Source organism: Salvelinus alpinus, chromosome 3, assembly GCF_045679555.1.
Source record: "Salvelinus alpinus chromosome 3, SLU_Salpinus.1, whole genome shotgun sequence".
NCBI lineage: Eukaryota > Metazoa > Chordata > Actinopteri > Salmoniformes > Salmonidae > Salvelinus > Salvelinus alpinus.
In genome coordinates, this window is record NC_092088.1 from 23110912 (window position 1) to 23182686 (window position 71775).

General features: G+C 43.1%; 2 protein-coding genes and 1 pseudogene across 2 annotated transcripts in view; 2 read left to right on the forward strand and 1 right to left on the reverse strand.

Annotated features, from left to right (window-relative positions):
• lrrc3ca (leucine rich repeat containing 3Ca) overlaps nt 1-2350 on the forward strand; it is a 13793-nt gene extending 11443 nt beyond the window's left edge. The window contains exon 2 of the mRNA XM_071392122.1: nt 1017-2350. Coding sequence (XP_071248223.1) covers nt 1100-1894 — 795 coding nt within the window. The 5' untranslated portion in view covers nt 1017-1099 and the 3' untranslated portion in view covers nt 1895-2350. The remainder of the gene's footprint in view (nt 1-1016) is intronic.
• Nucleotides 2351-11616: 9266 nt separating this feature from the next.
• Nucleotides 11617-16017, forward strand: csf3a (colony stimulating factor 3 (granulocyte) a). Its single transcript, XM_071392123.1, has 5 exons — nt 11617-11707; nt 12231-12415; nt 12832-12942; nt 13174-13314; nt 13436-16017. The coding sequence occupies exons 1-5, from the start codon at nt 11692-11694 to the stop codon at nt 13628-13630; spliced, it is 648 nt and encodes a 215-aa protein (XP_071248224.1). The 5' UTR covers nt 11617-11691; the 3' UTR covers nt 13631-16017.
• Nucleotides 16018-18915: 2898 nt separating this feature from the next.
• LOC139569789 (mediator of RNA polymerase II transcription subunit 24-like) lies at nt 18916-51329 on the reverse strand (annotated as a pseudogene).
• Between the last annotated feature and the right edge of the window lie 20446 nt (nt 51330-71775).

Below are 71775 nucleotides of genomic sequence, written 5' to 3' on the forward strand. Positions count from 1 at the left end.
AGTTTTAGAATCATTTTAAGGTTCTTCTATTGGTTTTTAAATTAATCCACGATTGTGCACCCCAATACATGTCAGACATGCTTTTAAGTTATGGACCCAGTAGGTCCCTCAGGTCATCTGGCACTGGCCTTCTAACTATCCCAAAGCCTAGGACCAAGAAGCATGGAGAGGTTATTATGCCCCCAGCCTCTGGAATAGCCTGCCAGAGAACCTGAGGGGAGCTGAAACTGTGGGCATATTTAAAAGAGATCTCTTCATTTTTAGCTTAGCTTTTCCTCAGGGTGCTTTTTAGTTGTTCAGTGTGTCATTCTTTTTGTTGTTGTCTTATTTTTGTTGTGTAGTAAATATTTCAGCTTTTATTTTCATTGTTTTTTTTTCTCCTGGTAAAGCACATTTTGTTGCACTCAATGTCTGAAATGTGCTTTATAAATGGAGCTTGATTCAATTTGATGCACTGAAGAAAAGAAAAAGTTAAACTTTATTTGACCTTTATTTAACTAGGCAAGTCGGTTAAGAACAAATTATTATTTTCAATGACGGCCTAGGAACAGTGGGTTAACTGCTTTGTTCAGGGGCAGAACAACATGTTTTTACCTTGTCAGCTCGGGGATTCGATCTTGCAACCTTTCGGTTACTAGTCCAACGCTCTAACCACTAGGCTACTTGCCGAAATAGGCCACCACTGCAGGGATGTCAATTATCAGTCACACTGACACCAAAGCACTTTTTACTTGTGTGTTTTTGCCAGTGTGAGGGCACTTTTTGATCCTTATGTTTTCCATAAAGCTGTAAGTATAAACATGGTTTAGTCAGCCAACTGTGCTGAACAAGACCGCAAGATCCCCTCTGCCTCCTCACCACAGTTATGCTAGTTATCCTGCATCTGTATTTGAAGTAACACATCTATTTATAATAAATGTTTTATATGGTTGGTGACCAATTGCAACAATTGTACCTCTCCTATCAGTGGGTTGTGTTGTCTCCCTCCACCAATCCTGCTTCCTGTTTCTCCATAGGCTTGACAGCTATTGGGGAGGTTGACACTGGCTCTGCCCCTTCGCCCTCGTTGGTCTTCCCTGGAGCATGCCCATATCCCACCATGCACCTGCTGGCGAGCGGCTGGCTACTGCGCCATTCGGTGGTCATGTGTCTGCTGCTGCACAGCGTGGTGCTGATGACCTGCTTCCACCACGCCGCCACCAGCTGCTCCCAGGGCTGCTACTGCTCTGAGAGCGACGGCCGTGGAAAGACGGTGCGCTGCAGCAACCTGCGTCTCACGGAGATCCCCCAGGACCTACCCAATGACACACGGCACATCTACCTGGACTTCAACCTGCTCACCGAGGTCCCCAGCAATGCTTTCCAGGGTCTGCCCCTGCTCAGCGAGCTGGACCTCTCCAACAACGAGCTGGCCAAGCTGGAGCGAGGGGCCTTCAAGAGCCTGGGGCCCTCGCTCACCTTCCTGGACTTGTCTTCCAACAAATTGGTCAACATTAACCCTGAGGCCTTCGAGGGGCTGCGGGCGCGCGCCAACCTGACCAATAACCCGTGGCACTGCGACTGCAGCCTGCAGATGTCCATGCCCCACATTGACCTGGAGCCCCTCTCGCTGACGGGCATCGTGTGCGAGACGTCGGATCCGCCCAATGTGGGGGCGGAGGGTGTGCCCTTCCTGCTGGCCCAGGACCTGGACCTGTGCGTGGTGATGAAGAAGACCACGGATGTGGCCATGCTGGTCACCATGTTCGGCTGGTTCACCATGGTCATCTCCTACCTGGTCTACTACGTCCGGCACAACACTGAGGACGCCCGCCGCCACCTGGAGTACCTCAAGTCTCTGCCCACCAAGCCGGGCCCGTCCGAGGCCTCTTCTACCGTCAGCACTATGGTATAGCCCAGGACCAGGAGAACCCAGAGGGGAGCTTAGGCTGGAGGGCTAAGTCTGCCAGAGGAGGTGGTTATTATAGGGCCGTAACCTGGCTGCACCCACACTTCAGGCCATTCAGTGCCAGCCAAGGAGAGTTCTGTCTGGCTTTTAGGTGGGTGCCACAGCGGCACTAGGATTTGTGTCCATATATGCAGGAAGCCCATCCAGACCTGGGCACCGTACGTAACCCAGATTAATAATTGAACCAGGAGTGGCCCATTATCAAAATGGGGCCTGTGAAGGGTCCTTTGGCCACATCAAACAGCAAACAGAACAACAGGATAGCAACACACACTATGAACAACTCTGTCACTCCATATCCTTCCATGTACAATTATTGTTTTCCATACAACATCCATATAGTATACGCAGTCTATAAACGGTGAAATGTAGTTCTTTACAATAAAACAATGTATTCCATGAGTTTCTTTTTTTAAATTATCGTTGGTGCAAATGGTCTTATTTTACCTCCAAGAAACTAAGCAAATGTATGTGCATATGTCAACTGGACCATCAGTTGAATCTGCCGATTATGTGTTCAGGCCACTGTACTAGAATGATACACATCAATCATTAATCAATGAAATGCTCCAACCGGTAAAAGGCTCAGAGATCTGATTGATCCACACACCACTATAAAACAGTACACATACAAGCTGCATTGCTGTTATGCACTGTGTAGTCGAAAGGGTTGTACAGGAAACCCGTCCTAGCTGTACTATAGAGACCTTTTGTTGTTCTCACCAAGACAATGAAACAGCCAGTACAGTATAGAAACATTCCTGCCTACACACCAGGGCACAATGATCCTTCACACAGAAATCATCCCAAGTGGGAGAAAATGTGTTCCTTTTAGTTCCTTTCTGTTTCCTTGCGTTTTAAAGTGCACATTAAGGTCCTGCTGTGGGGGTTTACAGTGCGTTAATCACTCATGCTGGCGCAACACAATGCTTCCAAAACTGTGGGCAGAGTCCACTGGGACTAATATTGGCAATAAGAGCTAATACACACGTTCAGCAGTTTAATATTTGAAAGCGAAGGGCTTTTTAAAATTTACTTGCCCTTGTCTGAGTTGTATTATTCAGCAGAATTAACCTTGTGGTGGGTTCCAAGAAACAGAAAGAGATTATAAATGAGATTGTTTGGGATAGTGCGATGTAGTTGTTCTTCGACAAGGGAAACACAGTGACTAACATATCGTTACCCAGGGGTGTAGGACAGTCAGTCCAGTCCGTCAGTCTACCTGATAGCTGAAATTCAAACTTCACAATGCTGGCAGCACTGACTGCCATTCAGAAACCAGCAAATGCTAATGATATTCTAATCTTGGGCTCTGTCCCAATACTCTCGAATATTTCCCTTTAGATACAACTGATAAGTACAAGAACGGGATAAATGTCAGATCCATTAAGAGCAATGGTGACCGTGTGCACTGACTAGGATGAATTATGGGCCCTAGTTATAGCCTATAATCTAGTTATGGTCAATGTCCTGGTTAAGGTCACGTGATCAGGAAAACAGCCCAGACATATCACACATAAAAAGAGACAAGGAATAGGAAGCTATGTCTAGATTATTGGGGTGCCACCTCTTCCCTCTAGTGTCTCTGAGGGAGCCTGGCGTCATGGTGGGAGCCAGACCGTCTGCCGAGGACGTTTCCCTGGGGCTTTCCAAACTGCATTGCAGGGGCTGCGACCTGCTGGTCCAGTTGCTGCTGTGGTTGATATGAACTGCCTAATTGGACAGACTCAGGCACAAGGAAATGCATGTCCATTTCCCCTCAGTGTCATTTTGTAGGAGAGGAAAGACGAGAAGAGTGGAATTGAACAAGACACAGCAAGCGGTAAACCAAGAGAGTAAACTCCTGTTTTAATATGCTCAGTGGAGGCTTCCTTATTCATTTTTGTTCCGAGGGCAGCTCTGCTTCCAGGGCGATATGAATGTGATTGGTTGGATGAAAGCTCAACAGTCAGCACAGTAGGCGTGAAATAAACAGACTTGCGGGTTGCCACACAAAACATTACTGGTTCGAATCCTAACCCTAAACTTAACTAGTCACATTTCTTACCTAAACATATCCCAACCCCTAAACCTAATCTTAACCAATTAGAATTGCTTGCCTAAACTTAGCCAAGCATTAAAACAAGATGGAATAAGGAAACCTCCAATCTTCGTTAAATAACCTTATTACTATGCAGGTTACAAAGGACACAAAATACCTAATTGAGGAAAGGGAAAACCTTATAAAATGTTGCATTTGTGTCTATTCGACATGAACTGGTGAGATTTAACACAGAACACGATGATGAATAATGAAATTGGCTGTTAGCGCAGCACACCCTGTAACTGGGTTTGTCAACAAGGGTATCCCTGCATCGAAAACACATGCATCCAGAGTAGAACAAGCCAATAAACTATGTATGAGGGCCATAAAAAGTCTGGGAAGGAATCCTTCAACTTGGGTGACCCTGTTCTGGGGTTGAGGAGGAAAAAATGGGACCACCCGGCCCTCTCCATGTTGACTGGGCAGGAGATGCCCTTGAGCTGCCCAGCAGAGTGTATGATGATCTTTGTGGCTTTACACTTCCTTAGTCCCTTAGGCAACACCTCCACTTTTAAGAGTCCTCTCTCTCCAGTAGCTTGTTCATCCATTTTGCTCTATATTTTACTTAGTTTAGAGGGCAAACTCAAAGACACTAAGACATACTTTAATAAGGAAGAACCTTTATCATTCGTTTGCTTTGATATGAGCACATAGATTCTCTGGTGCATCAGCATTCTATTCACAGCACTCCTCCTCCTGGCTGAGTTTGCTTTACAGGACAGTGTTATTGATCCTAACAGAGCTAATCTCAAGGAAGCAGACCCCCGTGACGAGCAGGAGGTTCAACAGCACTGAAATATAGATGGTAAGCCTCCCTTGCTGACATTTCCTAACACACAGCTAGCTGGCCAGTCCCGCCCTTCCCAGTAACATACTTGTGTGTGTGTGTCACAGGAGGCTGCTGAGGGGAGGACGCCTCATAATAATGGCTGGAATGGAGCGGTATTAAACACATGGAAACCATGTGTTTGATGTGTTCGATACCATTCAATAGTATTCTGTTCCAGCCATTACTTTGAGCCCGTCCTCCCCAATTAAGGTGCCACCGGCCGCCTGTGGTGTTTGTGTGGTAGAGTAAACAAACACAAATTAGTTATGTGTTTGTGTGTGAGACAAATGTGTGTGTGTGTGAACGTGTGCGTGGGTGTTTGTGTATCTGGATGTATTGTTTTGTGAGTATGTGGGGCAGCATACGTGTAATGTAACACCCCTGTTCTCTAGCACATGCAGTAGCTGTCGTTGTGGTTAATTTAAATTTCAGGCTCACCTTGCCCCGCCCGCTACCCCCAGACATGTTACACTGGTGTGAGTATTACAACTGCTGGGTAATGGGACACAAAGTGGGGGATAAGGTTACCTATCCAATCCCACAGAGCGCAGCCCCACATGGCATTGGGTTGCAGATTAAAATGTTTCCAGCCAGGGCCTGGGTGGACAGACTGTTTCCTCTTCCGGCCTAAAGTGAAGGCTATTGACGAGGAGTGAGTGAGGATGTCCCTGAGTACATCTCCATAGTCTAGAGTTGCTTCCTTTCCCTGTCTGCTTTCCTTCACCTGTATGATGATTCGGAAGCCCATAAAAGCAATATGGTGGATGCCTATAATAAACATGCTTTCACCTGTCTAATTCTTTCAGTGTGAATGAAAGGATACCAGATGAGGAAGCTGAGTAAGACTATTGTGATGCAACCGTTTCTCTTCCTTTTTCCTCACTCTCTCTCCCCTTCTATTGGTACACCACAGCTCCCCTGTCCCCGAATATGTGTAAGTGGATGGCAGAGTAAAAAGGCTTCCCCGCTTTTGATCAAATCTCCAACCCCAGATCTACATGGCCATCACATAAGGCTGCTGAGGGGAGGATGGGCTCATAATAATGGCTCAAACATGTTTGAGTTCGATACCATTCCATTAGTTCCGTTCCAGCCATTACTATGAGTTTAATTGAATTGAATTGATTGCCCCCCATCTATCTTCAGAGTTAATTCTGTTAGGTGACCTAAACTGGGATATGCTTAACACCCGGAAGTCCTACAATCTAAACTAGATGCCCTCAATCTCACACAAATTACAAAAGGAACCAACCAGGTACAACCCTAAATCTGTAAACATAGGCACTCTCATAGATATTATCCTGACCAACTTGCCCTCCAAATACAGCTCTGCTGTTTTCAATCAGGATCTCAGCGATCACTGCCTCATTGCCTGCATCCGCTATGGGTCCGCGGTCAAACGACCACCCCTCATCACTATCAAACGCTCCCTAAAACACTTCTGCGAGCAGGCCTTTCTAATCAACCTGGCCCGGGTATCCTGGAAGAATATTGACCTCATCCCGTCAGTAGAGGATGCCTGGTCGTTCTTTAAAAGTAATTTCCTCACCATCTTAAATAACCATGCCCCTTTAAAAAAATGTAGAACTAAGAACAGATATAGCCCTTGGTTCACTCCAGACTTGACTGCTTGACTGCCCTCAACCAGCACAAAAACATCCTGTGGCAGACTGCACTAGCATCGAATAGTCTTCGCGATATGCAACTTTTCAGGGAAGTCAGGAACCAATACATGCAGTCAGTTAGGAAAGCAAAGGCTAGCTTTTTCAAACAGAAATTTGCATCCTGTAGCTCTAACTCCAAAAGGTTTTGGGGCACTGTGAAGTCCATGGAGAATAAGAGCACCTCCTTCCAGCTGCCCACTGCACTGAGGCTAGGAAACACTGTCACCACGATAAATCCACGATAATCGAGAACTTTAATAAGCATTTCTCTTCGGCTGGCCATGCTTTCCTCCTGGCTACCCCAACCCCGGCCAACAGCTCCGTACCCCCTGCAGCTACTTGCCCAAGCCTCCCCAGCTTCTCCTTCACCCAAATCCAGATAGCAGATGTTATGAAAGAGCTGCAAAACCTGGACCTGTACAAATCAGCTAGGCTAGACAATCTGGACCCTCTCTTTCTAAAATGATCTGCCGCCATTGTTGCAACCCCTATTACCAGTCTGTTCAACCTCTCTTTCGTATCGTCCGAGATCCCTAAAGATTGGAAGGCTGCTGCGGTCATCCCCCTCTTCAAAGGGGGTGACACTCTAGACCCAAACTGTTACAGACCTATATCTATCCTGCCCTGCCTTTCTAAAGTCTTCGAAAGCCAAGTTAACGAACAGTTCACTGACCATTTCGAATCCCACCGTACCTTCTCCACTATGCAATCTGGTTTCAGAGCTGGTCACGGGTGCACCTCAGCCACGCTCAAGGTACTAAACGATATCATAACCGCCATCGATAAAAGACAGTACTGTGCAGCCGTCTTCATCGACCTGGCCAAGGCTTTCGACTCTGTCAATCACGTATTCTTATCGGCAGACTCAACAGCCTTGGTTTCTCAAATGACTGCCTCGCCTGGTTCACCAACTACTTCTCAGATAGAGTTCAGTGTGTCAAATCGGAGGGCCTGTTGTCCAGACCTCTGGCAGTCTCTATGGGAGTGCCACAGGGCTCAATTCTCGGGCCGACTCTTTTCTCTGTATATATTAACGATGTCGCTCTTGCTGCGGGTGATTCCCTGATCCACCTCTACGCAGATGACACCATTCTGTATACATCTGGCCCTTCTTTGGACACTGTTTTAACAAACCTCCAAACGAGCTTCAATGTCATACAACACTCCTTCCGTGGCCTCCAACTGCTATTAAAACTAAATGCATGCTTTTCAACCGATCGATGCCCGCCCGACTAGCATCACTACTCTGGACGGTTCTGACTTAGAATATGTGGGCAACTACAAATACCTAGGTGTCTGGCTAGACTGTAAACTCTCCTTCCAGACTCAAATTAAGCATCTCCAATCCAAAATTAAATCTAGAATCGGCTTCCTGTTTCTCAACAAAGCCTAGTTCACTCACGCCGCCAAACATACCCTCGTAAAACGGACTATCTTACCGATCCTTGACTTCGGCGATGTCATTTACAAAATAGCCTCCAACACTCTACTCAGCAAACTGGATGCAGTCTATCACAGTACCATCCGTTTCATCCCCAAAGCCAACACCTCCTTTGGCCGCCTTTCCTTCCAGTTCTCTGCTGCCAATGACTGGAACGAATTGCAAAAATTGCTGAAGTTGGAGACATATCTCCCTCACTAACTTTAAACATCAGCTATCTGAGCAGCTTACCGATTGCTGCAGCTGTACACAGACCATCTGTAAATAGCCCATCCAATCTACCTACCTCATCCCCATTTTGTTTTTATTTACTTTTTTGCTCTTTTGCACACCAGTCTTTCTACTTGCATATCATCATCTGCACATCTATCACTCCAGTGTTAATTTGCTAAATTGTAATTACTTCGCTACTATGGCCTATTTATTGCCTTACCTCCTCACGCCATTTGCACACACTGTATATAGACTTTTTTCTATTGTGTTATTGACTGTACGTTTGTTTATTCCATGTGTAACTCTGTGTTGTTGTTTGTGTCGCTTTGCTTTATCTTGGCCAGGTAGCAGTTGTAAGTGAGAACTTGTTCTCAACTGGCCTACCTGATTAAATAAAGGTGAAATAAAAAATAAAATAAATAAAAATGAGCCCGTCCTCCCCCATTAAGGCACCACCAACCTCCTGTGATGGTCATCTAAGACAATCTCCAATAATGTCAACCACACCAGTCGTATAGGTCTCAGGGTCGATTTTGCAATGAGAGGCCAATTTATTTTGGTAAGTTTGAACAAGACTCTGGCAAGTGTATGCACATTAGCTTACTCAGATGAAATTACTCAATGTACTGTACATACAGTACACAGTAGTCACTAGGTACACAAACAATCTAGAACATGTCTGTTTAACAATTTCAATGGAGAGAGGGAAGGAGGGTAGGGATGAACCATTTCCTTTAGAACAAACCTATTCTGGGTCTGCTGAGAAAAGGATGAGTTTCTTTCAAAATAGCTCGGCCCATGGTTAGTGCCTTGGCATGCAGTTTTGTCTCACATTTCTTGAAGTTGATGTCATTGTCTTGCTCAACACACACTTGCTCCGTTTCCACTGTAACCATTCCTTCTTGCTCAACTCCTCCATGACTCCTACTTAACCAACATCAGTGTCAGATGTAAAACATGCGCAATGACATCTACATCACTCCAACTGGTGTGTACGCTGTTGTAATTTCCAGCACAGAGTAGTGACTCGTCGATCTACTCAGGCTTTACAGTAAGACTTCAGTACAGCACACCCTAATTCTCGCAGGACATGTCACAGAGATAAATAAAAATGTATGTAGCTGTCAGAATTGAAAATTACCAAGTAAAATAAATACGAATCCCAACATTTGACTTTCTGACTACATACTGTTTGGACCACTTATTCACATGATTTGTGTCGCTATCAGGGAACATGGCATAACCCTGCTGGGAGACCAATGTTTCTATACACAGACCCTATGTCCTGGGGGCCATCTTGTACATCAAGCTGCTTCACCCTGCATACACTCAGACAGGGGAGAAATGCCAACCTCTCCCGGCTGCACACTCGCTGTAGAGTTGTATCCACCAGATTACCCATGTACAGACAGTAGGTCTATACCAAGTGTAACCAGTCCTTTTACTGTGCAAAAACTTTTTACGGTATGTGGGACTAACGCCCTAGGCTTTAGCTCAGTGACTTAACACTGTCTTGAGTTGCGTGGAAACTTTGGGTTCAATACCCGGTCAGTAACATTTACATTGAGCACGGCAGTGAATAATGGCCTCCTTTCATGTCTAGGTTTGGTTGAATGAAGATTAAGGCCGTGTGGATTTCAGGAGTCCGGTTTGGTGGAGCTCTCCATGCATGGCCAGATGTAACAATCCACATTGACTGATCACAGGCTTAGTTTTAGTGTCAAAGCATGAAGAGAAACCGGATCTGCTACAAGGAGGACTATACAACTATAAAAGACATGGTTGAGAAACACTGCAAGGAATCTAGTATAGAATTGGAATCCATAAGACAGCCTTTAGTCAATTTGTACAAATAATGTTGAAATGAATACACAAGTCAAAACAACAGTCGATAAAACACATGCATTATGATTTAGTCACATATAAGAGAAGAGCCGTGGCTGGATGTCAGTTTGAGATTTTCCCCTTAGAAGAAGCAAATTAAGACTAGGAAGCACACCTATAGGCTGAGAGGAATCTGTTTGCTCATGGTGATGAATGCCACTTGAGTAAATCAGAAACTGAGGCTTGGGTAACGAGAGGCCACAAGATGGCAGTCTTGTATGAAACCCCACAGAGCCCAATTCCCTTTTTCTTTTACGTCACTCACTCCACTTGCTCACATCTGGGCAAATCCTAACTTCCATTTAAGAAGAATTTTCACTGATGGCAATCGAGACTAAGAGAACACAAGTGAAACTAGGTTATGATTTGACCACAGTGACCACACTATCAAATCCAGAGTGGATTACCTAAATGTAGTATTTTCAGACCTGTGATAAAAACTACTGTGGAACTCTTGGGGGTCCCCCCTCCAGTATACACTGAGTATACCAAACATTAATAACCCCTTTTGCCATCAGAACAGCCTCAATTCATTAGGGCATGGACTCTACAAGGTGTCGAAAGTGTTCCACAGGGATGCTGGCCCATGTTGACTCCAATGCTTCCCACAGTTGTGTCAAGTTAGCTGGATGTCCTCTGGGTGGTAGACCATTCTTGATACACACAGAAAAGTGTTGAGTGTGAAAAACCCCAGCAGCGTTGCAGTTCTTGACACAGACCCGTGCGCCTGGCACCTACTACCATACGTTGTTCAGAGGCACTTAAATATGTTGTCTTGCCCATTCCCCCTCTGAATGGCACACATACACAATCCATGTCTCAAGGCTTAAAAATCCTTCTTTAACCTGTCTCCTCCCCTTCATCTACACGGATTGAAGTGCATTTAAAAAGTGACATCAATAAGGGATCAACGTTTTCACCTGGTCAGTCTATGTCATGGAAAGAGCAGGTGTTCTTAATGTTTTGTACACTCAGTGTATGTCAGGACAGTTCTGTTTCATTGGGCTTTCCAGTTACGTATGTTTTCCTCTAACATTGCCCGAGGACAGACTCAGTTTTTGGAATGTAGGAATTCCAGATAGTAATTTTTTCCTCCAGAATTTAATGACTTCAATATTCCTCAGAAAATCTGCTGGTCTACACAGCTTTTCCTAACCAAAATCATAAAATCTATGTAATATATGAACATTAAGTTATTATTAATGTCATTTGTCATAATTTGCCAACCCAGGCTCCATTGTCACTTAACACTGCTGCCAAATTATAACACCATGCCAACACATTTTAAAAATATGTGTTTTAGATGGTCAAGTTGTTTCAAGATCCTTTTCATGTTCATATTACTATACATGTACTATGTATGTATTCAATTAAAATGTGTCTATAATTCAGCCCATTCAATTGCATTATTTTTACACTTCCAACAACACTTTCACTACAAAGGATACTACAAAGAAACGTTGACTGATTCAACTCGATACTGTACAACTAGTATTGTGATAGAAAGGGAATTCCCATCAACTAGTATAAATATAGTGGGTAAAGGATATGATGGTATCTAACAACTTGCGTTCACTGGTCGGTCAATTGTATCAGCAAATTCCTTGAAGTGTCATCAACCCAAAGGCAATGAACATTCTGATAGGTGAGTAGTACAAGTCCCTCCTTCACTGCTGGTAGACTGACTGACTGCACAACAACTGAATATGAGAAAGAATGCAACAAGTAAAGTAAAATGTGGAATATATTCTGGTAGACAATTTATTAGATGGACAGCTATTAAACGACAAAAATGTAAAATTAGGGTGTTTCAACTTTTTAGTTCAGACAAAAGTTATTTCAGAGAAAGAAGGATACTTCAGACCAAGTCAAATAGCTGATGGAATCAAGGCTATCATTGAGTTATCACTGTAAAAGATAGTTTGAAGTTATAGCTATGGATTTATTTTTAAAGGTGCAGGTATTTTTGACAGGGGTTCCTGTTCCTCTGATGCTATTTTTAACTAGGTTATACTCACCGGGTTGTGTGTAATTTGCTAGGGCAAAGGGGACAGATATTGCATATTCATATCAACCAATGACCACAGTTTCATCACATCCCCCGACTTCTACATTGCGTTAAACTGGAGGTTCGGAAGCTATAACAGAGGCGACGTTGTTCTCTACAGTTTTCGCCATTCTCTGCAACATGGCCAGCTACGGTCAAAGCGCACCGATCTTGGAGTATTCTGGCGAAGCGGGTCAACTAGTCGACGATCCAGAATTCAACCTGTCCGTAGAAAACAGCCAGAGTTTGATCGAAAAGGTGTTGAATGCTATTCCTGAGACGCACACATCGTGCATTCATTCTGAGGTAAGTGGATCGGCCTCGGCTAAGCCCACTAACGTTACTTCTGCCCGTGGCAGGCTGTACCAGACAGTACCGTTCATGTATCTGTGGGGAGAGTGAGCTGTATAGGCCTAATACAATCAGATGTATTATCATTCTCCATATTACATGACATTTATATTTAATAGCATACACAAGCCTTGAATAAGCTATTACCATTCTGGACGATGTTTTTATGTCTATGGTGATCTGTGCGTGCACAAAAAAATGGCACTTGTAGCCTATATAGGCCTACTATTACGCACAACATGTATACATTTTTGATAGGTGGAATCAGTTATTTTAGTTGGAAATTACACTCAGTTTAGATAAGCATTTAATGGACGTACAATGTTCTAATTCTAAACATTGGTTTTCTAATCATGTCTTTTGGCTCTCAGACCCTGATTCTTAACTCGAGCAGTGAGAACAGGAAACTACAATACCTGGCGATCAACCTTGGCATCCCCTCTGCTCCCACACTCAAAGCCTTGACAGATAACTTTACTTTGGTGAGCATCAGACTCTGCACTACAGCCTCTATGCCTAATTCACGTGAATATGAAGACCAGGTTCAGGATGAAATATGTTACTACCTGGAGCCTATAGTACTATAGTGACGGCCAGACCTGCCCAGGAACAACTCCAGGCCCGGATTAGAAACTATAAGAAATATGGCATCTGAAAATGATATCAGCCCTAGAAACAAGGCATTGCTTTGACATTTGAGGTCTCTCCATCAGGAGACCTGTCTGAGACGTATGTCAGAGGGACTACAGATGCACCAGGACCTGCTAAGAGCTGTCGTACAACGCCTGGCCAACACAGAGAAAATCACTGCACTACTGACTGATATCAGAGATCTCCGCATCCAGATCAACAGGGTGAGGCTCCCTGTAAAACTACTTATACACCATGCACGCATACACAGTATTATAAAATCCATTGGATTCAAATACTGTTCATACATAAATGCTGATTGATTAGAGTTCTGTGTATCTCCAGATGCTGAAAGTGGTCCAAGTGGCGGAGAGCCCGGTGGCGGTGCAGCCCACAGCCACAAGCCTGGCCTCTCATCTCACTGGGGACTATGAGGTTCAGGTAGCCACACATCTGACTCTGGTGCAGCTCCAAAGCTTTGGCCAGGACATAGTCCGCAGTCTAAGGAACATAGCCCAAGCAAATGGGGAGAGGGATTGATCCAAAACTGACTTGAAATTGCCATGTTTTTATGGTGATCTATTTTTTTACATTTATTTATGATCTATTTATTATTTAGTCTATTTATGATTAGATGTGTATTTATAAAATGCTTAAAATATAATTTAAATGTTTTTTTACACGTTGCAATTACAGTGCATTTGGAAAGTATTCAGACCCCTTGACTTTTTCCAGATTTTGTTACAGTACAGCCTTATTCTAAAATGGATTAAATCGTTTCCCCCCCCTCAAATCTACACATATAATACTCCATAATGACAGAGCAAAAACAGGTTTTTAGAATTTTTAGCAAATGTATATTTTGGAGCGGCGGGTAGCCTAGTGGTTAGAGCATTGGGCCAGTAACCGAAAGGTTGCTAGATCGAATCCCAGAGCTATAAAAGGTAAAAATCTGTCATTTTGCCCCTAAACAAGGCACTGTTCCTAGGCCATCATTGTAAATTAGAAATTGTTCTTAAATTTATTTAACTAGGCAAGTCAGTAAAAAAATAATAATAATACGGAAATATCACATTTACATAAGTATTCAGACCCTTTACTCAGTATGTTGTTGAATCACTGTTGGCAGTGATTACAGCCTAGAGTCTTCTGGGGTATGACACTACAAGCTTGGCACACCTGTACTCCCAATCTTCTCTGCAGATCCTCTCAAGCTCTGTCAGGTTGGATGGGGAGCGTCGCTGCACAGCTATTTTCAGGTCTCCAGAGATGTTCGATCGTGTTCAAATCCGGGCTCTGGCTGGGCCACTCAAGGTCATTCAGAGACTTGTCCCGAAGCCACTCCTGTGTTGTCTTGGCTGTGTGCTTAGAGTTGTTGTCCTGTTGGAAGGTGAACCTTCTCCCCAGTCTGAGTTCCCGAGTGCTCTGGAGCAGGTTTTTAAATAATTAATTTAAAATAATTATTAAGTAATTTGCTCTGTTCATCTTTTCCGTGATCCTGACTAGTCTCCCAGTCCCTGCCGCTGAAAAACATCCCCACAGCATGATGCTGCCACCACCATGCTGCACCGTAGGGATAGTGCCAGGTTTCCTCCAGACGGGACGCTTGGCATTCAGGCCAAAGAGTTCAATCTTGGTTTCATTAGATCAGAGAATCTTGTTTCTCAGTCAGAGACCTTTATGTGCCTTTTGGCAAACTACACATGGGCTGTCATGTGCCTTTTACTGAGGAGTGGCTTCCGCCTGGCCACTCTACCATAAAGGCCTGATTGGTGGAGTGCTGCAGAGATGGTTGTCCTTCTGGAAGGTTCTCTTATCTCCACAGGGAAACTCTGGAGCTCTGTCAGAGTGACCATCGGGTTCTTGGTCACCTCCTTGACCAAGGCCCTTCGCCCCCGATTGCTCGGTTTGGCCAGGCGGCCAGCTCTAGGAAGTCTTGGTGGTTCCAAACTTATTCCATTTAAGAACGATGGAGGCCACTGTGTTCTTGGGGACCTTCAATGCTGCAGACATTCACCTCAGGATTCACCTGAGCTCAATTTCAAGTCTCATAGCAAAGGGTTTTAATACTTATGTACATTTTTGGGGGGGGTCACAAGTCCTCCGAATCATGACCTGCCAATCCGCGCTCCTTAACAGCTGCCCGCTTATCCCGGGAAACCAGCCGCACCAATGTGTCGGAGGAAACACCGCTCATTTGACCACCGAAGTCAGCCTGCAGGAGCCCGGCCCGCCACAAGGAGTCACTAGAGTGTGATAAGCCAAGTAAAGCCCCCCCGGCCAGAACTGCCAATTGTGCACCGTCCTATGGGACTCCCGGTCACGGCCAGTTGTGACATAGCCTGGGATCAAACCTGGGTCTGTAGTGACACCTAAAGCACCTTAGATCGCTGCGCCACTCGGGAGGCTTTGTTTTTTATTTTGTATAAATTAGCAAACATTTCTAAAAACCTGTTTTCGCTTTGTCATTATGGGGTATTGTTTGTAGATAAATGTAATCCATTTTAGAATAAAGCTGTAACATAACAAAATGTGGAGAAAGAGAAGGGGTCTGAATACCTTCCAAATGCACTGCAAGCCTACTCAATTATTCACCTGTATGTTTTGTGAGCAACCCTTGTAGTAAGCTTCATAAGCTGTTATCAACTTTTGTCCCAGAGTGTCATTGAGGAAGTTTTTTTTTTTTAGGGGTTATACATGAATCCACCATTTGTATTTCATAAGTTCTTTGAAAATGTACTGTTTTTACAGAGACAATTGCTTGCAAGTATCTGTATGTTATACTTCATTTTGGAGTTATTGGTACATTTTATTTCGTCAAATGCAATGCATTAGCGCTCACCAAATATAGACTGAACAAAAATAAACATGTAAAGTGTTCGTCCCATGTTTCATGAGCTGAAATAAAAGAACCCAAAAATGTTCAATATGCACAAAAAGCTTCTTTCTCAATTTTGTTTTGTTTACATCCCTGTTAGTGATAGTTTTTCCTTTACCAAGATAATCCATCCACCTGAGAGGTGTGGCATACCAAGAAGCTGATTAAACAGCATGATCATTACATAGGTGTACCTTGTGCTGGGAACAATACAAGGCCACTCGGAAATGTGCAGTTTTGTCACACAACACAATGCTACAGATGGCTCAAGTTGAGAGAACATGCAATTGGCATGCTGACTGCAGGAATGTCCACCAGAGTCTGTTTGCCAGAGAATTGAATGTACATTTTTCGACCATAAGCCACCTCCCCGTTAGGGTTTAGAGAATGTGGCAGTACATCCAACCGGCCTCACAACCGCAGACCACGTGCAGCGCGTCGTGTGGGCAAGAGGTTTGATGTTGTCAACGTTGTGAACAGAATACCCAATGGTGGCTGTGTGTTTATGGTATGGGCAGGCATAAGTTACGGACAATGAACACAATTGCATTTTAGCGATGGCACTTTGAATGAACAGAGATATCGTGATGAGATCCTGAGACCCATTGTGCCATTCATCTGCTGCCATCACATCTTTCAGCATTATAATACACGGCCCCATGTCGAAAGGATCTGTACACAATTCCTGGAAGCTGTCTCAGTTCTTCCATGGCCTGCATACTCACCAGACATGTCACACATTGAGCATTTTGGGATGCTCTGGATCGACATATGACAGCGTGTTCCAGTTCTTGCCAATATCCAGCAACTTCGCACAGCCATTGAAGAAGAGTGGGACAACATTCCACAGGCTACAATCAACAGCCTGTTCAAACTCTATGCAAAGGAGATGTGTCACACTGCATGAGGCAAACGGTGGTCACACCAGATACAGACTGGTTTTCTGATCTACACCTTAAAAAATATACATATTTCTTAAGGTATCTGTGACCAACGGATGCATATCTGTATTCCCAGTCATGTGAAATCCATAGATTAGGGCCTAATGAATTTATTTCAATTGACTGATTTCCTTATATGAACTGTAACTTGTTGCATGTTTCATTATATTTTTGTTAAGTATAATTACAAAAATGAGGTTTGCAATGACCAAATATGGTAGGACAAGGGTTGTCTAGTAAAAGCAGTTGTTCCTTAAAAGCCTTGTGTCTAGATGCTTGGTTGACCGTCTACAGAGGAAATGAAGGATTATTAGACAGTGAGTAAGCATCTTCTGTGAACCCGAAAGTAACATTTAGACTGTTACGTCTAATGACATCACTTACTCCCCCCCATCCAGAGATTTCATTTAGGAAGTTATGCAAGGCTAGATGACCGATAAGCACGAGCTCACTAAGAATCAAGAGTGGGGTGTTCCTTCAAAAGCCCGGGGAATATCATTCAGAGAGCCTCACACCACCATGTGACAGTGAAGAGGTTGAACATGTGGGATTATGGTTACTGTGGTCGTGTTCATTTGGCATCAAACGGAAGAAAATGGTCTGAAACAGGGATTAACTACCAATAACAAAAGCTTATTTTCATTTTCAGTTGCAAAACGTTTTGCTATGATGTGCCCTAAAGAATACGGCCCTTTATGTCTCAAAACAATGCCATGTGATCATCCGTCATGGGTAAGGCCCTGTGTTTTGGTTATTCATGTCATATGACCTAGGTTTTTTCCTTATCCAGAAATGAGAATAAGACACAACATCTGAGGATGGTGCTGGACCATCTGACTTAAAGCTTTATCAAACTGTCCCCTTTTTATAAGGTTAAAATCCAGGTCATGTGACGTGATTAAACAAAACACAGGGCCCTAGTGATGGGATAGTGACATTCAGTAGCCATATGTTTGATAACGACAAAAACAAAGCAAGCAAAGGGAGGAAGTCACTGTAAACAATGTTACAGGTAGGTAACCTATTACTCCCGCTTCAGTAAAAGACCCAGAGTTGCCTCTGCTGCAGAGGACAAGTTTATTAGAGTTAACTGCACTTCAGATTGCAGTCCAAATAAACGCTTCACAGAGTTCAAGTAACAGACATCTCTAAATCAACTGTTCAGAGGAGACTGCGTGAATCAGGCCTTCATGGTGAAATTGCTGCAAAGAAACCACTACTAAAGGACACCAATAAGAAGAAGAGACTTGCTTGGGCCAAGAAACACGAGCAATGGACATTAGACCGGTGGAAATCTGTTCTTTGGTCTGATGAGTCCATATTTGAGATTTTTGGTTCCAACCGCCATGTCTTTGTGAGACGCAGAGTAGGTGAACGGATGATCTCCGCATGAGTGGTTCCCACCGTGAAGCATGGAAGAGGAGGTATGATGGTGTGGGGGTGTTTTACTGGTGAAACTGTCTGGGATTTATTTAGAATTCAAGGCACACCTAACCAGCATGGCTACCACAGCATTCTGCAGCAATAAGACATCCCATCTGGTTTGTGTTTAGTGGGACTATCATTTTTTTTCTCAAAAGAACAATGACCCAACACACCTCCAGGCTGTGTAAGGGCTATTTGACCAAGAAGGAGTGATGGAGTGCTGCATCAGATGACCTGGCCTCCACAATCACCTGACCTCAACCCAATTGAGATGGTTTGGGATGAGTTGGACCGCAGAGTGAAGGTATAGCAGCCAAAAAGTGATACGCATATGTGGGAACTCCTTCAAGACTGTTGGAAAAGCATTCCAGGTGAAGCTGGTTGAGAGAATGCCAAGAGTGTGCAAAGCTGTCATCAAGGCAAAGGGTGGCTACTTTGAAGAATCTAAAATCTAAAATATATTTTGATTGGTTTAACACTTTTTTGCTTACTACATAATTCCATATGTTATTTCATAGTTTTGATGTCTTCACTATTATTCACAATGTAGAAAATAGTAAAAATAAAGAAAAACCCTTGAATGAGTAGGTGTCCAAACTTTTTACTGGTACTGTATATACTTTCTATTTAAGTGAAAATATTAGAATTCTGAAAAATAAATCAGCATACTGAAAAACACCTATAAAATATCTGAAATTAATTTAGAAGGTATTAATTTCATGAGGCGTTATTATAAAGATGACAATATGTACACTTTTTATGAATACTGATTCCAAGATTGTGAAAACATTTAATTTTACAGTTTTGTATTACTGACCATAGAGACTATTGAAATGAAAAACCATAGAGACAATCAAAATGAAAGAAAACCTACATTCAAATGAATGATGAAGCAATCAGGATTACATAACAGTTGTTAACCAACTTCGGAGTATCGTGAAACTGGCATTTCTATGCCAAAGTGATGAAACACCATCTACGCGGAGTCCCAAGCTTTGAAGGGTGAATCCTAACTTCCACTTGGTCAAATCTTCTCTTAGTCATGCATTAGTGTCAATGTGATACTAAGTAAAATGCTGATTTATGTGTGAAGCTGGTTCCGCCCCTGAGTGACTGGGGAAATAGAATTCATGGAGAAGGCAGAGGTGGGTGAGCTGAGCCCTGGGAACCATCAGGGGTCTATAAGGCTAAGCTGGCCTTTGCTGCTACGCTCCTCCCCAAGGGCAGAGTCAGGTCAGTGATGCCCAGGACCACCTTTGGTTTGGCCAGTGCAGGAAGCTTCACCAGCTCTGAGACCTGGGGGTGGGCAGACAGACAGACAGACAGACAGACAGGACACACACGTCTTACCAGCTGTGGCATTCTCCAGATTCTATCTAATTATATACAGTTGAAGTCGGAAGTTCACATACACTTAGGTTGGAGTCATTAAAACTCGTTTTTCAACCACTCCACAAATTTCTTGTTAACAAACTACAGTTTTGGCAAGTCGGTTAGGACATCTACTTGTGCATGACACAAGTAATTTTCCCAACAATTGTTTACAAATTATTTCACTTATAATTCACTGTATCACAATTCCAGTGAGTCAGAAGTTTACATACACTAAGTTGACTGTGCCTTTAAACAGCTTGGAAAATTCCAGAAAATGATGTCATGGCTTTAGAAGCTTCTGAAAGGCTAATTGACATAATTTGAGTCAATTGGAGGTGTGCCTGTGGATGTATTTCAAGGCCTACCATCAAACTCAGTGCCTCTTTGCTTGACATCATGGGAAATTCAAAAGAAATCAGCCAAGATATCAGAAAAAAAATTGTCCTTGGGAGCAATTTCCAAATGCCTGAAGGTACCACGTTCATCTGTACAAACAATAGCACGCAAGTATAAACACCATGGGACCACGCAGCCGTCATACCGCTCAGGAAGGAGACGCGTTCTGTCTCCTAGAGATTAACGTACTTAAGTGTGAAAAGTGCAAATCAATCCGAGAACAACAGCAAAGGACCTTGTGAAGATGCTGGAGGAAACAGGTACAAAAGATTCTATATCCACGGTAAAACGAGTCCTATATCGACATAACCTGAAAGGCCGTTCAGCAAGGAAGAAGGCACTGCTCCAAAACCGCCATAAAAAAGCCAGACTACAGTTTGCAACTGCACATGGGGACAAAGATCGTACTTTTTGTAGAAATGTCCTCTGGTCTGATGAAACAAAAATGGAACTGTTTGGCCATAATGATCATCGTTATGTTTGGAGGAAAAAGGGGGAGGCTTGCAAGCCGAAGAACACCATCCCAACCGTGAAGCATGGGGGTGGCAGCATCATGTTGTGGGGGTGCTTTGCTGCAGGAGGGACTGGTGCACTTCACAAAATAGATGGCATCATGAGGATGGAAAATTATGTGGATATATTGAAGCAACATCTCAAGACATCAGTCAGGAAGTGAAAGCTCTGTCGCAAATGGATCGACCAAATGGACCCAAGCGTACTTCCAAAGTTGTGGCAAAATGGCCTAAGGACAACACAGTCAAGGTATTGGAGTGGCCATCACAAAGCCCTGACCTCAATCCTATAGAAAATGTGTGGGCAGAACTGAAAAAGTGTGTGCGAGCAAGGAGGCCTACAAACCTGACTCAGTTACACCAGCTCTGTCAGTAGGAATTGTTACTAGGATTAAATGGCAGGAATTGTGAAAACTGAGTTTAAATGTATTTGGCTGAGGTGTATGTAAACGTCCGAAATAATACAATAATAATACAAAAACTTTAAAATAATACAACTCAATAAAAGTACAAACAAAGAAACAAGAGGAATGAGAGTTTTTTATTTATTTAAATCATACATTAAAAGCATCATTATAAAAGTGTGGATGTAAGAACGAGGTCAGCTAGAGACTTGGGGCCAGATGTACTAAGATTTTAAAAAAACATAGAAGGTAGAAATGGTAAAATTATCATTATCAAAAAAACAAACAAAAAAAAACTCATCATTGCAGGAATATGTCTCCCCAGAATGTGTTGAGTAAAAATACCATGTCAGAGGTCACATTTCTTACCAAAGTTGCTTAGAACTAACAATCAACTGTTATCACTACATAACTACTCTCCTTCCCCTAGACTACCACAGTTCATCACACCCACGGTCAACTCCCCTCTCTCCCACTCACCATGGTGAAAGGCATGAACTGCAAGATGCTCCCGCAGCTGCCCTGTTCCAAGAACTCCACACACTCCTTCATGAAGCTCTGCACAAACTGGGTGTGTGGCCCCGCCCTCTTGGAGCCCAGGACGGATGAGAGCAGCAGGAACAGGTTGGCTTTAGAGGGAGAACGAGAGAGAGCAAAGTGGATGTACTAGAGACGAGGGGACAGATTTAGTAAGAGTTAAAAAATAAAATAAATGTAATCACATTTTAGTCATTTAGCAGACGCTCTTATCCAGAGCGACTTAATCAAACATATAAGCTAGAATGAAATCGTTATGAGAAGCACTAAAACATTAAAGGCATGCCCTGGTAAGCCACAATACCTAATAGATGCTAAAAGGTTTGAGACCGGCGCATGGTTCTAACCTAGGATGAGGTTGAGAGGGTCCCTCATGTTGACCGTGTGGAGCTGGGAGGCCGACAGGGAGGTGGACATGGAGCGGTCACCTACAACACAACCACGGGAGACAGGGAAAGATTAAAGGTCATTATAGTGACAATCAACAGGAATGGAGAAAGAGGAAAAAGTGTCTTCATTAGCAAAGTCAAGAGAGTAGGGGGGTTATTGTGGTTCATAGGCAGCCAAGGTTAAAGACCCCATATGGAAGTTGTCAGTGAGTACGGTAACATGCACACAATATTACGATTATTGTGAAGTCAGATTAATATACTGAACAAAAATATAAATGCAACCATTTCAAAGTTTTTACTGAGTTATAGTTCCTATTAGGAAATCAGTCAATTGAAATAAATTAATTAGGCCCTAATCTATGGATTTCACATGACTGGGAATACAGATACTGTATGTATCTGTTGGTAACAATAAAAGGTAGGGGTGTGGATAACATTAAAAAAATAAAATAATCTGTATCCAGTGTGACCACCGTTTGCCTCATGCAGCACGACACCTCCTTCGCATAGAGTTGATCAGGCTGTTGATTGTTGTCCTACTCCTCTTCAAAGGGTGGGCGACGTTGCTGAATATTGGCGGGAAGTGGAACACACGGCCGTACAAGTCGATCCAGAGCATCCCAAACATGCTCAATGTGTGACATGTCTGGTGAGTATGCAGGCCATGGAAGAACTGGGACATTTTCAGCTTCGAGGAATTGTGTACAGATGGGGCCGTGCATTACGCTGAAACATGTGGTGATGGCGGTGGATGAATGGCACAACATCACTGTGCATTCAAATTGCCATTGATAAAACCCAATTGTGTTCGTTTTCCGTAGTTTATGCCTGCTCATACCATAATCCCGCCACCACCATGGGGCACTCCGTTCACAACATTATCAGAAAATCGCTCGCCCACACGACCCCATAAACGCTGTCTGCCATCTGCCTGGTACAATTGAAACTGGGATTAATTCGTGAAGAGCACACCTCTAGCGTGCCAGTGACCATCGAAGGTGAGCATTTGCCCACTGAAGTCGGTTATGACGCCAAACTGCAGTCATGTCAAGACCCTGGTGAGGATGACGAGCACGCAGCTTCCCAAAGACTATTTCTGACAGTGTGCAGAAATTCTTCGGTTGTGCAAACCCACAGTTTCATCAACTGTCCGGATGGCTGGTCTCAGACGATCCCCACAGGTGAAGAAGCCGGATGTGGAGGTCCTGGGTTGGCGTGGTTACATGTGGTCTGCAGTTGTGAGGCCAGTTGGACGTACTGCCAAATTCTCTAAAATGAAGTTGGAGGCTGCATATTGTCGAGAAATTAACATTAAATTCTCTGGCAACAGCTCTCTGGTGGACATTCCTGCAATCAGCATGCCAATTGCACGCTCCCTCAAATCTTGAGACATCTGTGGCATTGTCTAGTGTGGTCAAAACGGCACATGTTAGAGTGGCTTTTTATTGTCCCCAGCACAAGGTGCACCTGTGTAATGATCATGCTGTTGAATCAGCTTCTTGATATGCCACACCTGTCAGGTGGATGGATTATCTTGGCAAAGGAGAAATGCTCACTAACAGCAATGTAAACAAATTTCTGTACAACACTTGTGAGAAATAAGCTTTTTGTGCATAAGTAAAATTTCTGGGATCTTTTATTTCTGCTCACGAAACATGGGCCCAACACTTTACATGTTGTGTTTATTTTTGCAAGAAGAATGACTTCCCTAATAATCTTGTTTACATGGACACATCTGAAATCAGGCTACCTGACGGGACTTTGATAAATGCCGAAAATAGCCAATAAACAAACGTTCTACCACAGCAACCATGTTATTTCTGTGACACAGAGTTCGGACACAAAGTTTATATGTGAAAACTATTTCTAAAATGCATACTCAGTTTTCCTGAACTCACTTCACTCGCGCAAAAGAAGGAAGCTCACGATGCTCGTGCTAACACATGCGCTGATCAAATACACCGCTGTAACTCTGATTAAGGCGTCAACATGTCCTAGTAAATCGAAAGATTGCGCAGAAAACCAGGTGTTTTAATTGGCGTATGCTTACTTCGATTATGATCGTACACCGATTAAGATAAGCAGAGTAAGGCGTTTATATGACTAATGCCATACTCGGCCTACTGTCAGTTTAAAATCAAATTATTAGTGTGCATGTAAATCAACTCAGTGTATTTTGGTGTCACTGCTCTTGCATAACTTTATTCAAAGAATCTCTTTACTTCTCAATCCTCTAATTTGCCCTACATTGAGTCGTCACTAGTTATTACAGCCACAAAGTCATAATTATGGCTAAACCCCACCTTATTTCTACAATTTATCTAATTAAAATCAGATTTTAAACCTACCTAATCCTAACCTTATTCACACAGCTAACCTTAAGAGATAGCCAATTTTGACTTGTGGCAACTAGTGTTAACACCCGAAGTTTTCACTGGTCCTCTTCCCTTATGGATTTCGATTTAAGTACTGGTGTAAGAAATTAAAACATTTCTTATCATATGAGTGAGTCTATGAGGACACTTCCTCCTATTTCAAGTCCATAGCGGGGAAAGAGAAGTTTCCAAATGACCTTGTTCCATCCACTATACATACACATGACATCCCACTTAATTTAAAGTGCGTGTTTTTCCAAAATGTTATTCTACACCACCTTTTTGCACACTGGGTTTGTACCTGACACTAATTAGTCCACTAAACCTCGTCGTTCAACAGAAGTGTGCTATTGCTTTCCAGAGTAATGCAATATACTGTGTGATTAGACGCAGGGAAGTTTCGTTTCTATACAGAATGGCCACGATTGCTCAAATTTCAAACTGTACTCCGTGATCAGAGTTTTGCGCCCACGGCAGGTTTAAAATCATGTTACGGCAAGTAAATTACACTTACCTAGTGGAGCTTTTAGAATTGCCCATTTCACCCTGGTGACATGGGGGAAAAAAGTATCCCTTTTTCTTTCGATATGAAAACAGTTGTTTATGTTTAGAGAACTTGTGTCTACTTGCAGTTGATGGTGGTTCAGAACCCTACTCTGTCTTAACCTTCATGGAATCTGGGTGAATGCAGTCAACCCCTAAGGCACAGTAAAAAGTAAAACGCTACACTGCCCTTTACATTTTTTCACATTTTGCTACCTTAAAATTACATCTATAAAAAGGTATTAAATTACAGATTTTTCATACAGATCTGCACAACCAACTCCACATTTTCAAAGTGAAAGAAAGTTATAGAAAATGTTCCAAATTAAAAAATAAATAATTATCATAATTGGATAACTCTCCATTAAGATTCTACCAACTTTGCACAACTCTTAGGGAAACATATATTCATTATTTTTGTCAAAATTGTTCAAGCTGATTCAATTTGGTTGGGAATGATTAATGGGCAGCAATATTCAAACCTTGTCTCTGATTTTCAAGCACATTTAAGTCAGGACTGAGACTAAACAACTCATGAACACATATTGGAAATCCATTCTGGTGTGTTTTTGGCATAAACATTTGAGTAAATGTCTCGCTGAAAAATAAAAACTATCCCAGGGTTAGGTATTCAAAAGACTGAGGCGGGGTTTCCTCTAACTTTTTACCTGGGCTTTGCTCCATTCATATTTATAATGATCCTGAAAAATTCCACAGTCCCGGTCGATGACAAGCATACCCATAACATGCCATCACAATACTTGAAAATAGAGAGGGTTTCACTCTGTGTTGTATTGGATTTGACCCAAACCTGTAGTTTTTAATTTAGGCCAAAAAGTTAATTGATTTGCCGTGTTGTCTTGCAGTATTACATAACAGCCTTATTGCAAACAGAATGATTTGGAGTGGATTTTTTAACATAGACTTCTTTATTTTCACCTTGTCATAAAGGCCAGTAATATGGGTTGAATGTAATGTTGTTGATCCCTTTGTATTTTCAAGTATTGTGGCGGAAGCATCATGTTATGTTTTTTTATTAATGATTATTAATAAAAAAATCTTAACATGTTCTATAACTTTCTTTCATATCATTTCTATCTGCAACTTTACACAACATCTGCCTGCTGAGCCGGTCCTGATGTACTTTGTTTGACACCAGAGAGCAGCAGTCTCACCTAGACTAGAGAGGACCACCGGCTCATCCTCGTTGGAGCTGAGCAGACGCTCAGTTGGGGAACCCTGCTGTACAGGGACCATGTATAACCAGGGCCGGCTTCCCGGGCACAGATTAAGCCTAACCCTGGACTAATGGAGAATCTCAATTGAAAGTGTTTTTTTTGATAGGCCCCTATAGTCCCCTATAGTCACCTATTAAGCTAGATAGCAAGTCCCTATGACTTAGCTAGCTAGCACATTATCATAGCATTGTCATTGAGAATCCGAGAAACTAGACTAGGAGGACTCAGTCTTACTTGGCCAGGGCCTTGCTGGGCGGGTCTGCCAGGCTGTGCCAGTAGGCCGAGTCTGTGAGCAGGATGTGGCCCAGCAGGGTGAAGGTGATCCGTAAAGCAGCTGCACCACCCGGTTGGCCCACTCCTGGGGAGTCTCCTTCAGCAGCTCCTGAGACACATAGGAAGTAGGAATGAGAAATAGATTGATACATACCCTAAATGATATACAGTAAGAGTAAATACACACACAGAGACAGACACACATCCAAATAATTTATTTAAAAAAAAAATTGCTTTAATGACTAGTCATAAACTCAACAAAAAAAGTCCCCTTTTCAGGACCCTGTCTTTCAAAGATAATTCGTAAAAATCCAAATAACTTCACAGATCTTCATTGTAAAGGGTTTAAACACTGTTTCCCATGATTTTTCAAATTAACCACAAACAATTAATGAACATGCACCTGTGGAACGGTTGTTAAGACACTAACAGCTTACAGACGGAGGCAATTAAGGTCACAGGTATGAAAACTTAGGACACTAAAGAGGCCTTTCTACTGACTCTGAAAAACACCAAAAGAAAGATGCCCAGGGTCCCTGCTCATCTGCGTGAACGTGCCTCAAGCATGCTGCAAGGAGGCATGAGGACTGCAGATGTGGCCAGGGCAATAAATTGCATTGTCCGTACTGTGAGACGCCTAAGACGGCACTACAGGGAGACAAGACGGCCAGCTGATCGTCCTCGCAGTGGCAGACCACGTGTAACAACACTTGCACAGGATCGGTACATACGGACATCACATCTGCGGGACAGAATGGCAACAACAACTGCCCGAGTTACACCAGGAAGGTGCAAACCCTCCATCAGTGCTCAGACTGTCCACAATAGGCTGAGAGAGGCTGGACTGAGGGCTTGTAGGCCTGTTGTAAGGCAGGTCCTCACCAGACATTACCGGCAACAACTTTGCCTATGGGAACAAACCCACCGTCGCTGGACCAGACAGGACTGGCAAAAAGTGCTCTTCACTGACGAGTCGCGGTTTTGTCTCACCAGGGGTGATGGTCGGATTCGCGTTTATCGATGAAAGGAATGAGCGTTACACCGAGGCCTGTACTCTGGAGCGGGATCGATTTGGAGGTGGAGGGTCAGTCATGGTCTGGGGCGGTGTGCCACAGCATCATCGGACTGAGCTTGTTGTCATTGCAAGCAATCTCAATGCTGTGCGTTACTGGGAAGACATCCCCTCCCTCATGTGGTACCCTTCCTGCAGGCTCATCCTGACATGACCCTCCAGCATGACAATGCCACCAGCCATACTGCTCGTTCTGTGCGTGATTTCCTGCAAGACAAGAATGTCAGTGTTCTGCCATGGTCAGTGAATAGCCCGGATCTCAATCCCATTGAGCACGTTGGATCGGAGGGTGAGGGCTAGGGCCTTGGCCATTCCCCCCAGAAATGTCTGGGAACTTGCAGGTGCATTGGTGGAAGAGTGGGGTAACATCTCACAGCAAGAACTGGCAAATCAGGTGCAGTCCATGAGGAGGAGATGTACTGCAGTACTTAATGCAGCTAGTGGCCACACCAGATACTGACTGTTACTTTTGACCCCCCTTTGTTCAGGGACACATTATTCCATTTCTGTTAGTCACATGTCTGTGGTCGATGACAAGCATACCCATAACATGCCATCACAATACTTGAAAATAGAGAGGGTTTCACTCTGTGTTGTATTGGATTTGACCCAAACCTGTAGTTTTTAATTTAGGCCAAAAAGTTAATTGATTTGCCGTGTTGTCTTGCAGTATTACTTAACAGCCTTATTGCAAACAGAATGATTTGGAGTGGATTTTTTAACATAGACTTCTTTATTTTCCCCTTGTCATAAAGGCCAGTAATATGGGTTGAATGCAATGTTGTTGATCCCTTTGTATTTTCAAGTATTGTGGCGGAAGCATCATGTTATGTTTTTTTATTAATGATTATTAATAAAAAAATCTTAACATGTTCTATAACTTTCTTTCATATCATTTCTATCTGCAACTTTACACAACATCTGCCTGCTGAGCCGGTCCTGATGTACTTTGTTTGACACCAGAGAGCAGCAGTCTCACCTAGACTAGAGAGGACCACCGGCTCATCCTCGTTGGAGCTGAGCAGACGCTCAGTTGGGGAACCATGTATAACCAGGGATGGCTTCCCGGGCACAGATTAAGCCTAACCCTGGACTAATGGGGAATCTCAATTGAAAGTGTTTTTTTGGCCAGGACTAGGTTTAATCTGTGTTCTGGAAACTGGCCCCTACAGTCACCTATTAAGCTAGATAGCAAGTCCCTATGACTTAGCTAGCTAGCACATTATCATAGCATTGTCATTGAGAATCCGAGAAACTAGACTAGGAGGACTCAGTCTTACTTGGCCAGGGCCTTGCTGGGCGGGTCTGCCAGGCTGTGCCAGTAGGCCGAGTCTGTGAGCAGGATGTGGCCCAGCAGGGTGAAGGTGATCCGTAAAGCAGCTGCACCACCCGGTTGGCCCACTCCTGGCGAGTCTCCTTCAGCAGCTCCTGAGACACATAGGAAGTAGGAATGAGAAATAGATTGATACATACCCTAAATGATATACAGTAAGAGTAAATACACACACAGAGACAGACACACATCCAAATAATTGGTGGTTTTATGCCTCGTTCACGTGCTAGACTGGAACTCTGAAATATCAGACTTGCTGACTTGTTGAATGTGTCACGTGTATAGCTACACCCAGTTAGCAAGTCTAAAATCTCAGAGTTTCCTAGTTACGACTAGCACATGAACGCGGCATATGTGCACACAATGCGATTGTGTTATCAAATTGTATTAGTCACATGTGCCAAATACAACAGGTGGTCAGTGAAATGCTTACTTACAAGCCCCTAACCAACATCACAGTTTTAAAACAATACGAGTAAGAATAAGAAATAAAAGTAACAAGTAATTAAAGAGCAGCAGTAAAATAACAATAGTGAGACTATACACAGGGGGGTACCGGTACAGAGTCAATGTGCGGGGGCACCGGTTAGTTGAGGTAATATGTACATGTTGGTAGAGTTATTAAAGTGACTAGGCATAGATGATAACAACAGTGAGTTGCAGTGGTGAAAAGGGGGGGCAATGCAAATAGTCTGGGTAGCCATTTGATTAGATGTTCAGGAGTCTTATGGCTTGGGGGTAGAAACTGTTTAGAAGCCTCTTGGACCTATATTTGGTGCTCCGGTACCGCTTTCCGTGCGGTAGCAGAGAGAACAGTCTATGACTAGGGTGGCTGGAGCCTTTGACAATTTTTAGGGCCTTCCTCTGACACAGCCTGGTGTAGAGGTCCTGGATGGCAGGAAGCTTGGCCCCAGTGATGTACTGGGCCATACGCACTACCCTCTGTAGTGCCTTGCGGTCGGAGGCCGAGCAGTTGCCATACCAGGCAGTGATGCAACCAGTCAGGATACTCTCTATGGTGCAGCTGTAGAACCTTTTGAGGATCTGAGGACCCATGCCAAATATTTTCAGTCTCCTGAGGGGGAATATGTTTTGTCGTGCTCTCTTCACAACTGTCTTGGTGTGCTTGGACCGTGCAGTCATGAATGAACAATGAGTACAGGAGAGGACTGAGCTCGCACCCCTGAGGAGCCTGTGTTGGGGATCAGCGTAGCGGATGTGTTGTTACCTACCCTTACCACCTGGGGACGGCCCATCAGGAAGTCCAGGATCCAGTTGCAGAGGGAGGTGTTTAGTCCCAGGGACCTTAACTTATTGATGAGCTTTGTGGGCACTATGGTGTTGAACGCTGAGCTGTAGTCAATGAATAGCATTCTCACATAGGTGTTCCTTTTGTCCAGGTGGGAAAGGGCAGTGTGGAGTGTAATTGAGACTGCTTCATCTGTGGATCTGTTAGGGCGGTATGGAAATTGGAGTGGGTCTAGGGTTTCTGGGATAATGGTGTTGATGTGAGCCATGACCAGCCTTTCAAAGCACTTCATGGCTACAGTGCTATGGGTCGGTAGTCATTTAGGCAGGTTATCTTAGTGTTCTTGGGGACAGGCACTATGAGGGTCTCCTTGAAACATGTTGGTATTACAGACTCAGCCGGGGACAGGTTGAAAATGTCAGTGAAGACACAAGTTAGTAAGCACATGCTCGGTGTACACGTCCTGGTAATCCGTCTGGCTCTGCTGCCTTGTGAATGTTGACCTGTACATCAGCTGCAGAGCGTGATCACACAGTCTTCCGAAAGTTGGTACTCTCATGCATGTTTCCGTGTTATTTTCCTCGAAGCGAGCATAGAAGTTGTTTAGCTCGTCTGGTAGGCTCATGTCACTGTGCAGCTCTCGGCTGTGCTTCCCTTTGTAGTCTGCAATAGTTTGCAAGCCCTGCCACATCCGACAAGCATCAGAGCCGGTGTAGTACAATTCGATCTTAGTCCTGTACTGACGCTTTGCCTGCTTGATGGTTCGTAAGAGGGCATAGCGGGATTTCTTATAAGCTTCTGGGTTAGAGTCCCGCTCCTTGAAAGCGGCAGCTCTAGCCTTTAGCTCAGTGCGGATGTTGCGTGTAATCCATGGCTTCTGGTATGTACGTAAAGTCACTGTGGGGACGACGTCATCGATGCACTTATTGATGAAGCCAATGACTGATGTGGTGTACTCCGGAACATATTCCAGTCTGTGCTAGCAAAACAGTTCTGTAGCTTAGCATCTGCGTCATCTGACCACTTTTTTAAACTGATCGAGTCACTGGTGCTTCCTGCTTTTGCTTGTAAGCAGGAATCAGGAGGATAGAATAATGGTCAGATTTGCCAAATGGAGGGCAAGGGAGAGATTTGTATGCGTCTCTGTGTGTGGAGTAAAGGTGGTCCGTTGTTTTTTCCCCCTCTGGTTGCACATTTAACATGTTGATAGAAATTTGGTTAGACGGATTTAAGCTCCCTGCATTAAAGTCCCCGGCTACTAGGAGCGCCGCCTCTGGGTGAGCGTTTTCCTGTTTGCTTATGGTGGAATACAGCTCATTCAGTGATGTCTTAGTGCCAGTATCAGTCTGTGGTGGTATGTAGACAGCTACGAAAAATAGATGAAATTCTCTCTAGGTAGATAGTGTGGTCTACAGCTTATCTTGAGATACTCTACCTCAGGCGAGCAAAACCTTGAGACTTCCTTAGATATCGTGCACCAGCTGTTATTTTCAAAAATATATAGTCCGCCGCCCCTCGTCTTACCAGACGCCGCTGTTCTGTTCAGCCACGACTCCGTGAAGCATAAGAGATTACAGTTTTGAATGTCCCATTGGTAGTTTAATCTTCCGCGTAGGTCCTCGATTTTATTTTCCTAAGATTGCACGTTTGCTAGCAGAATGGAAGGAAGTGGGGGTTTATTCAATCGCCTACGGATTTTCAGAAGGCAGCTCGCCCTCTGGCCCCTTTTTCTCCGCCTTCTCTTCACACAAATGGGGATCTGGGCCTGTTCCCGGGGAAGCAGTAAAAAACTCAAGTCGGGCACGTTAAAGGAAAAAAAGGATTCTGCTAGTCCGTGGTGAGTAATCGCAGTTCTGATGCACAGAAGTTATTTCCGGTCATACGAGACGGTAGCAGCGACATTATGTACAAAATAAGATTAAATAAGTTACAAACAACGCAAAGACAAACATAAAAACCACAATTGGTTAGGAATACGTCAAACGTCAGCCTTGTTCTCCAGCGCCATCTTGCATCAATAAAGTAAAGTTTATTTTCTCTCTCATGTTGAGTTTCACATGAAAAGGCAATTTATGTTTGTAGCGCATTTATCCCTCCAGTGAGGCTTGACACATTAACTGTTTTCTATTTCCCCCCCATTTCAAAGAGAGGGATTAAACAATGTGCACCTAAAGCAGTTTCCACAGACATTTTGGGACATATAGTACCAGTCAAAAGTTGACATCTACTCATTCAAGGTTCTTTCTTTATTTTTTTACTATTTTATACATTGTAGGTTAACAGCGAAGACATCAACACTATTAAATAGCTCATATGGAATTATGTAGTAAGATGAAGTGTTAAATCAAAAAATATATTTTAGATTCTTCAAAGTAGCCACCCTTTGCCATGATGACAGCTTTGCACACATTCTTGCACATTCTCTGAACTAGCTTCACCTGGAATGCTTTTCCAACAGTCTTTAAGGAGTCCCCACATATGTTAAGCCCTTGTTGGCCACTTTTCCTTCTCTCTGCGGTCGAACTCATCCCAAACCATCTCAATTGGATTGAGGTCGGGTGATTGTGGAGGCTAGGTCATCTGATGCAGCACTCCATCCCACTCCTTCTTGGTCAAATAGCCCTTACACAGCCTGAAAGTGTGTTGGGTCATTGTCCTGTTGAAAAATTGTTTAAAAAAATAAATGATAGTCCCACTGAGCGCAAGCTAGATGGGATGGAGTATCGCTGCAGAATGCTGTGGTAGCCATGCTGGTTAAGTGTGCCTTGAAGATTTCCACCAGTCTAATGTCCATTGCTGGTGTTTCTTAGCCCAAGCAAGTCTTCTTATTGGTGTCCTTTAGTAGTGGTTTCTTTGCAGCAATTCAACCACGAAGGCCTGATTTATGCAGTCTCCTCTGAACAGTTGATGTTGAGATTTGTTTTACTTGAACTCCGTGAAGCATTTATTTGGGCTGCAATTTCTGAGGCTGGTAACTAATGAACTTATCCTCTGCAGCAGAGGTAACTCTGTGTCTTCCTTTCCTGTGGTGGTTTCATCATAGTCAATTCATCATAGCGCTTGATGGTTTTTGAAACTGCACTTGAAACTTTCAATGTTCCTGAAATGTTCCAGATTGACTGACCGCCATGTCTTAATAAGGATCGGACCCTTTTTTAAATTGGCCTAAAATGACATGCCCAAATCTAACTGCCTGGAGCTCAGGACCTGAAGCAAGAATATGCATATTCTTGATACCATTTGAAAGGAAACACTCTAGCTTGTGGAAATGTGAAATTAATGTAGGAAAATATATCACATTAGATCTGGTGTCACGAACCGGCTCAAAGTTCGTAACAAAAAAGGGAGACAACATGGAGATAAGGAATAACAAAATATATTTATGAACTAAAGTAAACTAAATACAATTAACAATGGTGTGTGTGTCAGTAATCAGTAGTGTAAGTGAGTGGTTGCGTGCATAAATGTGATAATGAGGGGTGTTGAAAGGTGCCAACGTGAACAGCCACATAAAAATGCCACACCAAAATCTATCAGTGCCTGCATGGAGAGAGTCTTCTCAATGAATGGGGAAGTGGTGCATTTATCCTGGGACACACCCGGGCCCAGGTGTGTCCCATGTTGCTGACGACCCTCCCAGCGCCGCCCACTGACATTCTATTAAGGAAAACAAGAGCAAAGAGAAAGAATTCGGCAGACAGAGTGGGAGGGTCCCCCCCCCCCCCCCCCCACATAAAACCGGGGACCAACAAGGACCCCAGAACACCATACCAATCACAAACCAATTGACCCAGCCTGCTTCCCAAATTGACCCAGCCTGCGTACCAAATCCATGAGGGGTACGTGTTCACACTTCCACTTGCCCCAGCAAACCTCAGCAACCTTTGCACACAAGAAGCAACCTTTAAGAGGAAAGAAGAAAACGAGACCAGAAGGGAACAGACAGGAGCAATAGAACAGGACAATACCAAACACAAAATAACAGTGGTCAGTCACGTGGACATTCACCCTGTCCACAAGTCGCTGAAAAGTGGCAGGTGCATTACGCAGGCCAAAACTCAATCAAATAGGAGTACAGACCAGATGGTGTAATAAAGGCAGAGATTTCACATGCCCTACTCGTCAGTGGCACCTGCCAATAGCCCTTTAACAGGTCAAATTTGCTCACAAACTTAGCTGCTCCGACTTGATCAACGCAGTCTTCCATCCGAGGAAGAGGAAATTAATCTGGCTTAGTGACACTGTTTACCTTATGGTAGTACGTACAAAATCTGTTTGTCCCATCCAGTTTACTGACCAAGATACATGGAGAAGCCCAACTGGAAAAAGAAGGCTCTGCTATATCACTCTTCAGCATGTACCTGAAGAAACTCTATAGAACCGCTGACGAATGGGGTCAGTATCTCCAACGTCAATAACGTGTTCTACTAAGTTTGTACGTGTAGGTGTATCAGAAAACAAACCTAGAAATCTCTGAATCAGACCGACCATCTCTTCCCGTCCATCAACAGGTAGTTGAGCGAGAAGACTGCCTAAAATATCCAAGGTCTCTGAATTTCTCAATCTACCCTGCAGTATGCAATCGTTGGGACCAAGAACATCTTCCTCCCCATGCACAGACCTAGCATGACAAGAACCCAGCTAAATAACGGTATCAGCCAAAAGAACAGGTTTTCCGTCCTTTGTAGACTCCTCCCACTGTTCAGCATCAGAGGAACGTGCATAACAGGGTTAACACAACACAACATTTACATGGCACAGTTGGTGTGCTTTTCTCTGTTCTGGAGTGGCAACTAGATAGTTTTGCTCAGTGCACTGACGCACAACCGTATATGGACCTTGAAACTTGGCTTGAAAAGGAGAACCAACAATTGGCAGCAGAGCAAGAACCTCAGTTCACCGATCAAATATGCCCTTCATCCTCTCCTGTGAAGATAGCTTCTCTTTAGCCATTTCACCAGCGGCGTACAGGCGTTGCCAGAAATCACACACATAAGATAACAGGGACTGAGGGGGCTTGGGAGACTTCCAGTCATCCTGGAGAACAGATAGGGTGCGTGGACTTCTATGTCCAAACACAAGGTCATTTGGACTGAAACCCATGCTCTCCTGTGAAACCTCCCTAGCGGCTAACAGTAACCAAGGCAACCCCTCTTTCCCAATCCTTATCCATCTCAGTACAATAAGCTCCCAACAAAGACTTAAGTGTTTATTGGAAACGTTCCAGCGCTGCTTGACTTTGCATGTGATAGGCATTAGACAAAGTGTTTAATATGGAGCTGTTGGAGAACCTGACCAAACAGATTAGAGGTGAAATTAGATCCTTGATCACTCCGAATGACCTTAGGGATTCCAATCAGTGAGAGAAACTGAGTCAAAGCTTTTAGCACAGACTTAGTCGTGATCGACCAGAGAGGATAGGCAGCAGGAAACCTAGTGGTCTGACACATCAGTGAACAGGTAACTACTACCCTTTTTAGAACGAGGCAAAGGACCCACACAGTCAATAATCAGATACTCAAAAGGTTGGCTGAGTACAGGAATAGGAAACAGTGGTACCGGCTTAATAGCTTGATTAGGTTTACCAGTTAATTGAAAGGTGTGAAGTTTTGATGAACTCAGAAACATTCCTCTTTAACCTAGGCCAAAAGATAATGTCCTAATATGCGATTGTAGGTTTTCCTCACACCCACATGTCCAGCAATGTCATTGTGGGAAGTTGTCAACACCAACTCACGACGCTTAACTGGTACAACAACCTGACTAATCACCTCCCCCAGAAAACAACTAACATGAGACACCCACTTTCTCATCAGGACATCCTCTTAGAGAAAATAGCCATGGGCGACATCTCCCAACTGTTCCACAGGCACAATTTGGTCACGCAACTCTTCTAATGTGGGGTCAGCCTGTTGCGCCTTGGTTAGATCGGAGCAGGGTACAGACAACGGAATAACAGGGAAAGTAGTGACAGATTTCTTTGTCGCATTCTTGTTAGCCGGCGCAGTGACCAGGTCGCCACGGCTCATAGAACGCGTCACTGCACACAAAGAGAACACCTCTAGGAAACTCCACGCACTATCAGGAATCCCTACAAATGACGGCTTAGCGGAAACCTCTAGAGATGGAAACACGACAGGCCATATACGCTCACCACCCAAGTAAAATGTCGATACCCTCAATAGGCAACGAAGGCGCACCCCCGCAATAACCTCACCTTTCACCAGTCCACAATCCAACATCAGTTTATGCAATGGAACTGACAGTGTTTAAACCTATTCCCTGAATCAGTTTCAGCAGAGAAGGGTAACAGACTCCAACACAAACGATTCAGAGGCACCTGTGTCTCTCAGGATCTTCACTTGCACTAGGTGCTTACTTCCTAACAGACACAAAACCCTCCGTAAAGAAAGGTAAACAGTCCGGGTCAATATGGACTTTCACATGCCCCTGGGCATGAGACAATGTGTCAGGAGTGAACTGATGTGGAACAGGCGCAGCTAATGCCGTAGGCTTAGATTTAACGTAAGCGCAGATACTGAATTTACCCGTAGCCCTGAGAACCGGACATTCGTTTTTCCAATGACCCAAACCTTGACAGTAGTGACACTCTTGACCAAAGTCAGCTTTACCACGCTCAACCCTAGTTGAATGAAACTCTGGCCGTGAACCAAAGTATCTCGTGAGCGAGGCCAAAATCTCTCAGAACGCCCCCACTCACTCCGAATACAGGGCTCTGCAAAGACACTTTTGAGAGTCAAAACATATTCGTCCGCCAAAACCGCACCTTCAGCGACAGTCTTTACTTTTCGTTCATGTACGTGGCTATATGATCAGGGATTGTGTCCTTAAATTGCTCTAACATAATCAGATCACACAGCCCTTGGAAAGTCATAGCTGCAGAGGCGGAACACCAGCGATTAAACTGTAAAGAACTCTCACGCAAACGCAACATGAGTCTGTTTATTATCCCTTTTTAAAGTTCTAAATCGTTGGCAGTAAGCCTGTAACACAGCCATTTTAACCTTATCATAACTGACACTGTCGGCTATACTAAGAGCTGAATATGCTTCCTGCGCTTTACCAGTCAACACACACTGCAACATTAAAGTGCGGTCAGAATCCAGCCAACTCCTAGCGTCAGCAACACGATCAAACAACAAAAAGAATGTCTCAGGGTATTTCCTCATTAAATTTAGGCAACAACCGTAAGTTCAACAATATCAAATGTGTCCGGGGCACAACCAAAAGAGGAACAACCCCTAGGTAAATCTGGGTTACCTTCCCAGAGCAAACTCAACCCTGAGAGCTTTCCTTCCCTAACCAGCTCTAGCCGCTCTTGTTGCAGCTTGATTTTTAGCACACTCCAAATCCTGTTTAAAGGATAGCACTGAGATGCAGTGCCTTAGACCGCTGCGCCACTCGGAAGACTGCGTGAATCAGGCCTTCGTGGTTGAATTGCTGCAAAGAAACCACTGCTAAAGGACACCAATAATAAGAAGAGACTTGCATGTGCCAAGAAACACGAGCAATTGACATTAGACCAGTGGTAATCTGTCCTTTGGTCTGATGAGTCCAAATGTGAGATGTTTGGTTCCAACCGCCGTGTCTTTGTGAGACGCAGAGTAGGTGAAAGGATGATCTCCGCATGCTGTGTAAGGGCTATTTGAAAAAGAAGGAGATGGAGTGCTGCATCAGATGACCTGGCCTCCACAATCACCCAACCTCAACCCAATTGAGATGGTTTGGGATGAGTTGAACCGCAAAGTGAAGGAAAATCAGTGCTCAGCATGTGGGAACTCCTTCAAAACTGTTGGAAAAGCATTCCTCATGAAGCTGGTTCAGAGATTGGCAAGAGTGTGCAAAGCTGTCATCAAGGCAAAGGGTGGCTACTTTGAAGAATCTAAAATATAAATATATTTTGATTTGTTTAAACACTTTTTTTGGTTACTACATGATTCCGTGTGTGTTATTTCATAGTTTTGATGTCTTCACTATTATTCTACAATGTAGAAAATAGTAAAAATAAAGAAAAACCCTGGAATGAAAAAGTTGAATGTCTCAACTTTTAACAGGTACTGTACATTTTGAAGTATTCAGATATGTTTTATTTGAATAGACAAATATATAGTTGAATATTGGAAAGTATTTAGAAATACACTTGGAAAGTATTGGCATGTATTTGAAAACACTGAAAAATACTGACTCAAATGAACTTATATGCATTTAACCATGGTATTTGAAAATACTATCAAATAGTAAGCTATTTATAGGAAATTATTAGAAAATACTTCCAATAGTAGTAGATTCGGGCCACATTATTTGAAAATAGTCAAATACACAGAAAATAACTATTAAATAATAATCAAATACACATGTATTGAACCCGGGCCTGTTGTGTGTGTGTGTACCGAGCATCCATCCGTGTGTGTGTGTACTGTTCGTTGTAGAACTGCAGTATGTTCTCCTCATACAGCGGGGTCATGAGCTGACGGATCATGGTCTGGGGCTTCTCCCTCTTGTCCAGCCCCAGCATACTCACATGGGCTACCAGCCTACAGCACAGATAGCCATGATGCACACCTTGCCCTTAATGTTGTCTGTTATCTTCTACACTCAGAGGGGGGGGGGGTGACTGTGTGTGAACTCTGAACATGCTTCCAGGCCACTCATACAACAAATTAACTAACTTTATGAATGGTTTAAATGAGGAAGGGACTAAAAACAGCACACATGCAACCTCAAGTCATAATGTCAGCAGTCATATGCTATGACTCATTTTCCACTACGGCAAGAGCAAGTTCACTTCTGTGGTTCAACGGTTGACTGTCGACATGGTTTCGAGGGCAAAATGGACCATGACACACAATACTGGAATCACCTGCACGGCCTCCACAGACAGCAGGCCATTCTCCCAGGCGTTCAACACCTCCAAGATGGCTGCAGGTGTGCTGAGGCAGATTTCGTGCCACTTCATTTGACTGACACACACAGCGGTACAAAACAATCAGTACAGCTTCAGGAAAACAATGAGTCATGCCAATAGCTAGATTTCTAGGAGGGAAAAGAGAAGGTGCAGAAAGGACTCACTGGTTTAAATTACACTCATAAAAAAAGAAATAAAAATTGAACATGGGGAACAACATTTTAACCATAGCATGGGCTTGTTCCTTCCTCTTTTTTCACCCAGCAGCTGAGAAACACTGAATGCCAGTCTGATTCTGACCCTAGAGTGAAAGATCACTCACACTAGCTTCATCTCAGTGGCATCGCTCTCCACCTTGCCAGACTCCATCCTAAAACAGGGGTGGTCTGGGTTCAGGGTCTTGCTCTCCTCCGGCATGCAGGTCTGCAGCCATGTCTCAAAGGAGTCTCCTCCGAGGGGCTGATGTCCGACCGGATCACCTTGAGGCGTCGCAACATAGATTCATATCATATAATAATAGGGAGTGGGGGACATAACATCCATTTATATGAGGACCAGGTTCTGACCATAACACTTATGTTACATGAATCATACTACACATCATATAAATGTGGCAAAGACGCTTGCAGCTGTGCCACTCAGACAGCACAAGGCAGAAAGCTATTGGGTGTTTGTCCACCTAGTGGTGTTGTGCTGAAAGAGTAGGACAATGATGCAAACTCTTCAGGATCAGTGTAATTGTTATTTGGCATGGACAGGAGGGACCTGATCCTAGATCAGCTCTCCTGCTCTGTGACACTTTATGAATACTGACCTACATCCCTATGATAGATAGAATTAGTACTAGTTGTGAGACCAACCTCTGATCCGTAGGTCTGCACCCCGTGACACTGCATGAGGAAGGATATGTCGAACAGCAGGGCTCGCACCGAGACCGACTTGGCAGCAACGAGATAGAACAAATAGTGCCCAATGTCAATATCAAATCGGTTTCAACAACTCCCACACTCAGCATGTCGTCAACATTAATGTCAAATCTCATTCAAAAAGTCCCATACTCAGTAACACGAACTGTGAAACATTCTTAACTCATGTACTCACATCTTTCTCCACTGATGTGCTTCAGAAACTCATTCAGCCTGAAGAGCAAAGACAGAGCATCAATAAATCATCTCCTGCAAACATTATGTCCCTCTTCCTTCATTTGGACATTCCCATTTGGACTTTAAAGCCACAATCCGTAAGTAGTTTTTCAACCAAAACGGCAGCCCCGCCACTTGGTTTGCTATTAAGCTGAGGAATGGGGCTGGAGTAACCAATACCAAATTACAGATTGTATCTTTAAGACTCTCCACAGTAACATCATTTGAGTCTGTCAATACAGTGGATTGAACTGTGCTAATGGACTTTAATATAATACATGTCAGTGGCTTGATGTCTGTCTCACTTGATGAACATCCGGGCAAAGGATTTGAGTTTTCCCGTGGCTGCGATATGCAGCCAGGAGGGGGTCCAGGCTTTTTCCAGACAGCATGTGTCCCAGCACAGCCAGCATGTGTCCCAGCACAGCCAGCATGTGTCCCAGCACAGCCAGCAGGCCCTCTGGAGACTTGGGAGTGGTCTGCATCCACCATCTAACACAACAGGGGAAGACAAATACAGTGATGACAGTGTGATATGGCTTCATAACAAGGTGAAATAACAGACTTATTATCATCAGTACTAATCCAGGTATATAGTAGCGGGTAAAAGTCAGTGTTGTGTTTATTAGAACACACCGTAGCATTTTGCAATGGATCTCCTGGTGAACAACATGACCCTGCTGACTGTAAGGCTGTGTAGGGTTGGCATGGGGAGAAGGAGGACCTTGAGGATGTTGGTGACGGTGGGCTCGGCTGGATGTTGGCATTTTCTGCAGTCTTCAGCTGTGGGGAGTACTCCCTGTCCTCACCCCTGAAGAAAAGGTTACACACGAGAGAGAGAGGAGAGAGAGGAGAGAGAGAGAAGAGGGAGAAATACACTGACAGACAGACAGTGATGTAGTGATAGGAATGTGTGAAAGGGGGAGACAGAATGAAAGATATTAGTGCCAAACTTGATGTATTTATACTGTATCATTCTCTTCGAGTGATGTTACACATCTGAAGGTGCAGGATGGCTACCTGTACGTACCGTTTAGAAGTGAGGTTGGTCGTGTTGGAGACCGACAGGGGACCCAGCTTATTGCACTCCTGCAGTCAGAGCTGTAAAAAAAACAGACATGGAGCGAAAAGCTTGTCAGACACTGTACAACCTGTCATTCGTGTTATAAACGCATGTGTAAGGGATAATCAACAACAGGCTATGGATTCTAGGGAAAATAATGAAGGACGTGGAAGGTGTGTTTCACAAGGTGCTAGCGGAGAGGAACTGACCTCTGTCATGACGTTGGCCTGTGGGTAAGGTTTATGACCCGCCCATAAATACCTTTCTCCCTTCCCTCTCTCTTGACTCGACTGAGGGACTCTTGAATAGCCTTTGTTAAACATAGAGAGTCTAGGAACATCAAACAAGTGGAGGGAAAGGAACCATATTTCAGTAATAGAACCAGTTGAAAATATGCATTGGTACTTAATGAATATGATGTCAGTTCGGTTGTCATCTGAGACATTATGACTGATGACAGGACGACATAAACTGTATCTGGGAAAGTCTACACATTATAGTTATCAGATTCACATGGAATTGTTGTGCAATTTAAATGCAATTTAAATGAAACTATTTGTGAAAAGATTAAATGTACATTTTAGCTTCCAAATGAGAGAATTGGGTTTTCATAAGATTAGAGCTCTGCTCAAATCAGTGGCCCGCCCCTGTGAAGAGACATGGGTTATAAACTATGAAACACACCCTTCTCTCCCTCCACTATATAAGCCCTTGACGAAAATGTAACCTCCTGTTCCGGGTACATTAGGACGACGGTCCGATGTCAGAAGGATTCAGATAATAACTACAGAACGAAGCCAACCTCAGCGTGAGCTTTGGTTGCGAATGGTATGAACTTTGAACTCTTATTCGCTATAGAAGTGATACCTCCTAGCCGTTGAGTTAGCAGCGGCCGCTGTAAACGTGGGCTAGGAGAGGACAGACAGAGTATCCCGCCTACCACACAACGATGACACTACAACGTTTCCCGGTCACCACCAGAGACACTCTTCAAAGGACAAAGGACTCTGTTGGGCAACACAGCCTTCCATCTACCACCAATCTATTAAAGCACAGCTCAGAGGAAATTTTTATTGCATGTTCCTTTTCCAAATGGGCGGTAATTTAGAATGCATAGGATATTGTATTTACGATAGCACAGCTTCTCCCTTTGTTCTTCAGTCTTCCCGCTCTTTCACTCAAACCCAACCTCCTTTTCTTTGTGTAACCAGCTATCATATCTGTTCCGTCCGCTAGGGACGTTTTCCTTTATGACATAATTTGTAATCAAGGTATGATTCATTCTGTGTATATGTAATTCTGTGTGATTAGTTAGGTATTTAGTAAATAAATAATTAAACCCAATGTTGTATTGCTGATTCAACTTGTTAGCCAGGGTTCGTGAAGATAACCAAGAATCTACAACTTTCAGATGAGACTGAAATAAGGTGACGATTAATATTGACTGCTATTGAGGTAAAATATTACTAGGTCTTTAAGAGTTTATTCGGAAGATAACTGCTCTATAAATATTATTTCGTGGTGCCCCGACTTTCTAGTTAATTACATTTACATGATTAGCTCAATCAGGTAATATTAATTACAGAGAAAGGATTTTATAGAATAGCATGTCATATCACTTAATCCGGCATAGCCAAAGACACGACACCTCTTACAGAGTTGCATTATTTTCCAGAGAACGCATAGAGCCCTGAGTTGAAGGGTGGTAGATAGCCTACCGGTTAAGAGCGTTGGGCCAGTAACTGAAAGGTCGCTAGGTAGAACCCCCGAGCCAGCAAGGTGGAAAAATCTGAGGTTCTGCCCTTGAGCAAGGCAGTTAACCCCCAACAACAACTGCTTCCCAGGTGCCGATGACATGGAGGTTGATTAAGGCAGCCCTCCATACCTCTCTGATTCAGAGGGGTTGGGTTAAATGCAGAAGACACATTTCGGTTGAATGCATTAACTTGCGCAACTGACTAGGTATCCCCTTTCCCTTGATTATCCCTTTTATACCATGGCTATAAATAAACACAGTTTTGCCACTAGAGATGTGTTCATTTGCAGGTAGAAATGTGTTGAGCATCCACTGAAGAAGCTAGCACGTTTACTAGATAGCTACATTAGTTGCCTTGGTAACCAACAAACAGACTTGCTATTTAGCTAACCAAACCATCAGTCCTAACTTGCTATTATGAAAATCGAATTCAACAATGTTTGAAATTAGACTTTTGCTTTCAAAAGCAGCTCACACATGGAACATGTAAGCAATAACTATAACCATTGAATTCTACCGTGCTTTATAGGGAAATAATGCACGCTCTAGCATGCCCTTCAAGCCAATCAGAAACGAGTATTCAACAATGCCATGGCATAAAACATGATACCATGCTTCTTATGTTCTGGATCACTCACTTGCATCGCTGGTTAGCCTTGTCCAGCAGTGGTGTGAGCTTCAGCAGGTACTCAAAGGCAATGTTCACGTCGTCCATGAAGTCCTGCTGCAGATTGACAGAGACTAGACCAGCAGTATTCACTAGCCTACATTCATTTAATTCAGTGGTGATTTGAGTAATATGACCAATGTATTTTTTACTGGTAAATAAACTTGAAACAGACATTATAACCATTGATTGTTATGGATGTCAAGAGAATAACTCAGCACTATACCTGTACTGTACCTTCTCTGAGGAGAACCTAGGTGGAGATCTAGAGATGAGAAATGGTTCACGGGCTCCAATGAAAAGAAAATCTTTTGCCTGCTCCAAGGAAAATAAAACATTCACATACTGTAACTATCCAGCCTTCATTGTAAGAAGTACCTTGAGGATGGTGGAGGCGGTCCACTTAAGCTCTTCAGTGCCCTCTGGTGACTATGAGGCCAGTGAAACACGTCTTCAGATCTCCAACACAAAGAGTGGCGCAGGGATACGCTGCACAGGGGAACGCACCACATTTGTTGGGGGGGGGGGGGGGTCAATATTCCACTTCAATTCAGTCAATTCAGGAAGTAAACTGAATTACAATTTTTCCTCAATTTAAAGTGAAACTCGCATATGCTTTGCATACGTTAACTCTAGACCAGGGGTTCTTAAACCTTTTCAGCTCAAGAACCCAAATTATAAATTGACCGTCCTCCCGTGACCCAAATTAAGAATAAATAGTGTGTGATTATAGATTTATTCTCACTACTCGAGATCCACCTCTCACATGGCCAGGGCCCACTTTGGGTACCAACCAATATTTAAGAAACCGTGCTCTAGACCAATCAAGGCTCACCTGCATCCTCTTGATCATCATCAGCTGTTCCACCAGTGGCTGGGTCTCCCCCGTCAGGTTCATGGTTCCTTCCAGCATGATGAAGGCGTGGACCGAGGGGAACGACGAGTGGTGCAGGGGGTCGGGTCGGACTGTTCCAACAGTATCCTAGGAATACTGAGGGGGAAGATAGGTCAGATGATTATTAAAAAAAACAGCCATTGTGGCTTCAATTATTGTTTACAAAGGCAATGGCTTGTGCTCCAAAAGTGCTACATTCTCACCTCTTCACCAATGAAATAAACTCCTCCAGCTTGCCTCTCAGCGTCTGATTGGTTAGACTGCTGAGGCCCTCTGTCACTTTGAGAAAAGCTTGCTCCACATTGGTCCAGGAGGCTTTTGAATCATATCAGAGGAAAAGCAGAAAATCGGTATAAGACAAAAGTAAGATTTATCCTACTAACTGAAAGAATACACATACAATGGACGGAGCCAAACCCTCAGATATGATGTGGAGTTAAACATACCAATGAAATCCATTCAATAAAATGCTACAACAACAATATTAATATTTTGTTGTCATTTCAGGTTGATCAAAAGAATATGCAGCCAAGCACAGGTAGTGATAGGAAAATCCCTTAGAAGATTCCATGGCTGCTGACTGACCTTGGTTCTCCAGGCATGCGATGTGGACCAGGGCCCTGTTCTTGGTGCTGTTCACCAGGTCCCTTAGCCTCTCCTGGCAGGCCCTCAGGCTGGCTTCTGTGCTGGCCGACGGGCCCCGTCTCCCTGAGCCTCTCGCAGTACCAGGCACAGCCTGTCAGCAACCACACTACCATGCGAATTGAGGTTTGGGATTATTCTGCAGATTATTTTTCTATATCAAAAGGTGACTTGACATCAGAAATGCACTCACTCTCTTTAGCGCTGAGAAAATGATTCGACCAGCAGACTCATACCGAATAGTACTTTAACCATATTTAATAACAAATGATGAATAGAAGGTATGTCATCTTTGTCAGGTTGCAACTCTTTATATGCAGAGCCAGGATGAAACATTTTCCAGGGCTAACACCAATGCCCAATTTAAAGGAAGGACTAATGAAAGGATGCGCACCTGAGACGGTGGGAGCACATGTCCAGAATCTACAACAGGGACTTGACGCAGAACTCTCTGGAGAAATCATCAAACTTGGGAACAAACATTTGTCAGATAAATTGTCATCCGATGAAAGTATGCATGTCTAGTAGCGGTCAGACAGTTGGTATTAGCCAGAGAGATATAAAAAGGTGGCCAAACTCACCTTACTGATGGCTAAGAGTACACTTGAATAAGACACCATCTGAGGAAAGACATTTCCATTTGTAATTATTGTGCATAATAAATCAAGCACACTAGCTAATCTTGAACACTGCCTTTCCTACTATGTGCAGAATATGAAGATGAACCCTTTAATATCGCTACAACCAAAGAATACAGATCATATATGTCTAAAAATCGTTGAAATTGTTGCATGTTGCGTTTACATTTTTGTTCAGTGTAATTACTTATTTCTATACAGAAATAAATAAAATACTTCACCAGAAAGCATGACTTAGCCACAAAGGAATCGAGGATCATTAGCTTCTTTAAACAAATAGATGTGGAATGTTTCAAATCACAAGCTCATAGACCAATGCCTTTTTGGGAAGCCCGCAATATGGGCACATTAATTTCTGTCCATGCATATATTAATTACAGTAATTTACCATTCTCATTCTCGGAGTGGAAACGTTGTATGCAGAGTTCCCAACCTGCTACACTTGGTTTTGGTTTATTTCATAACAATAATTTACTAGATGTGTCCATTTTTTCATTGACTTTTGTTCGGAGTGCGCCATGTGAGCAATGAGCATGTGTCTAGTTTCTCTGTCCTGATGAGGGAGGGAGCTGTGCGCCTGAGCATGCATAGAACCAGTGGTGTAAATTACTTAAGTACAAATACTTTGAAGAACCACTTAAGTACTTTTTTTGAGTATCTGTACTTTACTATTTATATTTGACAACTTTACCACTTTCCTAAAGAAAAGAATGTACTTTTTACTCCATACATTTTCCCTGACACCTAAAAGTACTCGTTACATTTTCAATGCCTTGCAGCACAGGAAAATGGTCCAATTCACACACTTATCAAGAGAACATCCCTGCCGCCTCTAATGTGGAGGACTCACTAAACACAAATGCTTTATTTGTAAATTATGTCTGAGTGTTGGAGTGTACCCCTGGCTATCTTATAAATAAATAAAAACTAGAGAATTGTGTCGTCTGGTTGGCTTAATATAAGGAATAAGAAACAATCTATATTTTTACTTGTACTTTTGATACTTAAGTATACTTTAGAAATTACATTTACTTTTGATAATTAAGAATATTTCAAACCAAATACTTTTAGACTTTTACTCAAGTAGTATTTTACTGGGCGACTTTCACTTTTACTTGAGTCATTTTCTATTAAGGTATCTTCACTTTTACTCAAGTATGACAATTGAGTACTTTTTCCACCACTGCATAGAACTACCTGGCATGCTGCGCAGAAATGTAGGAAAGTGTTGTTTTTTTGTTGTTGTTTTTTTTTTTACATCCATTGCAAATGATAATATATTAAAACTATAGTTCCTCACAGTAAGCTATTTGAAATATATTTCCATCAAACTCCCCCTCCATAATCACCAATCCTCAGTGTGAAAGAGCAATGCTGCATTGTCCTATAGGCTACGAGATAACGTATTTAGCCGCCAACGGATCACAATGTGTCCATACCGTAGAGGCTGATGATCTCGCATTAGTTGACTTTTAACTTCTTGATTTTTATCATTTTAAGTCAGATTTGTATGATTAACCACGTGACAACGACTTTGAGAAACAAAAACGTTATTAATGAAATGAAAGTGTTCCACGAAAATGCGTATATTAAAATCAGAACGGGCAAGCGGAACTGTAGAAATTGTAGGATAAATTGTAGCCTAAGCTTAATTAATCAAACTCGAAACTCACTGCGCCGCCTATGAAGTCTTTATAAAATAATTGCCACCACGTTTCCATGGTCGGATTTTCCCTATAGGCTACTTTGAATAAAGGTAAAACATGCCTCATAAATAAAACATTCAGGTTTCAAACAATTAAGTATGTTTTCAAAATGCATACTGCCCCCAGCTCTCATTGTAAAGTGGTGGGTGATGCGCTGTTAGCTTGTTGCCTGCACTGAAATGGTAAATAACTCGTTGAGAAATAACAATACTAGGTATTTTTAATCATGCACCAAAACTGTTTTTATCACGCGATTGCATTTAGAAGTGTTGCGCAATGAATGAGGTTATAAAAGCGCACGTTTTACTCCAGCAGCAACCAGTTCAGGAGCTGCAGGAGAAATCGCGCTCAAAACAGGCTCTGTATACTGTGGGCTGATAGTTGTGTTGGATAAAAATACACACAGCGCAATTTAATTCCACCACATTATGCAAATTAACCTATAGACCAATAAGCATGATGGTCAAATGTATTTCAATGCACTGGTATTTCCAGCAATAAATATAAAAAGCATTCTTTTGAAATAGGATTTTTTGGGGCCGCCAACAGTAAGTTTTATCAGCTTTTCAAACCCTGGTCTGTGTGATGGTGGGAGTGCTGTGTGAATGTGTGGGGATGGTGGGAGTGCTGTGTGAATGTGTGGGGATGGTGGGAGTGCTGTGTGAATGTGTGGGGATGGTGGGAGTGCTGTGTGAATGTGTGGGGATGGTGGGAGTGCTGTGTGAATGTGTGGGGATGGTGGGAGTGCTGTGTGAATGTGTGGGGATGGTGGGAGTGCTGTGTGAATGTGTGGGGATGGTGGGAGTGCTGTGTGAATGTGTGGGGATGGTGGGAGTGCTGTGTGAATGTGTGGGGATGCTGAGAAGTTTGTGTCTTGTGTTAAGCAATGTGTGCGTTGTGTGGTATGTGTGTGCACATGCAGGTGGCAAGGGCACAAGGTTGGACGTATTATTTGTCTCTCTAGGCTTAATAAGTTGGGCTACTGAATACAACATACCTGTGATATATACAGCCAAAATGTTACTAATTGGTAAATAGTAACTCTGCTTTTTGTTCACGAAAATCCCAGTTATATCTACTCTGTTACCACCCCTGGTGAGTGTATTTTACTTTTATTTGAATAATCTCTGTGTTCTACATCAGCCCTGAAAATATAACAACATGACCACTGTATCTTGAGATATTGGACATAAAGTGTTGAATTTTGAACACCTCCCTCTGCAACAAGATTCTGGTCTTCCTGACAGGCCGCCCCCAGGCGGTAAGGGTAGGCAATAACACATCCGCCACCCTGACCATCAACACAGGGGCATCTCAGGGTGTGTGCTTAGTCCCCTCCTGTACTCCCTGTTCCACGGCTGTGTGGCCACGAACGACTCCGACATCAAGTTTGCTGATGACACGACGATGGTAGGACTGATCACCGACGACAATGAGAGAGCCTATAAGGAGGAGGTCAGAGACCTGGCAGTGTGGTGCCAGGACAACAACTTTTTCCTCAACGTCAGCAAGACAAAGGAGCTGATCGTGGACTACAGGAAACGGAGAAACGAGCACGCCCCCATCCACATCAATGGAGCTGTACTGGAGCGGGTCAAGACCAAGTTCCTCGGTGACCACATCACTAAGGATTTAACATAGTCTACACACAGCCACACAATTGTGAAGAGGGCACGACAGCACCTCTTCCCCCTCAGGAGGCTAAAAATGATTTAGCATGGGCCCTCAGATCCTCAAATAGTTCTACAGCTGCACCATTGAGAGCATCTTGACTGGCTGCGTCATTGCTTGGTACAGCAACTGTAAGACACCCAATTGCAAGGTGCTACAGAGGGTGGTGAATATAGCCCAGCTCATCACTGGGGCTGAGCTCCCTGCCATCCATAACCTTTATATAAGGCAGTGTCTGAGGAAGGCCTCAAAGACTCCAGCCATCCAAGCCATAGATTGTTCTCTTTGCTACCGAACAGCAAGCGGTACCAGTGCACCAAGTCTGGAACCAACAGGATCCTAAACAGCTTCTACCCCCAAGCCTCAAGACTGCCAAATAGCTAATAAAATGGCTACCTGGACTACCTGCATTGACCCTTTTTAACTAACTCTTTTGCACTGACTATGCACACACTGGACTCTACCCACACATATACTTACACCCCAACACACACACACAATGCTGCTACTACTGCTCCACATAGGATGCTGCTGCTTCTACAGCTCAGTCTTATCTATCCTGTTAGCTAGTCACTTTACCCCTACCTATATGTACATATCTACCTCAGTTACCTCGTACCCCTGCACATCGACTCGGTACTGGTACTCCCTGTATATAGGACATGTTATTTTTACTCATTATTCACTGTGTATTTATTTCTTGTGTCACTATTTATATTTTTATTTTATCTTTAACTCTGCATTATTGGAAAAGGACCCGAAAGAAAGTATTTCCCTGTTGGTCTACACCTGTGGTTCGGAAGCGTGTAAGAAATACAATTTTATTTGGAATTTAAGATTCCAGACAGGTGATTTGGTTTCTTATTGACATGGGAATCATTGACCTGTCCGCTAACTTTTTTAACTTTTCTGATCACTTGAAAATAATATATCTCATAGCAAGTCCTAGCTCTTGATCGTGACTTAATTACATTACACATAAGTCATTGGAGGAAAGCCTCTTTGTAAGGGGGAGTTTTATAAAGTGCCCCAAACACCTGGTTTTGTAGGCACAAGGACCTTATCTTTCATATCAGCGAGAAATAATAATTAAAAAACCGAAACGTTAAATTGATACACAATTTTATATGGTTACGGTTAGCGTTCCCACACTGCCATCTCCATGTCACATCGCGTGTTAATTTGTGCTAATTAGCTATTTGAAATGCTCTGAACACCTGTGTGTAACGGAAGGCCGCCAGAAACGTGGTTACTGAAAAATACTGTTTGCTGCAACTGGGATAAAGCTGGTTAAAACAGTGTACAAAGTATGTATTTTGCATTTGTGAAATTATTTTGATGTGATACGAAAGGCATCGCAAGTGAGAATCGATTCACTTTTAGATGGAGTATTTTTGGCTGTCAGAGTATCTCTGAAAGGGACAAAGACCACCTTATCTTGACCTAAATAAGTAATATCCTCGTGAAAAAGTGTTCTGTGTTCCTGAAAAGCTGCTCTATAACACGGGATACAATACGAGAACAAAACTGACCACGCTACCAACGCAATGTCCCCTCAGAATCCTTAGTTGCGGTCGAAGCTAACAGATAGCAGTTCGTCCACACCCTACCGACATCTTTACTTTGGTGAGAAGTCGCTTTTCACTATTTGGCGAGTAACAACAGTATATTGAAGCCATCAATAAACAAAATTCTGGAAAGGTCATGCTTAAGAACTTAGAGAAAACTATAACGCCATGTAATTTACCAGAGCTATTATGCATCATGCACATAACGTTAATAGTATGATACTACCGTACCCAGAGTTCCTTTCTAGATAGCTTTTTGTTGTTCACCGTGTAGACTGTTTGCAGGAAAGTTGTTCACGTATTGCAATGTACATTTGAGACATATCTAGTAACAACAACGACCAGCTAGCAAGCTGTCTTCCCCAGCAAAGTAGTTAACGTAGCAGTTTACCGTTTTAGCTTGCAACGAGAGCCTTGACGTACTCAATGTGAAGACTATGTTACGTAGCTAGCTAGATAAATAACCAGTTAAATAAATACTTACATGAAACGTCGACAATGTATGAATATAATAGATAAGTGTAGCCTAATGTTGGATTTACAAGACAATGAACGCCAACTTTTTTTAACTACGAGAAAAACATCGTATACAGTGATTGGTCAAGAGAAACAGTTTTGATGAAACAACAGTCCCATTGGTTACTTTCGTTCAAACCGACCATTTTCGCCACAAGATGTCACCCCTTTCACACTTATGTTGAGCTCCTTTGCCACAGTTTAGCTGAGAACTTGGAACGCGAACAAATCTTCAGAGGATAAATTAGGTGTAGAATAACAATTCAGCTGATATTGATACACAATTACTAATTTAATGGTTTAACATATGACACTGAAAATGCCACAATAGGTCTACTGCCCCCCCTCCTCCCTTCAGGGGGTGTTTTGAATATACCGCCAATAGACCATGACTAGTTAAATTCATGTTGGAAAACCTAAGAACAACAAGTGTTATCTGACATGTTACATAATGTAACTATACCACATTAGATTACCAAAGAGAATAAATTACGTGAGAAAGAATTGAATTCTTATGTAATAGGGCCATTCATTTTTTGGGGTTCTCAGTAAGGTACTTGTCTGTAGCAATGGGGACCTGTCACTGTGTCTCCAGTTTCACTTGTCTTTGTCAGCAGCAATGTCCTCTGTGTGCCCGTCTCAGGCGCCATATTAGAGTTCTCCCAATGGCCCATCCTTAAGTGCCCTTAGTGACCATACAAACCATTGGAGTTGAAAGGTAGTGACGTGCATTCCATTAAATGCAGGACGCTGAAACTCCATTTGACTGGCAATCTTGAGTGTTACTGGCTACTTTTAGCATATATTAGCTTGTGCCATACTAGACTATTTTATTCTCAACATGATACCATGTCATCATGATTATCACTAATAGGGTAATAACATCAGTCCTATCATGACTATGTTTTGAAAGTGGAGCTCCCACACAAGTGAGGTGTCCTGCGAGGTCAGGTTTCCCTGGTTGTTGTTGTGCCTGGCTTAAAGGGGCATAGCCAAATACAGGTTGGACGAGATGCTGTCTCCCCGAACACCCCACGCCTCCAACCCAGCCTGTCTTTGTGTGGATGTTCTTTTCCCCAGAGCCCCCCTCCACAATGGCCCCCATTCTGCCTTACACAGGAGACACTGTCTCGGCCGGAGAAGGGCCTGTGTCCAATTGGGACACAGTGATATCAGTAATAGAAAGATGCTACTCCTGCTGGCATGGATGGAGAGAAGGGAGAGGTGGATGGAGGGCTAAAGAGATGAGAATCAAATCCCTGCTCTCTCCTAGTGAAAGGGCTATTAGAGCAGTTGATGACAGATGCCAGTTCCCTCCCAGACAGACCAAAGAGCTGCTGGTCTTTTCTCATGACTTCACCACACAGGGAAATATACTAGGCTAAGATAGAGCTAACTAAAGTTATTCAAGAAACCATTGATACTGAATTTCATTGTGATAAAGTTGGCCAATGCTTCTCATGTTAGAATACATTGATAATGTTTTTCTACCTTGGTGCAAAGCCCCTGGATTCAGGGCTATGTTTACCATGTAGTAATGTTGGCTTTATAAAGATTAGGCCTAATTGTGATGCAAATGTACATATGATAATAATCCATCTTGCGTTCTGGCATCAAACACTGTTCACAAGGTGGTGGATTTGCAGTGGAAGAATGTTCTATTAATGTATTTAAAAGCGGAGGTAGGCTGATTGAATAGCTAGAGACCTCCGAGCTAAAAGTCTATCACTCAGTGATATCATCTTGGTAACTAATAGCGAGTACTTTGAGCAATGAAAGCGGCCGGAGAGCCGTACAGCTTGACACGGTAGTGCTTTATATAGCCCCTTCAACACGACTGCCCATCGTTTTACTGTCACCAAGAGCCGCTGCCAGAGCCCCAGCCATTGGGAGTATGATGTTGAGGCTAATTAGCCTATATGGCAGGCTCACAGAGAGCATGGCTGACTGTACGGTAATGTACTACACACTCTGGCTCCCATAGTCAGTCAGTCTCCTCTCTTGAAAGGAATGTGTGTGTTGTTGGGTTGTTCCTTGTTTCATAGTATGTGAATGAAAGCCCCCAGCTGGCCGGGGCGTGTGTGGATATGCTAACTTGGACTACAGAAGGGGCTGACATTCCCTTGGGGGTCATCCTCACTCTTTCACAGTTTTTTCACAATTTCAGCAAAATAGTAGGAATTTGAGTGCATTAATAGTCAAAACCTGATTACATATTTTCTGGGTGCCTCAAAAACAGGGGGGAAACATATAAAGGGGAGGGCCAGGCAGGCACACATTGGGGAGTAGGTCTCAGTGTATGGTTCCCCAGCTGCGGGCTATTTTTTCTTGGCCGGGGTGGTCACGTGGCAGGCAGCAGCCTCCGCATGATAATTACAGTTTTCCTCAATTGTTTACAAGCATTTTTTTGGAACAATTGTCGATTTTCGAAACAGAGTTCACAAGACACAGAACTCTGGGGCCTTGTGCAAAACAGTAAATGCGTTTTCAAAATGTAGTTGCCTTCTCAAAACATAAATACAAGTAGATTCATCAAAAGAATACTACTGCCTGCAAAAAGATTAACGCAACCATACTTTTATCGAGTCGAAGCAGACAAAACAAAGTTAATCTGTCTTAAAAAATCCCAGTAAATCAAAACATTTTCTTTGCAGTCACTAAATGATGACCAAATTTGGAAGTACAACTATCCAAATCAGGGCCGGCTCTAGTTTCCCCACCCCAATTTCTATCAGAACTCAGGATAAGACCCAGATGCAGACAGCTAGAGTCAGATGTTTATTGACTCAAACAGGGAGCAGGCAAAAGACAAAGGCAGGCAGAGGTCAGTAATCCAGAGCAGAGTCAATAAGGCACAAAACAGCAGGCAGGCTCAGGACAGGCAGAGGTTCACAAACGGGTCAGAGTCAGGCAGGTACAGAACGGCAGGCAGGCTCAGGACAGGCAGAGGTTCACAAACGGGTCAGAGTCAGGCAGGTACAGAACGGCAGGCAGACTCGGGGTCAGGGCAGGCAGAATGGTCAGAACCGAGGAAACAGAACTTGAGCAAGCAGGGAGACAGGAAAACACACTGGTAAGACCTGATAAGACAAACTGGCAACAGACAAACAGAGAACACAGCTATAAATACACTGGGAATAATGAGGAAGATGGGCGACACCTGGAGGGTGGTGGAGACAAGCTCAAAGACAAGTGAAACAGATCAGAGTGTGACAATTTCATGACACATTTTATGTTATTCTACAAATTTTGCCATGGGGCAGAGAGAAAAAATGTTCAGTTTTATAGCTGATTTACTGCAATATTTCACATTTTGCTATGACTAATGCCATGTTAATGATATCTGAGTGAGAGTGACTAACAAATCAATTGGGGCTGTGGTTGAATATTGACTCAGAAATATAACACTCTTACTAGAACTTGTGAATTCAAAATAGACTTTAATACAAAGTAGCAAAGCCGAGCCCTTCCACGGAAGGACTTTATTACAAATGTAACAGAGCCTAGCCCCTCCATGGAAAATACTAAATTCTCATATCACAGAGTCCTACCTTTATACGATTCTGTCTTTGCATAACGTATAGAGTCCCCTCCCTCTATATGAAAATAGCTTCCCTTGACCTTTCTCCATCATCTTTCCATCTCAGTTCTTGCTTGTTAACGCCCACATCTGACAGCTCTATAGGTTATAATGGTAGCAGGTCCCTGGTCCTATATGTTCCATTCCTTATATAGCCATTCTGTCTCAGCTTCTTCAAAGTGAACAGCATAGATGCTGCTAATAATGGAAATGTAATCATAGTCATGAGTTTAGCTCTCACAGGGCCCACTGGATGTCAGGGCCCTGTATGCCTGAGTGACTGTCAATGACTGACATAACAAGAGAAAAATTGCACCTTTTGTATTCTACTATAACATTAAGTTTAGACCCCGACTGAGTTCCTGGGACCCTATGACTCTGTATGCATCCATTACACGGAACCCAAACCGGTTGTGCGTGTGCGCCATCGTGCATAAATGTGTTTTGTCCCCCCACACCAAACGCGATCACGACACACAGGTTAAAATATCAAAACTAACTCTGAACCAATTACATTAATTTGGGGACAGGTTGAAAAGCATTAAACCTTTATGGCAATTTACCTAGCTAGCTTGCACTTGCTAGCTAAGTTGTCCTATTTAGCTAGCTTGCTGTTGCTACCTAATTTGTCCTGGGATATAAATATTGAGTTGTTATTTTACCTGAAATGCACAAGGTCCTCTACTCCGCCAATTAATCCACCCACAAAATGGTCAACCGAATCGTTTCTAGTCATCTCTCTTCCTTCCGGGCTTTTTCTTCTCTTGACTTTATATTGCGATTGGCAACTTTCATAAATTAGGTGCATTACCGCCACTGACCTCGTTCGTCTTTCAGTCACCCACGTGAGTATAACCAATGAGGAGATGGCACGTGGGTACCTGCTTCTATAAACCAATGAGGAGATGGGAGAGGCAGGACTTGCAGCGCGATCTGCGTCAGAAATAGAACGCATTTCTATTTTAGCCCTTGGCAACGCAGACGCTCGAGCAGTGTGGGTGCAATAATTGAATAACATAGATTTCTACATTTATTTTGCAATGCACGTGACGCGAGCAGTGTGGTCAGCCTGTTAGTATGGTGGCTCTTGCTGCCACAAACTGTAATTTACCTTACACAACTTGCCGACTGGCTTGTTCTATGTGTGTGTTCTGAATTGCTTTAACGGCTGGTTCTCTGCTAATTACCATGCAGGGTTTTTTCTTTCTTGTTCTTTCCCCTGCAGAGTGTAAGAGTGTCATGGTGGGCTTTGCACTATGTTGAGACATTAACTTTGGAGTTCCTTAACGGAGTATGGTGCTGTTTTTACTGCTTGGATATTAAACCGGCTAGGTAATATTGCAGTTGGCGTAAAAAATAATAATAAATCAAATCCATTACCTGGTTGTTGTTTTTTTGTATGCCTGCTTTTACCACACGGGTCTTCCCTGTTTTTTGCAGAGGTACTGGATAGTTTATCCTTCACCGGGTTCCTATACCTCCAAGCGGGTCATGACATAAGCTTTCCCAGGGCATCGAACCCATGCTCCGTGGCCTTGTTGGCTTGGCTGAGCTTATGGCTTCCCTTTGTGACAGGTGTGATGGTGGGATCCGCATACCTTGTGTATGCACTGCCTGAGTTTGAGGCACGCAGAGAGGGCGGTGGAGTGCCCTACTGGATGCCTGTTTTGTGTGGTGTTCTCAGAACGCCTGCCCTTAGTGCGATTAGAGGCCATGCGAGAGTGGGTGGCCAGGCTCAGGCTGGGGAGGAGCTCCGCTTCATTAGGTGCGCCAGCGAGCTGTTAGTCTCTGTACTGGGCGCAGTACAGGGACTTACATGAAGAGGGTGGGTGAGCTCCATGCTCTTTCAGTAAGTTCTGAGTGCTACTGGATGAAACCCGGTGGGAGGAGTATATCTCTCTGCCCCAACCCTTCATTCCTCCCGAAGGGTCTGTCAGACAGGCATGTGAACATCCCTTTTATCCTGTCTGCTCCCTCCAGCATGCTGTGCCCTGTGCGGGAACTGGCTGCCTATGTGGTGCGGACACGGTCAGTAAGAACAACAGACCAGCTTTGTCTGCTATGGTGAGAGTGTCCTGTGGGCTGGGTTATCAAAGCAGAGGCTCTCTCATTGGATCTTGAACATGATTACCGACAGCATACCATCTGGCTGGCAGGCCAGTGCTGGTGTCTGTGGTGGCACATTCAACACGAGGTGTAGCTGCGTCCTGGGCTCTACTGAGAGGAGTGCCCCTCGCTGATATCTGTGCTGCGGCCAGCTGGGCTTCCTCTTGCACCTTTGCGAGGTACTATCGGGTAAATGTGGCACCTCCCTCTGTGGTTAGTTCAGCGGTCCTGGGCGTCGCCTTCCCATCCGGGGACACTGCCAGGACCCCCCTTCCACATTGACGGCCCCTGCGTCTCGGTCCCACGCTGGGACTTCGCCGCTGACTGGCCAGGTCCCTCTAGCACCGACTAAATCTGGTACGGGTATACTAATATATTGGAGTGATCCAATATAGTGAAACATAACGAAGGCTATGTATGTAACTGCGGTTATGTGAGCTATATGGATCACTTCAATCCTCTACGGTGTTAGAGGCACCTCAAATGATGTAGAGAACGTGTGTCGCGGCCATGGGGTCTATATATATATATGGGCGGACCCCAGCCATGACACAGGTGTACACGGGAGTAAATCTGTAAATCCTCACCTCTACCGTGGAGTGATACCAATATAGTGGAGTGATCCAAATAGCTCACATAACCATGGGTAAAATATGTAACCTTCATTATATTTTGTGAACAGAACACTTAAAGCTGCAATATGTAAAAAAATAAAATGTTCAAAAGCTCCAACAAGTCACTAGTATTCATCCAATGTAATGCAACAGTAACAATAGTGCACTCCTAGCCTGCCTGAGAACCCCTATATTCATTTTGTGGCACGCACTATGAGTGGCGTGTTTTCCGTCAGTGAGGAGGGGGTGTGATCGCTAGCTAGTAGCTTAGCCCATGGCCAACACTTGGCTAATGGCTAGCGGAGATAGCTAGCTTACAGACATTTGCAGACGTGATGGCCTAACGACCTGACCCAGCAGCAATGATGCAGCGGTTCTCAGGCAGAAATTTGGAGAGCAGACAGATAAAAAAGGAAAGTGACAGAGCCCCGGGCCAAGACGAGAGTAAACCTCAGATTTACGTTCACACATGGGAGAGAACTTGAAGGGATTGATAACCGACCGAGAATTAGATTTCTTCCTGCTGAAAAGGTAAGACATAGCAAGCTTGATAATATATCTTTCTAGATATAAAGTGAAATGTTGCTATTTGGTTGTAAATATGTATGTGAGTAGTATTTTGGATTACTTGTTTTGATTGTTTCCAAGATACACGTCCAATAGTTTGTATTAGCTAGCTAACATTGGTCAGTAGCTTGTTAGCAGACTGCGACATTGGTTTGTTTCATTTGAATATAAAATGTTTCTTCACTAGTTAGTCATAACTAGCTACCTTATGTGACAACGCTACTTGACCTTGTTACATTTCTGATGTCTGTGGTCTGAAAACCACGCTGATATTGGCTAGATAGCTAGCTAGCTACTTCAGTTCACCGGCACGGAATAGCCACAAAGCCCAGTTCAGATACATATGAGAAACGACGCAACCGTTTGTTTGATCTGAACGGTCTAGTTTTAGAACGTCTCATGTCATTGTCTGGAGTATTCGAGATTCAACATATCAACTTTAGTCAAAGTCTTGCGACGAGACATATCCATTTGCTGACATTTCTGACAAGTCTAAAACTGTACCCTGTTTCTGATGTATGTATTTCATGACACTCGTTTGCCACAACAAGTGGCAACTTTGTTTCAAAATTTCATCATGAAATTAAGCAACACCGTTACCATGGAAACATTCTCAACTGCACATCTCATGTTCTTGATCTGAATGCCCTGTCTTTAGTGATCTGAATGCCCTAGCTAGTTTTATCTCTAATCTAGGTCAGTAAATGTTCAACTCCTGTGCTTAGGGGCTTGATTGGTGACACACCCCAGCCCCAGCTAACACAACACTCCAATAATCAACACATCTACAATAACAAATCTCGAAGGTGAAGTGTCTACGCATTGAAAACGGCAAAGGACTACAATTACATCCCAGAACTTCAGAGAGCAGTGATGAGAAGACTGGGCTCTCAATTGGGGTTACCAAGGAGAATGATCCTGAGATCAGATGACCCAAGATCACCGACAACAACGAGACAGCCTATAGGTAGGAGGTCAGAGACCTGGCCGGGTGGTGCCAGAATAACAACCTATCCCTCAACGTAACCAAGACTAAGGAGATGATTGTGGACTACAGGAAAAGGAGCACAGAGCACGTCCCCATTCTCATCGACGGGGCTGTAGTGGAGCAGGTTGAGAGCTTCAAATTCCTTGGTGTCCACATCAACAACAAACTAGAATGGTCCAAACACACGAAGACAGTCGTGACTAGGGCACGACAAAGCCTATTCCCCCTCAGGAAACTAAAAATATTTGGCATTGGTCCTGAGATCCTCAAAAGGTTCTACAGCTGCAACATCGAGAGCATCCTGACCGGTTGCATCACTACCTGGTACGGCAATTGCTTTTTCCTCTGACCACAAGGCACTTCAGAGGGTAGTGCGTACGGCCCAATACATCACTGGGGCAAAGCTGCCTGCCATCCATGACCTCTACACCAGGCGGTGTCAGAGGAAGGCCCTAAAAATTGTCAAAGACCCCAACCACCCCAGTCATAGACTGTTCTCTCTACTACCACATGGCAAGCGGTACCGGAGTGCCAAGTCTAGGACAAAAAGGCTTCTCAACAGTTTTTACCCCCAAGCCATAAGACTTCTGAACAGGTAACCAATGGTTTCCCGGACAATTTACATTGTGTGCCCCCCCCCAAACCCTCTTTTACGCTGCTGCTACTCTCTGTTTATCTTATATGCATAGTCACTTTAACCGTACATCCATGTACATACTACCTCAATAAGCCTGACTAACCGGTGTCTGTATATAGCCTTGCTACTCTTATTTTCAAATGTATTTTTACTGTTTTATTTCTTTACTTACCTACACACACACATACACACACACCTTTTTTCCCCGCGCTATTGGTTAGAGCCTGTAAGTAAGCATTTCACTGTAAGGTCTACACCTGTTGTATTCGGCGCACGTGACAAATAAACTTTGATTTGAGATGATTTGAGATGACCTACAACTTCGAGGAGACGTCGCCAAGCAATACAGCTTTGAGCTGGGAAGGACCGGAGATTTCCCTGTTGTCAGACTTGGTGGTACCAGGGAATTGTGAACCTACAGAGTACTCCAAATTGTTTTTGAAAGAGGTGGGCCTACAACCAAACTTATACATAAGGGAAGTTTGTGTGTGCAACAATAACCTTGTGTGAGAAACAATCTGTGCATTTTTTTTGATCTCGCATATAGTTTGTATTTAAAGTTTTGCAAAAGGTGGTTTAAGATATGCAAGAGGTACTAAGGCAAGACAATTATCAGATGTTCTGCTAATGTATTTGACCATTGCTGTTCTGCTATAGATACTTTTCAACACAGATCCCAAAATTGCTTGGGGAAAACTGTAATGGGTTTTGTTCACAGGGACCGTGGCGTGGGTGTCAAGGGAGAGGCCGGGGCAGTGGTGGGGGGCAGTGGTGACACACTCATCCTAGGGGCTCAGACTGCTGCTAATAGACCTATTTGAATTCAAGCCTTTCCAGCCACAGGGGGTACAGCTAGGAACATGCTGGAATCTGAAGAAAATGACACTTTTTATATGTTATTCTGGTTGAGTTTCTTTACTTAACCAAATAGCCAAATATTAAGAACACAGAACACGTTCAATCTTTTTTCCTTGTAATATTGTGCCATGTTTGGTTCCCAGCACCATCAAACTAATATATGCGTAGGGGTAATGAGTAGAATGGACCAAAAGCAGACTTTGCTAGGTGTCGGTGTAGGTGTCAATTGAAACAGGCACCAGCTGCCGAGGGGGCCCCCCTGACTGAATTGTAATGCAGTGTTAAAAACAGCTGTATATGGCCTATATATTTCATAATTTTTAACAGCATTTTGAAACGCACCCCCAAACTACTAAAGCTGCCCCTGGAATAGACATTGCAAGTTCAAACAAACATATATCATTCTAGTTAACCAAAGTATATTTGTAACCCTTACGATTACTCTGATACATTAACCATGAATATGTCCTTTAGGTCCGAGCTTTTCAGAGTGGCATGTGCATGACATATCTGAAATTAAACTGACCCTTGTCTCATTAGTCTCAGTTACAAAAGAGCTTATCTTCTCCCATGTTGTGCACGTGCACCCTTTCCATGCTGCAACACAAATCCATGTTACAACATTGCTTGAACTTTGAAGCAGCATGACAGCTATTATTAACATTTTGTGATGATAGCCATTTTGGATCTGTGTGTGCTACCTATCATGCACAGAACCTCACTGACCATGTCTTGTAGGTACCATCATAGAGGGCTGTTTTCATGTGATACCGTATGTACCCATTATTACTATCCACCAGTAATCCAACATATGGCAGCTTCACCCATACATGTGACACTGACATCCCAAAACCCCCCCAAAGCCTCTCATCGACACAACCAAACCCCATTAAATAACTCCATGAGCTGATTCTTCTCCAGACCCTGTGATCCCAGTGTCACTCGCTCCCTGAGCTCACCACAACCCAAGCTAGCTACGCTAATCCTACATCTGTCACTCACTGGGGGTTGACTTAATCACTCCAATTTCAATTATTTACAAGAGTTGGTGTCTAGGGCTCTAATGCAAAGCACGGCGGATTATTTATCACAAGACAAAAAGTTGTTAATGTACATAGCTTGACATAGCTTTCCTAACTAGGAGCGAACGTCTCAACTCGGCTGTCACGTTAACCCCACTGCCATAAGTGGAGGCTCCTCAGAGGAGAAAGGGGAGGACCATCCTACTTAGTGAATTTCAGAAAAATACAACATTTATAAAACAGAAAAAAGTTAACAGTTTTAGATAAAACTTTACTAAATATATTCACATGTTACCAAATACCTAATTAAAACTGTTTTGTGATGGTCTACAGTAGTCTCAACAGCACCCTCTAGGGTATCACCGTGGTGTAACCAGAGGACAGCTATTTTCCATCCTCTGGCTACATTGATTTCATAAGAAAACCTCACACACTTTTCATAGACCTATATCGTAATTATGTTGACTTTTGGAGGACGTCCTCCAACCAATCAAAGCTTTTGCAGTATGAGCTGACATGTTGTCTATCCAGTCAAAGAATCAGAGAATGAACCTAGTACTACGCAAGTGTGATTTAGAAACTTGGTGAGTTGATGACATTGTTGGATAGAATGAGATAGCAATAGGGATAGTTGAGGATTTTTGGATATTATTCTATTCAAATTTGTTTGTTCAAACTACAGGAGACGGAGGAGGTAGATTTATATATTTTTTTCTTGGTTTTAGAGCTTTATTTAAAATGAGATAAATGTATTTACATTTGTCTTGCTAATTTTAGTAGCTTTCTCTGCCAGAATAGCTAGCTAACACTAATGACAATGTAGTGGAATTTTGTTGAGGAACCCCTTACATAGTCTACATCAGATTCAAGCTTCTGGGAAAAAGGTGCCTTGATCGTGTAATGGAAGAAGGTCTGCGTATTCAAACTGCGCAACACAATGAGAAGGTAAGAAGAAACAGGGATGTCTCAAGCAGCTCATCAACACTACTGCAATTTCGGGCATATAAGAGTTGGCTTTTACAGGAGGGAGAGTTAAGCTAACACTTGGCTACTACAAGGAGCTTGCAGAGGTAATTGCACGTCACCATGCTTTACTTGCTGAGCATATGGAAGTTTATACTGTCTTCTCTGGGATGTCGAAATCAATTCAGAATAATTTGATAGCTTCCATTGCATCATCCATTAAAAGTGAGATTAAAAGTGAAGTTGAATCAGGCATTTTTTTTCACATTGCAAATGGATGATACAACAGACATCAGCTGTCGCTCGCAGTTGTCAGTCATCAGTTATGTGGATGAGGGCTTTATTCAGGAACGTTTCTCGGGAAGTCTATTTGACTTTGTGAATTTTTAGATGTCTGAGTTTAATTTTATGGAGAAATGTGTTGCCCAACTGGCAGATGGCTCTGCTGTAATAGCATGTGTCTATTTTTTATTTTAATGTGATTTTAATCCTTGCTTGAACTAACTCATTCTTAGTTCTTTTGTCTAACTGTATTGTTTTGTTTTTTTCCTTCCCAGGAAAATCCTGTCCTGCCCTCAGTTGAAGAGTCGAGTTCTTCTCCTACACCATTCATCCATGATGAGCCTGTCCTGCACTGAAGCCTCTGAACACCTCAACTCATGCCTCAATACCTCATTCAATCACTGCTGTGATCCCTTCCCAACTTTGTGCAGTAGCCCTCTCATTTCCATTCCCCATAGTATTTTTACAATTCATGTTTTAGGTTAACCTTTTACTGCAGTGGGCTAAATCAGGATGACAGTGTTTCTTGGTATTCTTAAATAAATCTACTTTGAAACAAAAGTATACACTTCACACATGGACATTTGACATAAAAACTGCGGATTTTCAGAGTAAATTTTTAAAAATGTTGATTTAATTATGAAATTACAAATATTAATAACATTCCACACATGAGGCTGCAGGACGTACAGTCAATAACACAATAGAAAATCTGTATACAGTGTGTGCAAATAAGGAGGTAAGACAATAAAAAGGCCAATAGTGCCGAAGTAATTACAATTTAGACATTTACACTGGAGTGATAGATGTGCAGATGAGGATGTGCAAGTGGAAATACTGGTGTGCAAAAGAGCAGAAAAACAAAAACAAATATGGGGATGAGGTAGGTAGTTGGTTGGTTGGATGGGCTTTTTACAGATGGGCTGTGTACAGCTGCAGCGATCGGTAAGCTGCTGTGTACAGCTGCAGCGATCGGTAAGCTGCTCTGACAGCTGACGCTTAAAGTTAGTGAGGGAGATATACATTGGGGCAAAAAAGTATTTAGTCAGCCACCAATTGTGCAAGTTCTCCCACTTAAAAATATGAGAGAGGCCTGTAATTTTCATCATATGTACACTTCAACTATGACAGACAAAAGGAGGAAAAAAAATCCAGAAAATCACATTGTAGGATTTTTTATGAATTTATTTGCAAATTATGGTGGAAAATAAGTATTTGGTCACCTACAAACAAGCAAGATTTCTGGCTCTCACAGACCTGTAACTTCTTCTTTAAGAGGCTCCTCTGTCCTCCACTCGTTACCTGTATTAATGGCACCTGTTTGAACTTGTTATCAGTATAAAAGACACCTGTCCACAACCTCAAACAGTCACACTCCAAACTCCACTATGGCCAAGACCAAAGAGCTGTCAAAGGACACCAGAAACAAAATTGTAGACCTGCACCAGGCTGGGAAGACTGAATCTGCAATAGGTAAGCAGCTTGGTTTGAAGAAATCAACTGTGGGAGCAATTATTAGGAAATGGAAGACATACAAGACCACTGATAATCTCGCTCGATCTGGGGCTCCACGCAAGATCTCACCCCGTGGGGTCAAAATGATCACAAGAACGGTGAGCAAAAATCCCAGAACCACACGGGGGGACCTAGTGAATGACCTGCAGAGAGCTGGGACCAAAGTAACAAAGCCTACCATCAGTAACACACTACGCCGCCAGGGACTCAAATCCTGCAGTGCCAGACGTGTCCCCCTGCTTAAGCCAGTACATGTCCAGGCCCGTCTGAAGTTTGCTAGAGAGCATTTGGATGATCCAGAAGAAGATTGGGAGAATGTCATATGGTCAGATGAAACCAAAATATAACTTTTTGGTAAAAACTCAACTCGTCTTGTTTGGAGGACAAAGAATGCTGAGTTGCATCCAAAGAACACCATACCTACTGTGAAGCATGCGGGTGGAAACATCATGCTTTGGGGCTGTTTTTCTGCAAAGGGACCAGGACGACTGATCCGTGTAAAGGAAAGAATGAATGGGGCCATGTATCGTGAGATTTTGAGTGAAAACTTCCTTCCATCAGCAAGGGCATTGAAGATGAAACGTGGCTGGGTCTTTCAGCATGACAATGATCCCAAACACACCGCCCGGGCAACGAAGAAGTGGCTTCGTAAGAAGCATTTCAAGGTCCTGGAGTGGCCTAGCCAGTCTCCAGATCTCAACCCCATAGAAAATCTTTGGAGGGAGTTGAAAGTCTGTGTTGCCCAGCAACAGCCCCAAAACATCACTGCTCTAGAGGAGATCTGCATGGAGGAATGGGCCAAAATACCAGCAACAGTGTGTGAAAACCTTGTGAAGACTTACAGAAAATGTTTGACCTCTGTCATTGCCAACAAAGGGTATATAACAAAGTATTGAGATAAACTTTTGTTATTGACTAAATACTTATTTTCCACCATAATTTGCAAATAAATTCATAAAAAATCCTACAATGTGATTTTCTGGATTTTTTCCCCCTCATTTTGTCTGTCATAGTTGAAGTGTACCTATGATGAAAATTACAGGCCTCTCTCATCTTTTTAAGTGGGAGAACTTGCACAATTGGTGGCTGACTAAATACTTTTTTGCCCCACTGTAAGTCTCCAGCTTCAGTGATTTTTGCAGTTCGTTCCAGTCATTGGCAGCAGAGAAGTGGAAGGAAAGTCGGCCAAAGGAGGTGTTGGCTTTGGGGATGACCAGTGAAATATTGGGGATGGAAATGTCAGAGTTTTTGGTGGCCTTCCTAAGCCAGGATTCAGACACGGCTAGCACGTCAAGGTTGGCGGAGTGTGTTAAATCAGTGAATAAAGCAAATTTAGGGAGGAGGCTTCTGATGTTAACATGCATGAACCCAAGGCTTTTACGGTTGCAGAAGTCAACAAATGAGAGCGCCTGGGGGGACACTGGGCCTGGATTAACCTCTACATCACCAGAGGAACAGAGGAGGAGTAGGATGAGGGTACGGCTAAAGGCTATAAGAACTGATCGCCTAATGCGTTGGGAACAGAGAATAAAAGGAGCAGATTTCTGGGCGTGGTAGGATAGATTCAGGGCATAGTGTACAGACAAGGGTAAGGTAGGGTACAGTGGGGGTAAACCTAGGCATTGAGTGATGATGAGAGAGGTTGCATCTCTGGGTGCTGTCTGCACATGTGTGGGGTGTGGGACAAAGGAGCTATCTGAGGCATGTTGAGCAAGACTAGGGGCTCCACAGTAAAATAAAACAATGAGAGCTGCCCTAAACAAGAGTATACAAGGCATATTGACATTAGAGAAAGGCATAAGCAATCACGGGTGTTGATTGGGAGAGCTAAGTCAACAATGGGTGAGACAACAACGGGTAAACAGCTAGGACAACAACAACGGGTATATGGCGATGAATGGGCAGAGAGGGTCAGTTAGCTACACACAGGGCCTGAGTTTGAGGCTGGGGCAGACAGATAAGCAAAATGAAGTACCGTGTTAATGGACAGTCCAGCAGGCATCGGCTGTGTAGCCGAGTGATCATAGGGTCCAATGAGCAGCACTAGATGAAACAGGGAACCGTTCGGTAGTCGATTACTACGTTGAGCGAGCGGGAGACGCGCTCAGGGAGCTAGCAGGCCGGAGCTAGCAGATGGATCATCACCAAACATCCGCGACGCAGAGCCCGGTTGAGAGCACATTGGCCGAGTTACATCAGCAGACCAGTCGTGATGGATCGGCTGGTTCCGTGTCGACAAAGGTCCAGGCCAATTGACAAGAGAAGTATTGTAGTTGGTATACTTCGTTTGCTAGCCGGGAAATGGGCCTAGCTCAGGGCTAACTGGTGCATGCTTCTGGACAAGGGTGTTAGCTACAATAGCTCCTCGGTAGCAACTAGCTAGCTTTCGAAGATCCGGTGTAATGGTCCAGAGCTTGCGGCAGGAATCCGTTGATGTAGTGGAAAAAAGCAGTCCGATATGCTCAGGGCTGGTATCGCGCTGTGCAGACTGGCAGGTATTATCCGGGCTATCCAGGCTAAAGCGGCAGGAGTCCGAGCTAAAGGTATAGACCGCTAGCAGAGGCTAACAATAGCTAGTAGCTAATTAGCTGGCTAGCTTCTGATGGAGGTTCCAGTTATAAGGTCTAAAAGAAATAGCTGATCCGTACCACATTGGGTGAGGCGGGTTGCAGGAATGTATATTTATTTCGAAAATGGAAAAAAGAGATTGAAATGTATACAAAGAAAACAAAAAAGACAATACTTACATGGGACGATAACAAACACGTCTTTTTGCTGCGCCATCTTCAAGTTATACTCTACACAGGATTATTTTACCACATGAGTGGTGTAAAACTGCATGTGCTGTTTCAACAACATATCACAAGAATATGTCGTGGCTGGTTTCAAAGCAACAGAACTTAGGGTTACTTGCGTAACCCTGGTTCTATGAGAATATGACTGAGATGTCTCACTCATTTGCTGTAGCCGATCAGTAACTTGAAGAACCAATCACACAACACCTGTTGTGAGCCCATCCCCTCCTTATTTTAATTTTGTATTTGTATTTATTAGCGATCCCCATTCTCTTCCTGGAGTCCAAACACATTAAGGCACTTACATTACACATAAAACAAAAGATAAAACATTACTTCATATAACATTATTACACCACTACATATCTACAATACAAAATGTATAATACCACCATACGACAATATTACAATGTATGTGTGTGCAGAGTGTGTGTGCTAACGTTTGTGTGCGTATGCATGTCTGTACCTGTGTATGTGTCTCTTCACAGTCCCCTCTGTTCCATAAGGTGAATTTTTATCTGTTTTTTAAATCTGATTCTACTGCTTGCATCAGTTACCTGATGTGGATACGAGTTTTGTTTAGTCATGGCTCTATATAGTACTGTGCGCCTTCCATAGTATGTTCTGGACTTGGGGATTATGAAGAGACCTCTGGTGGCATGTCTTGTGGGGTATGCATGGGTGTCTGAGCCGTGTGCTAGTAGTTTATACAAACAGCTTGGTGCATTCAGAAGGCAGAGCAGCGCTTTATTATGGACAGACTTCCCCCCATCTTAGCTACTGTTGTATCAACATGTTTTGAACATGACACTCTACAATCCAGGGTTACTCCGAGCAGTTTAGTCACCTCAACTTGCTCAATTTCCACATTATTCAGTACAAGATTTAGTTGAGGTTTAGGGTATAGTGAATGATTTATCCTAAATACAATGCTTTTAGTTTTTCAAATATTTAGGAATAACTTTTTCCGTGCCACCATCCTGAAACTAACAGCAGCTCTTTAAGTGTTTCAGTCATTTCAGTCGCTGTAGTAGCTGATGTGTATAGTGTTGAGTCATCCGCATACATAGACACGCCAGTGAGTGGCATGTCGTTAGTAAAGACTGAAAAAAGTGAGGGGCCTAGACAGCTGCCCAGGGGAATTCCTGATTCTACCTGGATTATGTTGGAGAGGCTTCCATTAAAGAACACCCTCTATGTTCTGTTAGGTAACCTTTTATCCACAATATAGCAGGGGGTGTAAAGCCATAACACATACGTTTTTCCAGCAGCAAACTATGATCGATAATATCAAAAACCGCACTGAAGTCTAACAAAACAGCCCCCACAATCTTTTTTTATCATACATTTCTCTCAGCCAATCCTCAATCATTTGCTTGTTGAATGTCCTTCCTTATAAGTGTGCTGAAAGTCTGTTGTCAATTTGTTTACTGTAAAATAGCATTGTATCTGGTCAAACAATTTTCTCAAAAAGTTTACAAAGGGTTGGTAACAGGCTGATTTGGCGGCTTTTTGAGCCGGTAAAGGCTCAAAAAGCCTTTAGGCTTAAATAATGGCAAATAGGAGTGGCAATATCGTCCTCTATTATCCTCAGCAATTTTCCATCCAAGTTGTCAGACCCCGGTGGCTTGTCATTGTTGATGGACAACAATAATTGTTTCACCTCTTCCACACTCACTTTACAGAATTCAAAATGGCAATGCTTGTTTTTCATAATTTGGTCAGATATACTTGGATGTGTAGTGTCAGCGTTAGTTGCTGTCATGTCATGCCTACGTTTGCAAATCTTGCAAGTGGAAAAGCCATTAAAGTTGTTGGCAATATCAGTGGGCTTTGTGATGAATGACCAATCTGATTCAATGAATGATGGAGCTGAGTTTGCCTTTTGGTCTAAAATTGAATTTAAGGTGCCTCAAAGCTCAAATATTTTTAGCGTTTCTTTGTTTCATAGTATTGTTTCTTCTTTTTATTCAGTTTAGTCAAATGATTTCTCAATTTGCAGTACGTTTGCCAATCAGTTGTGCTGCCAGACTTATTTGCCATACCTTTCGCATTATCCCTCTCAACCATACAATTTTTCAATTCTTCATCAATCCAATGGGATTTAACAGTTTTTACAGTAGTTTTCGCATGCTTATTAGTAACTGGAATAAGCAATTTCATAAATGTGTCAAGTGCTGCGTCTGATTGCTCTTCATTACACACCACAGACCAGCAAATATTATTTACATAATCAACATAAGAATCACTACAAAACTTATTGTGTGACTTCTTATGCACTATATTAGGCCCAGCCTTTGGAACTTTAGTTTTCCTAGATATGGCTACTATATTGTGCTCACTACATCCGATGGATTTGGATACTGCTTTAAAGCAAATTTCTGCAGCATTAGGAAAGATGTGATCAATACATTGATGATTTCATTCCTGTGCTGTTTGTAACTACCCTGGTAGGTTGACTGATAGCCTGAACCAGGTTGCATGTACTGGTTTCAGTTAGAAATTTTCTCTTGAGTGGGCAGCTTGATGAAAGCCAGTCAATATTCAAATCACCCAGAAAATCTACCTCTCTGTTGATGTCAGATACATTATCAAGAATTTCACAGATATTATCCAGATACTGATTGTTAGCACTTGGTGGTCTATAGCAGCTTCCCACAAGAATGGGGTTTAGGTGAGGCAGATGAACCTGTAGCTATATTAAATGAACAGTGTTTCACATGAAATCCTCTCTAAGCTACAGGAATGTGGTTCTGAATATAGACGGCAACACCGCCACCATTGGCATTTCTGTCTTTTCTGTAGATGTTATAACCATGTGTTGCTACCACTGTATCATCAGGTATTATCTAAGTGAGTTTCAGAGATAGTCAGAATATGAATGTCATCTGTTACTAGTAAGTTATTGACTTCATGAACCTTGTTTCAAAAGGCTACATATGTTAATGTAGGCTATTTTTATCACTTTTCTGGGATGTTTGATAGTTTTTTTTATAGCTCTACTGGGAAGCGTATCAGAAGTAGACATGCTCATGTTATTTATATTTGAGCTGAAAGTGCATGGTGAGCTGCACATAGTGGACTTCCTACTAGGGCACACCGTCTCAGTGCTAACAGTATAACTTTGGTTCATAGGCACATGATTACTGCATACAATAGCTGTAGGATCAACAGAGGCATTCAGGGCAGTTAGGGGGACATAAATTAAGTTATTTACATTGTGTCTGCCAACAACCCTTGGATAATTTACATTTGCTGCAGCATTATGACAACTCAGCGACACAATGGTAGGGATTAACTGACCTGGTCTTGGGTCATTGATAAATCTTTGTCTCAACGAAGCCTTGAAATGCTTGGACAGAGTCCAGGAGACAAGATGATTTGGATGGTAGGGCATCTTCTGTTTCCAGAAGGTGTCAAAGTTATCTATAAAAGTGATTCCAACAGAGCTACTGCAATATTTTAGCCAGATGTGTAATGCCAGTAGCCTGCTGAATCTTTCACGCCTGCGGCCCAACCATGGTACCGGACCCGAAATAATTAGCCACTTTTTGGAATCTTTCTGTGCTAGAATCAGTTCTTTAAAATCGCCCGTCCTCTGGTCATTCTCAAGCCTTTCTTCCTTGTGCTCTTGCGAACATGGAAATGCAGTGAGACATCTCACTCATATTCTCGTAGAACTGGGCTTATGCAAGTAACCCTAAGTTCTATTTCTAATACTCATTTCGATGTCTCACTTATGGGATATGGCCAATTCCCATATCGCAGACATCAGTGTAGTCCCAACAGCATCACCCCTCAGAGGCACTGAGAACAGTATGCACCAACGAAGATGCAGTGACATCCAGTCGGTAAAACCTCATAGGGAGTGGCCCAACATGCTGCATTGCAAATGTGTCGCAATAAGATGCCTTTGAACTAGAGGTCTACCGATTATGATTTTTCAACGCCGATACCGATACCGATTATTGGAGGACCAAAAAAAGCAGATACCGATTAATCGGCCGATTTTTATATATATTTGTAATAATGACAATTACAACAATACCGAATGAACAATGAACACTTTTATTTTAACTTAATATAATACATCAATAAAATCAATTTAGTCTCAAATAAATAATGAAACATGTTCAATTTGGTTTAAATAATGCAAAAACAAAGTGTTGGAGAAGAAAGTAAAAGTGCAATATGTGCCATGTAAAAAAGCTAATGTTTAAGTTCCTTGCTCAGATCATGAGAACATATGAAAGCTGGTGGTTCCTTTTAACATGAGTCTTCAATATTCCCAGGTAAAAAGTTTTAGGTTGTAGTTATTATAGGACTATTTCTCTCTATACCATTTGTATTTCATATACCTTTGACTATTGGATGTTCTAATAGGTACTTTAGTATTGCCAGCCTAATCTCTGGAGTTGATAGGCTTAAAGTCATAAACATGCTTGAAGCATTGCGAAGAGCTGCTGGCAAACGCAGTAAAGTGCTGTTTGAATGAATGCTTACGAGCCTGCTGCTGCCTACCACCTCTGTCAGACTGCTCTATCAAATCATAGACTTAATTATAATATAATAACACACAGAAATACGAGCCTTAGGTCATTAATATGGTCAAATCTGGAAACTATC

What these genes read in the sequence shown, in the direction of transcription:
- csf3a (XM_071392123.1), top strand. An exon ending in TGACAGATAACTTTACTTTG is followed by an intron (nt 12,943 to 13,173) that starts GTGAGCATCAGA and finishes TCTCTCCATCAG; the next exon opens with GAGACCTGTCTGAGACGTAT. An exon ending in TCCGCATCCAGATCAACAGG is followed by an intron (nt 13,315 to 13,435) that starts GTGAGGCTCCCT and finishes GTGTATCTCCAG; the next exon opens with ATGCTGAAAGTGGTCCAAGT.